The sequence below is a fragment of the Phascolarctos cinereus genome, unplaced genomic scaffold (genome assembly GCF_003287225.1).
Source record: "Phascolarctos cinereus isolate Bilbo 61053 unplaced genomic scaffold, phaCin_HiC Scaffold_93;HRSCAF=632, whole genome shotgun sequence".
Lineage (NCBI taxonomy): Eukaryota > Metazoa > Chordata > Mammalia > Diprotodontia > Phascolarctidae > Phascolarctos > Phascolarctos cinereus.
The window spans coordinates 1-55544 of NW_027556335.1; the positions used below are offsets into that span (position 1 = coordinate 1).

Genomic DNA, 55544 nt, shown 5'->3' on the forward strand with positions numbered 1-55544 from the left:
ATATCATCTTTCCATGAAGGAATGTAAACAGTTCAATCTTAATAAGACTCTTATGATTTCTCTTTCCTGTTTACCTCTTCATGTTCCACTTGAGTCTTGTATTTGAAAGTCAAATTTTCTATTCAGCTCTGGTCTTTTCATCAAGAATGCTTGAAAGTCCTTTATTTCACTGAATGACCATTTTTTCCCCTGAAGGATTATACTCAGTTTTGCTGGGTAGGTGATTCTTGGTGGTAATCCTATCTCCTTTGCCCTCCGGAATATTATATTCCATGCCCTGCGGCTCCTTAATGTAGAAGCTGCTAAATCTTGTGTTATCCTGACTGTGTTTCCACCATACTTGAATTGTTTCTTTCTGGCTGCTTGCAATATTTTCTCCTTGACTTGGGAATTCTAGAATTTGGCTACAATATTCCTAGGAGCTTTCCTTTGGGGATCTCTTTCAGGAGATGATCAGTGGATTCTTTCAATTTCTATTTTGCCCTCTTGTTCTAAAATATCAGGACAGTTTTCCTTGATAATTTCTTGAAAGATGATGTCAAGGCTCTTTTTTTGATCATGGCTTTCAGATAGTCCAATAATTTTTAAATTCTCTCTCCTGGATCTATTTTCCAGGTCAGTTGTTTTTCCCATGAGATATTTCACATTGTTTTCTAATTTTTCATTCTTTTGGATTTGTTTTACAGTGTCTTGATTTCTCATAAAGTCAGTAGCTTCCAATTGCTCTCTTCTGATTTTTAAGGAAGTATTTTCTTCAGTAAGTTTTTGGACTTCCTTTTCCATTTGGCCAATTTTTCTCTTTAGGGCATTTTTCTCCTCATTGGCTTTTTGGACCTCTTTTGCCATTTGGGTTAGGCCATTTTTTAAGGTGTTATTTTCTTCAGTATTTTTTTGGGTCTCCTCTAGCAAGTTATTGACTTGTTTTTCATGATTTTCTTGCATCACTTTCATTTCTCTTCCCAGTTTTTCCTCTACTTCTCTTACTTGCTTCTCAAAATCCCTTTTGAGTTCTTCCAACGCCTGGAACAGATTCATATTTTTCTTGGAGGCTTTGGACGTGGGAGCTTTGACTTTGTTGTCTTCTTCTGGTTGTGTGTTTTGATCTTCTTTGTCACCAAAGTAAGATAATATAGTCTGACTCTTTTTTTGAGGTTTGCTCATGATCCCAGCCAACTACTTGAGTTTCAAACTCTTTGTTAATGTAAAAGTCTGCTTCCAATGTGGAGAATGTACTGTCCCAAGCTTTGGGGGTTTGTATAGATGTTTTCAGAGATACTTCTAGGGACCTGTAAATTTTCAGTTCTTCCAAGGTGGTATGATAAGGGTTGAGGTGTTTACTCTTTTCCTGGCCTGTGCTCTTGTCTTTGAGTGACCAGTCACAAGCAGTCTTTTCTGTCTTGGAACTGTGAGGAGGATTTCCTCTACATCACCACTACAAGCTCCACTGCGCCAGTGCTCCTCCTCCCCCCAGGACTGCCACCCAGAACTGTGACCCAGATCCAAGCATGGACAAAGCAAGAGATTCCTGCCTCAGCACTGTCAAAGAGATCCCTGCAGTCCCCCTCTGATTGGCCTCTTGATTCCCCCTCAGTCAGTGGGCCAGAAGCTCAGGACGCAGCTACCTCCTCGGCAAAGTGCTATAGGCTCTGTGCTCTTGAACTGGCTCTGACCTAGCTCCTCTGTCACCGCAAAAACAGACTTTTCCCACTGACCTTCTAAGTTGTCTTTGGTGTTCGTGGATTGAGGAGTCTGGAAACCACCACAGCTGCCTGTGATTCATTCCTCTGAGGCCTGTTCCAGGTTTGCTGTGGCCTGCGTGCCCATGCCAAACTGAGCTCCTCTCCCCGCCCAGCTGGATATGCCTTTCCGATCAACCATCCAGGCTGTCTTGGGCTGGAAATTTGTTTTACTCTGTCTTTTTGTGGGTTCTGCTGCTTTAGAATTTGTTTAGAGTTATTTTTTTTACGTGTATGTGGAGGGGTTTGGGGGAGAGCTCAAGCAAGTCACTACTTTCACTCCGCCATCTTGGCTCCACCCCTTGGATTTAATGGTTGAGGTGAAATGGAGGCACTGGAGTTGAATGAGGAGGGAGATGACAAGGTTACACCTGTGCTTTAGCAAAATCACTTTGGTGGCTGAATGGAGGATGGAATGGATTGAGTAGAGACTTAGGGACAGGCAGACCCAAGAACAAGCTATTGCAAGGCAAGACCAGTACATTCATGAGGTGAAGAAAGTTTGTAGTAGTGTGGTGGCACTGTTAGGAGAGAGAAGGAGGCATATTTTTTTTAATTGTATTAAGCATATTCCATATGCTTTTGAGTTGAAAATTTTTCTCCCCCTTCCTCCCCACCACCCTCCCCAAGATGGCACACAATCTGATATAGGCTTTACATTTACATACCCATTAAACATATTTTCACATTAGTGAAGTTGTAAGTAAAAATTAAAACCAATAGGAGGAACCATCAGAAAGATGAATCAAAACTCAACAGAAGGTAAAAATAAGTGATAGCGATTCGACTTCCATAGTTCTTTCTTTGGATGTGGACAGCATTTTCCATCCTGAGGCCTCTGGAGATGTCTTAGATCCTCCTAATGATGAGAAGGGTTCAGTTTAACAATATTAGTCATCACATAATGTGGCTGTTATTGTGTACAAAGTCCTCTTGGTTCTGCTCACTTCACTCAGCATCAGACCATATAAGTCTTTCTAGGTTTTTCTGAAGTCAGTCTGTTCATCATTTCTTATAGCACAATAATAGTCCATTACATTCATATACCACAACTTGCTCAGCCATTCCCCAATGGATGGGCATCCTCTCCATTTCCAATTCTTTGCCACCACAAAAAGAGCTGCTATGAATATTTTTGTACGTGTGGGTCCTTTTCCCATTTGTTTGATCTCTTTGGGATACAGCCCTAGAAGTGCTATTGCTGGATCAAAGGGTATGCACATTTTTGTAGCCCTTTGGGCATCATTCTAAATTGCTCTCCAAAATGGTTGGATCAAATAATTTCACAACTCCACCAACAATGCATTCGTGTTCCAACTTTCCCACATCTTCTCCAACATTTATCATTTTCCTGTTTTGTCATGTTGACCAATCTGATAGGTGTGATGAGTACCTCAGAGTTGTTTTGATTTGCATTTCTCTAATCAATAACGATTTAGAGCATTTTTTCATATGACTATAGATGGCTTTAATTTCTTCATCTGAGAACTGTCTGTTCGTATCCTTTGACGATTTATCATTTGGGGAATGGCTTGTGTTCTTATAAATTTGTTTTAATTCTCTATATATTTTAGAAATGAGGCCTTTATCAGAGAGACTGGTCGTAAAAGTTCTTTCCCAATTTTCTACCTTCCTTCTAATCTTAGTTGCACTGGTTTTGTTTATGCAAAAACTTTTCAATTTAATGTAATCAAAATTATCCATTTTGCTTTTTATAATGTTCTCTCTTTCCTGTTTTATCATGAATTCTTATGTTCTCCATAGATCTGATAGGTAAATTATTCCTTGTTCTCCCAGTTTATTTATGGTATCAGCCTTTCTATCTAAGTCATGAACCCATTTTGACTTTAATTTGGTATATGGTGTGAGATTTAGGTCTATGCCTATTATCTGCCATACTCTTTTCCAGTTTTCCTGGCAGTTTTTTTTTCAAAGAGTGGTTTCTTATCCCAGAAGCTGGGGCCTTTGGGTTTATCAAATAATAGATTACTATAGTCATTGACTACTGTGTCTTGCACATTTAACCTATTCCACGGATCCACCTCCCTATTTCTTAGTCAGTACCAAGCAGTTTTGATGATTGCTGCTTTATAATACAATTTAAGATCTGGAATTCCTAGGCCACCTTCTCTTGCATTTCTTTTCATTAGTTCCTTTGATATTCTGGACTTTTTGTCTTTCCAAATGAATCTTGTTATTATGTTTTCTAACTCTATAAAATAATTTCATGTTAGTTTGATTGGCATGGCACTGAACAAGTAAATTAGCTTAGGTAGGATTATTATTATTTTTATTATATTAGCTTGGCCTACCCAAGAGCAACTGATGTTTTTCCAATTATTTAGATCTGATTTTATTTGTGTGAAAAGTGTTTTGTAATTGTGTGAAAAGGAGGCATATTGTAGAGATTTTGCAAAGTGCAAATGGCTTTGCACACAGACTTGATATGGGGTATGAGAAATAGTAAGTAGTGAAGGCTAACACCTCAAGTGTTAGCCTAAAGCACTGGGAGGATGATGGTATATAGTAATAGAGATGAGAGGAGGGGATCTAGGAGGACAGAGGAGTTTGGTTTTAGACAGTTTGAGTAAAAGATGTCTACTGGACGTTCAGTTCCAAATATCTGAAAGATAGTTGAAGGTGCAACATTGAAGATAAGCAGACCAGTTGGGGTAGGATAGGAAGAACTGAGAATCATCCACAAAGAAGTGGTTATTAAGTTCATGGAATTTAATGAGATCCACAAGAGTAGCTATATAAAGAGAGAGGAGAAGAGAACCAAAGAGGGAACTGTGTGTGACACCTACAGTTAGGTGGGCATGATGTGGATGAAGATCTAGTAAAAGAGAACGAGAAGGAACAGTTAGGTTAATAGAAGTGGAGATTGCTGTTATCCATGGAACCTCCAGCGAAAAGAATATCAAGGAAGAAAAAGTGATCAGCAGTGGCAAAGGCTATAGAGAGTTTGTGGAGAATGAGGGCTGAGAAGTGAACACTGGTTTTGGTAACTAGGAGATCATTGGCAATGTGGAAGACAGCAGTATTGGTGAAATGATGAGGTTGGAAGACAGATTATAAGGGATTTGAAGCGAGTGAGAGGAGAGGAACTGGAAGCACCTATTGTAGATAGCCTTTTCAAAGAGTTTAGCCACAAAAAGCAGAAAAGATACAGGTTGGTAGTGGGGAGAGAAGAAACAAGTAATGGTGTTTTGAGGATGGGTAAGACATGAGCATGTTTGTAGATAGTAAGGTATGAGCCAGTAGAGAGGGAGAGATTCAAAGTAAGGGATAGAATGGGAATGACAGAGAGAATAATCTTTTGGGGAACATAGCATGGAATAGGATTGCTACAGCATATAGAGGGCTTGACCTTGTTAATGGGTAAGGACACCCCATCATGTGAAACAGTGGTGAAAAAGTAGATAATGGCAGAAAGTATATGCCTTAAGTAAGATGAGGGAGAGGAGAGAAGAAAGAGCTCAGGGTGAATGGCCTCAATTGTTTTCTGTAAAAGATGAGGCAAAATCCTCAGCTGAGAGCTAGGAGGGCATGAGGGGTTTGAGAAGGGATTGAAAGGTTTGGAGGAGCTGCTGTGGAGAGTGTTGATAGTGAGTTGATAAGAGTAGTGTAGTAATATTTTGAAGAAGTAATGAGGGTAGAGTTGTAGTGGATCTAGTAATAATGGCTTTGTGATTGTGTCCACCTTTATTCAGCAGAACATGTGTAAGATAAAAGGTGGTAAATGGAATGAGAGATCTCAATCTAAAGTTTGGCAAAACATAATTAGTGAAATGATAAGGTAGCTAGGGATACAAGGGAAGAGAATGGTGTAGAATTTAAAAGGCCTGGCCCAGGACCAACGTCACTCAGGCCTGACCCAGAATCACCCCTGCCAGTAAGACCTATCCCAGGGACACTGTCAGTAAGGCCTGCCCCAGGCCCACCATCAGTCCAGCCTGGCCCAGGACTGCCATAGGTAAGGCCTGGCCTAGGACAACCACTGCCAGTAAGGCCTGGCCCAGGACCACCGTCAGTCAGGCCTGGGCCAGGACCCCTGCAATCCAGCAAGGCCTGTTCCAGGACCACCACTGCCAGTAAGGCCTGGCCCAGGACCACTGCTGCCAATAAGGTCTGGCCCAGGATCACCACTGCCACTAAGGCCTGGACTAGGACCACCATCAGTAAGGCCTGGCCTAGGACCTGCGCTGCCAGTAAGGCAATGCCCAGGTTCACCATCAGTATGGCCTGGCCCAGTACCACCACTGCCACTAAGGCCTGGCCTAGGACCACCATCAGTAAGGTCTGGCCTATGTCCATCGCTGCAACTAAGGCCTGACCCAAGACCCCCATCAGTAAGACCTGGCCCAGGACCACCCTTGCCAGTACCGCCTGGCCCAGGACAACCGCTGCTAGTAAGGCCTGGCCCAGGAACATAGTCATTAAGGTCTGGGCCAGGACCATCACAGCCAGTAAGGCCTGGCACAGGACCAACACTGCCCGTAAGGCTTCCCCAAGAGCACTGTTGCCAGTAAGGGCTAGTACAGGACCACTACCAGTCAGACCTGGACCAGGAACCCTGCCCCCAGAAAGGCCTGGCCCAGGACAACTGCTGAAACTAAGGTTTGGCCCAGGACCACCATTAGTTGGGCCTTTCCTATAACCACCCCTACCTGTAACACCTGGTCTATGACCACTGTCAGTAAGGCCTGGCCCAGAACCACCCCTGCCAACATGGCCTGGCCCAGGACCACCACTATCAGTAAGGCTTGGCCCAATCCCACCATCAGTAAGGCCTGGCCCAGGACCCCCGCGGCCAGAAAGGCCTGGCCCAGGACTACCACTGCTAGTAAGGCCTGGCACAGGACCACCGCTGCCAGTAAGTCCTGGCTTATTACCACCTTCAGTAAGGCCTGGCCCAGAGCCACCACTACCAGTAAGGCCTGGCGCAGTCCCACCACCTGTAAAGCCTGGCCCAGGACCACTGCTGCTAGTAAGGCCTGGCGTAGGACCACTGTCCTTAAGGTCTGGTCCAGTTCCATCGCTGCCACTGAGGCCTAGGCCCAGGACCCCCATCAGTAAGGCGTGTCCCAGGACCACACCTGCTACTACGGCGTGGCCCAGGACCACCGCTGCCAGTAAGGCCTGGCATAAGACCACCTTCAGTAAGGCCTTGCCGGGACCACTGCTGCCACTAAGGCCTGTCCTGGGACAACCTTCAGTAAGGCCTAGCCCAGGACCACTGCTGCCAGTAAGACCTAGCCCAGGACCACCATAAGTCAGGACTGGCCCAGGACCACCGCTGCTAATAAGGCCTGGCCCAGGACCACTGTCATTAAGACCTGGGCCAGGACCACTGCAGCCATTAAGGCCTGACCCAGGACCCCCGTGGCCAGAAATGCCTGGCCCACGACCACCACTGCCATCAAGGCCTACCCCAGGACCACCCATGCCAGTGAGATCTGGCTTAGGACCACCTTCAGTAAGGCCTGGCCCACGACCACCGCTGCTAGTAAGGCCTCGCCCAGGACCACTGTCATTAAGGCCTGGGCCAGGTCCACTGCTGCTAGTAAGGTCTGGCCTAGGACCATAGTCAGTAGAGCCTGTCCCAGGACCACTGCTGCCAGTAAGGCAAGTCATAGGTCGATCATCAGTATGGCTTGGCCCAGAACCACCACTAGCAGTAAGGCCTCGCGCAGTCCCACCAACCGTAAAGCCAGGCCCATTACCACTGCTGCTAGTAAGGCCTGACCTATGACCACCATCTGTAAGGCCTGGCCTAGGACCACCATCAGTAAGGCCTGGTCCAGTTCCATCACTGCCACTAAGGCCTGGCCCAGGACCCCCCCTTCCACTACGGCATGGCCGAGGAACACCGCTGCCAGTAAGGCCTGACTTAGGACCACCTTCAGTATTGCCTGGTGCAGAACCACAACTGCTAGTAAGGCCTGGCCCAGGACCATCTTCATTAAGGACTGGGCCAGGACCATCACAGCCAGTAAGTGCTGGCACAAGAATACCGTGGCCAGAAAGGCCTGCCTTAGGACCACCTTCAGTAAGGCCTGGCCCAGGACCACCACTGCTAGTAAGGCCTGGCCCAGGACCACCTTCATTAAGGATTGGGGTAGGACCATCACAGCCAGTAAGCTTTGGCCCAGGACCACCACTGCCAGTAAAGCCTACCCCAGGACCACCATCAGTCAGGCCTGCCCCAGGACCGCTGACCCCAGAAAGGGCTGGCCCTGGAACACCACTGACAGTAAGGCCTGGCCCAGGACCAGTGTCAGTAAGGCCTGGCCCACGACCACTACTGCCAGTAAGGCAAGGCCCAGGTCCACCGTCAGTATGGCCTGGCCTAGAACCACCACAGCCAGTAAGGCCTGGTCCAAGACCACCACTGCCAGTAAGGACTTGCACAGGACCACCTCTGCCAGTAAGGCCTGGCACAGGACCACCCCTGCCAGTAAGGCCTGGCCTAGGACCACTGTTAGTAAGGCCTGGCCCAGGAACCCTGTCAGTAAGACCTGGACCAGGACCACCCCTGCCAGTACGGCCTGGCCCAGGACCACTGCTGTCAGTAAGGCTTGTCCTGGGACCACCGTCACTAAGGCCTGTCCCAAGACCACCACTGCCAGTAAGGCCTGGCTTAGCACCAACTTCCATAAGGCCTGACCCAGGACCACCGCTGCTATTAAGACCTGGCCCAGGACCACTGTCATTAAGGCCTGGGCCAGGACCACCACAGCCATTAAGGCCTAGCCCAGGACCACCCATGCCAGTGAGATGTGTCTTAGGACCACCTTCAGTAAGGCCTGGCAGACGACCACCGCTGCTAGTAAGGACCACCATCATTAAGGCCTGGGCCAGGACCACTGCTGCTAATAAAGCCTGGCCTAGGACCATCGTCAGTAGGACCTGTCCCTGGACCACCGCTGCCAGTAAGGCAAGTCATAGGTCCAACGTCAGTATAGCCTGGCCCAGAACCACCACTACCAGTAAGGCCTAGCCCAGAACCACCACTACCAGTAAGGCCTGGCCCAGGACAACTCTCATTAAGGCCTGGCCAAGGACCACCGCTGCTAGTAAGGTCTGGCCTAGGATCACCATGAGCAAGGTCTGCTCCAGGTCCACTGCTGCCACTAAGGCCTCGCTCAGGACCCCCATCAGTAAGGTCTAGCCCAGGACCACCCCTGCCAGTATGGCCTGGCCCAGGACCACTGCTGCCAGTAAGACCTGGCTTAGGACCACCTTTAGTAAGGCCTGGCCAAGGACCACCACTGCTAGTAAGGCCTGGCTCAGGACCACTGTCATTAAGGCCTGGGCCAGGACCACTGCTGTTAGTAAGGCTTGGAATATGACCACTGTCAGTAGGGCCTGGGCCAGGACGACTGCTGCCACTAAAGCCTTGCTCAGGACCCCCATCAATAAGGTCTGCCCCAGGACCACGCCTGCCACTATGGCCTGGCCCAGGACCACTGCTGCTAGTAAGGCCTGGCTTAGGACCACCTTTAGTAAGGCCTGGCCAAGGACCACCACTGCCAGTAAGGCCTGGCCCAGGACCATTGTCATTAAGGCCTGGGCCAGGACCACCGCTGCTAATAAGGCCTGCCCCATGACCACTGTCATTAAGGACTGGGCCATGACCATCACAAGCAGTAAGGCCTGGCACAGGAATACTGTGGCCAGAAAGGCCTGACAAAGGACCACCACTCACAGTAAGGCCTGGCCCAAGACTACTACTGCCAGTAAGGCCTGGCCCAGGACCACCACTGCCCGTAAGGCTTGGCCTAGGACCACAGCTGCCAGTAAGGCCTATCCCAGGAACACCATCAGTCAGGTCTGCCCCAGGACCCCTGCCACCACAAAGGACTGGCCCAGGACCACCACTGAAACTAAGGCCTGGCCCAGGACCACCGTCAGTTGGGCCTGTCCTAGAACCACCCCTACCTGTAATGCCTGGTCTAGGACCACCGTCAGTAAGGCCTGACCCAGGACCACAGCTGACAATAACGCCTGGCCCAGGACCATCATCATTAAGGACTGGGCCAGGACCCTCACAGCCAGTAAGGCCTGGCACAGGACCACCACTGCCTGTAAGGCTTGCCCAAGACCACTGTTACCAGTTAGGCGAAGTCCAGGACCACCATCAGTCAGAACTGGCCCAGGACCCCCATCAGTAAGTTCTGGCCGAGGACCACCCCTTCCACTACGGCATGGCCCAGGACCACCGCTGACCGTAAGGCTTAGTCCATTACCACCGCTGCCAATAAGACCTACCCCAGGACCACAGTCAGTAAGGCCTGGCCCAGGACCCCCGCGGCCAGAAGGGGCTGGCCCTGGAACACCACTGACAGTAAGGCATGTCCCAGGACCAGTGTCAGTAAGACTTGGCCCAGGACCACCGCTGCCAATAAGGCCTACCCCAGGACCACCATCAGTCAGGTCTGCCCCAGAACCCCTGCCCCCAGAAAGGCCTGGTCCAGGACCACTGCTGAAACTAAAGCCTTTCCCAGGACCACCGTCAGTTGGGCCTGTCCTAGAACCACCCCTACCTGTATGCCTGGTCTAGGACCACCGTCAGTAAGGCCTGGCCCAGAACCACCCCTGCTAGTAAGGCCTGGCTTAGGACCACCCCTGCTAGTAAGGCCTGGCTTAGGACCAGCTTCAGTAAGGCCTTGCCAGGACCACCACTGCCACTAAGGCCTGTCTTGGGACAACCTTCAGTAAGGCCTAGCGGGGGTCCTGGCTGAGGCCTTAATGTTTGTGGTGGTCCTGGCCCAGGCCTTATTGAAGGTGGTCCTAAGCCAGGCCTTACTGGCAGTGGTGGTCCCGGGCCAGGTCTTATTGGCAGTGGTGGTCCTTTGTCAGGCCTTTTTGGCCGTGGTATTCCTGTGCCAGGACTTACTGGCTGCGATGCTCCTGCACCAGTCCTTAATGAACGTGGTCCTGGGCCAGGTCTTACTGAAGGTGGTCCTAAGCCAGGCCTTACTGGCAGCGGTGGTCGTGTGCCATGCCGTAGTGGCAGGCATGGTCCTGGGACACGCTTTACTGATGGCGGTCCTGGGCCAGGCCTTAGTGGCAGCGATGGAACTGGACCAGACCTTGATGATGGTGGTCTTAGGCCAGGCCTTACTAGTAGCACTGGTCCTGGGCCAGGCTTTACAGATGGTGGGACTGTGCCAGGCCTTACTGGTAGTAGTGGTTCTGGGTCAGGCCATACTGACGATGGACCTATGACTTGCCTTGCTGGCAGCGGTGGTCCTGGGAAAGGCCCTACTGATGATGGTCCTAGGCCAGGCCTTACTAGCAGCAGTGGTCCTGGCCCAGGCCTTAATGACAGTGGTCCCGGGTCAGGCCTTACTAGCAGTGGTGATCCTGGGCCAGGCCTTACTGAACATGGTCCTAAGCCAGACCTCACTGCCATGGGTGGTCCTGGGCTAAGCCTTAATGGCAGTGGTGGTTGTGGGCCAAGTCTTTTTCTATGTTTTCATTATGTTCATAATATTGAAGAACTCCCATATTCTCTTTCTATATTCATACTGAGAAATACTTAGGTATTCTCTCTACACTCATATGAAGGACTTCTGGTAGAGCCTCTGACATGGCTACACATTTACTGTCTAGGTGGTTCAGTGGATAGTATCTGGTGTGGGCTCAGCAAGACCTGAATTAAATGCAGTTTCAGATGTCACCCTGGGCTATGTGACCCTGGCCAAGTACTTCACCCTGTTTGCCTCAGTTTTCTTTTCTGTAAAATGAGCTGCAGGGGGAAATGAGAAACCACTCCAGAATCTGCGCCAGGAAAGCCTCAAAATGCACCACAAAGTGTCACAAATGACTGAAAAAACAACTGAATGGTACTTCTCTATTTTTTTCTTCATTCAAGTGTGAGCATTTTTTGTCTTTATATATCAACAAGTATCCCACCGTTTCCCTGTGGGAGAAGATGTGGACTCATATGATGAGAAAGAATATGTTTCCTATAACAGCATATACATATGGAGAGAGAAAATGAGGACTCATATATATATAAAGAGAAAGAACAGTTGAATGTTCGGGCCCACCGTTCTGGGCTGGTCACGAATATGTCCATGATGTGATACTTGTCCTCCTAACGGAATGAGAGTTACGCATACGTATGGGTTGAGCTGACGTGATTGAGGCGGCAGAGTACTGGACTGTTGCCACGTCTCCATCGACACGCTCATTCAGTGTCCCTTGAGGTGGTTAGACCTATGGGTTCTAGCCAAGTTTCCGTCATTGGCCACCTGTACATTGTGATTGGTCTTCATGAGTATGGAGGCGGGATTGGATTGCGGAGTATAAGTGGCTTGGTCTGGTGTCAGGAGGGGCTCTTTCTACTCTTTCCTTGGCTCACAGGCTTTACTCTACCCCTTCCTCCCACTTGCTCCCTCTCTCTGGCTCTGGCTTTTTGCTTCTCTGTCTGATGATTTCTCTCTCTCTCTCTCCCTCATGGCTTTTTTGTAATAAAAAGTTAAACACCTCCCGATCCACTCGTCCTTTCGTGTATCCGGGTAGGCTCTGAAGACTCGTGGTGAGTATGACCCTGGCTGCCTGATCTCAGTAGGAGATAAAGCATGGCGATCCTTGCTGGTGCAAGTGGCGCCCAGCGTGGGGTGGGTGAGTAGTGCCAGGGCCTCTTAACTCGGCTGGTCCGGTTAAGAGAAGAAGGACAAGGCCCCTTCTGTGTGAAGGGAAGATGGGCCAGGCTTTAGTTAATGTCTCGGATCGGGAGGTGGTAGGAAAGGAGATACAAAAATTAGTTAAGCGAGTGGGCTTTGGCTTAGATCCTAAAGACGCTCGTGCTTTTGTAGACACAGTTTTTCGCTGTTGCCCATGGGTACATGTTAACGGACTTGACTTGCAAAGGTGGGCTGTAGTTGGCTCACAAATGGCCTCGTTTGATAGAGACAATCCGGGGGTTATTCCTCCCCTACAACATTTGATTTATAAAGTACTGAAAACTCAGCTATATGGACCCCAAGTGCCCCCCCACCAAACGGATGCTGAGGCACAAATAAAAGAAAGGAGGCTCCAAGGTTACAAGAAACTGCCTTTGACTGGTTTTTATCTCAAATTGAAATACAGGGAGGAGAAGGGGCGGGGGTACAGTCTGGGAGAGAAGGAGAAGAGGGGGAGGGATGCTCCAGCGCACTTCCCCCACCTCCTTCAGAATGGCGGAGCCCTGCCCCCTCTGCGACTCCTGTTGAACCCAGGGGAACTTCCTTTTGACCCTTGCTTGTAAACAGGCTTTAGAAAAAGGGGATTTCTGACAAGTTTCTCGCTTTTGGATTCTCCCTGTCTTTTTTTTCTATGGTTGTCTGTGTCTGTGTGAATTATGGTCTGCGATTAATGTCTGTCATTTGTTTTGATCTTTTCTGCCAGGCAGCTAAGGGCTGCAACTGGATTCTGAAATGCTGCTAGTGCCTTTCTCTCTTTCCCCCGCCCTACTACCAGCTGCCTCCTGGGAGCGGGTGGATGGGGGTGAGATGGAGAGAAAAAATATTTTGTTATTTACATTATATGATTGATAAAAGACAAGAAAGTTTAAACATGCAATAATGAGATAAATAGGGGTAGAAAGAATAGCATAATCTGTCTGCATTAATAGCATGAACAGAGTATTTGAGAATAAATGATTTGAAAACTTTTGAAGAGTTATTAGGAAGAAATTCTCTTTCTTTTTTCCATTCTAAAGCTCTGGCCAAAGCTTTGATGTAAAATTGAAAGATTATCAAAGATAAGCTGTTGGAAAATATTCTCTTCTTTTCTCTCCATTCCAACCCTGGCCAAGTTGGGGTGTGAGAGACAGAATGAGAATAGTGAAAAGGAGGGTGCACCCCCTCAGTTCATAATGCAAAGTTTTTTATGTATTTAGAACACAATCAAAAGATAATTTAGCTCATTCAAATTAGTAATATGCTTGTTTCAAATTCTAAAAAAAATCTAGTATCGTTACAAATTGGTAAACTTTTGTATTGTTTTGTGCTATGTCAAACAATTTTTAATAATTTAGATGTTATTAATATGTGAATTAAAGAAGACTGAAAGATAGTGGGAAAGCTGTGTAAAAAGCAGCTAAATTATTTTATCAAGTCCAGTTAATTTTGTCTCAATGTTTTATAATTGTCATTTACAAAATCAGATATCTCCATATTTATCTATGATTGAAGAACAACTTAGAGTTAAAACAATTTAACTATCACTCATGAAAATTACCAAATTGTTAACTAAGTTATTTGCAGTTACTGTTTTAAGTTAAAACCTAGAATTCTTCATTACTTCTGAGTGAAAAGGAGGGGCACAAGGCAATTCCCTTAACTTTGTAAGCTTGCCAAAAGCTCCTGCCACCTGTGTTCCAAGGTCACCTGCTCTGAGAAGAGAATTTGTTTATGTTATTCAGTTCCTAAACAATTAATGCCAAAAGCTCTTGTCAGCTTTGTTCCAAGGTCATCTGCTCTGAGAAGAAAATTTGCTTATGTTATGCAGTTCCTAAACAATTAATTTAACTTACTGAGAAGCTGCAACTATATGAAATGATTCCTAATAATTGGCTTTTTACCAGAACAAGTTTAAATTTGAGAAAGAAAGATGCTAAGTGAAATCTATTATGTATGTGACTCATGGTAAATCTTTATTACTTATTACAACTCCATGCGAATAAAATTGACTATATCTGGCTTTAAGCCGTGATTAGTGAAACTTACTGCTTAAGGTAAAAAACTTTTAGGACTATAACTAATTTTGTTTTGAGTTTGAATTTCAGTATAGTTGTCTCCATTAAATCAGTATTTGAAGTTTTCCTGTTATGTTCCTTTAAGAAGGAATGTTTTCTGCCATGTGCAAAAATTTTGTTCATACCACTTTTAAACTTGTTAGGCAGAAATATTCTCAGACAAAAATGATTTATTATATGGATGATAAATTTTGCAGTTGTTCTATCACTGGCAAACTTTCCTTATTAATGTGTGAGCTTTAACAAGCTCTTCAGTCTCAAAGATTTATAATTACTCCTGATAAGGCACAAAAGAAATCACCCTTTGTGTACTTTGGATATATTGTTTCACAGCCCATAATTAGATCCCCAACATATTACAAAATAGGAAAGATTCTTTAAAAACTCTTAAAGATATTAATTAGCTTTAGCCTGCCTAGTAGATCACCAGTAATCAATTATTTTAAGATGAATTTACTCAATTAATTCCCTTTAATTTGTGGGGGCACGATATTTTACATCTAGGGGAGCTGTTATTTTGTTTGGGTGGAACAGTGGCTTTTGACAAAATAGGAAGCTTTTTACAGTAAAACAATTAGTTGAACAAGACTTTTAAAAGGACATATAGAAATTTTTACAAATCCTTGGAATTCACCTGTTTTTGTTATTAATATGAAGTCAGTGAAATAGAGGATGCTTCACGACCTCTGAGGTATTAATGAAGTCTCCCTTCACCCATTATGAATTCTGTTTCCTAGCCTTTGATAGTTATTGATTTAAAAGATTTTTTTTAACTATTCCACTCCAAGAAGCTGACATATGTTACTTTGCTTTTACAATACCCAGTGTTAATGCAGAACACCCTGCAACCAGCTTTCAATAGAAAGTCCTTACTCAAGGCATGAAAAACAGCCTTACAATGTGTCAAAATTTTGTTAATAAAGCTATGCAACCAATTACAAAAAAAATTTCTCAATGCAAAAATAATACACTATGTAGTGACATACTTTGTTAGCTGTTCCACTGAAAACTCACACATTTATTTCCTCAGCCTCACGTAGCTTTACAAGAATAAAAGCTTATTATAGACCAAGAAAAAGTTTAAGAAAAATCTTCATTCTCCTACCTAGGTCATATTGTCACTGAATCAACAGTAAAGCCATAAAAGGTACACTTATGCTTTAATTCTTTAAAAGCACTTAATGATCTTCAAAAACTTTTAGGAGATATTAATTGGTTTCTACCACCACTCCAAATTACTGCAGAACAACTGGCTAATTTCTTTTTACATTTAGAGAAGATCCTAATCTAAATTCCCCTAGGATATTAACTCCTGAAGCAAGACGGGAGCTTTATTTAGTCAAACGGTAAAATTCCTGAAGCTCAACTCACCCATATTTTTTATATGAAGAGGTACCAGGTGCTATTCTTAGTACTCCAGTGTCCCCTACGATTTTTAACTTATAAGAAATTTACTTTCTGTTATTAATCAACCTTACTATAAAAGACAAATAGGTACTCTTGTTTCCTCTTTAGAGGACTGGAAAATTGTTATTACTATTTTTCTGGTGGTATTGATATTGATAATTACTTACCATTTCTTAAGATATTAACATTTTTAACTAATTATTCATAAGTATTTCAAAAAGATTGTTAGATTTAACCCCATACTGTCAGCACCCATGACATTCATCGGTGGGTTAAGTACAGGTATAGCAAGATATTATGAGGCTATTAATGTTGTTTCTGATAACAAGTAATCTGCTTATGTCTCTCAAAATATAGAGACTGCAAAGCTAAAATATATTACTAGTACACAATTATATACTGAAAGCAATGGCATTATTGATTCTTAACTACAATGCTTCCACTTAACTTTTATTAAGCTTTTATTGAGCCTTTTATTAACTATATTCTCCCAATACAACAACCTTAACTGTAGAGAAGAAAACATTTTGTGACTATTTTTGAATAAACTCCTACAGTATTGGAAACTTGGTATAAAGAATAATGATTATTTTTTAATAGCCTGTTTCAAATCTATCAAGAGGCTTTTCTCCCAAACATATTTGACAATTGGATGTAACCTATATGCCTTCTTTTGAGAAGCTTTTTAATATTCATGTTATAATGGATACTTTTTCTTTCATTTTTGCCACTTTACCAACGAGTGGTACAATTAAATATGTGATCAATCATATTTTCCAAGCCTTCACAGTTATGAGTATACTTAAATGAATCAAAACAGATAACGTGCCTGAGCTTCCATTAGCAAAACATTTTCTATCTTTTATGCTTTTTATAACATTTCTCTGATCACAAACATTTTATATTATTAATAATGATGATATTAAAATTATTCTTTTTAAACAAAAAAGGGGGAATCTGGGCTATTACCCCTCATTGATAATTGGTTATTAATTTTTGACAATTGGCTATTAATTTTTTAATTGGCTATTAATTTTCTAAATATGAACAAAGATGAGTACACTCCAGCCTAAAAACATCCAGAGGCAGTACTCAACTACCGAGGGGTTCCTCATGTTGGACTTTGGAAGATTGCCATGGCTTATGATTCAGGATGTTTCAATGAACTCTATGATGTGTCAATGTATAGGAACACCATGCACAGACCTCACCCTTCAGCAGTTTCGTGCGTATTACGGAGCAGAGGTTGCCAATTTCAGTATCCGTTCAAGTCGTGGAACCGGATGTGATGTGATGAGATATCGGTTCCAGAGACAGGCGATTACACCTCAAGGTTACGGATTTCTTGGTGTTTTGAAGATAAAGTATGAGCTGCAGTGAAGGGAGTGGAACTCGGTCTGCCAGTGTTTTGCTTGCAGACTAAAGACTGTAATTTAACCAATGCCATTGGGGCTGAGGCCCTTCCTGTGAATGTGACTGTGTTCCTGGTGGGCATAAGACATGTTACTTACCTGAGTGCCTTAAGCCCGAATGACTGGTATAGCTCCAAGGCAGATTAGTATATAGCACGCATGGCCAACGCCTTAGACAGGAAAAAACGAGACTTTCTAGGTGCCCTTGCTTTGGGGGCAAGCATTTTTGAAGAGTTTCAAATACAGGACTTGTATGCTGAAAATGAGATTTTAGCTTCACAAATAGAGCAACAAGCACGACTTCTACAAGAAGCTCTTGAAAGACAGGTGCAGATAGATCAACAACTGGAATTTCAGATCCAGGCACTGGCCAGAGTGACTCGCCAGCTTAGTAATGAGTTGCTTTGGCAGGAATTATTGAATCAACTCCCTTGTGATGGAAGATACCTGACCGCCTGCGTGACCCCTTTACAGTCAAGCTGTAATGATACTATCATCAATGAGACACGCGTGTCTCATTGGTGTGAGCAACAGGCAACTTTGAGTGCCATTCAATCCACTAATATGACTTTGGAGATACAGGCGTTGAGACGATTGGTAGAATTGTCTAAGAACACCACAACATAAATGCATGACAATTCTAATGATGCCATTAAGAAGATTACAGACCGGATGGGACATGTGTACTCTCCAGTGGCTGGGTGGTTGGGACATCTTATTTCCCTTGGGTTCGCTATCATTTTCCTTTTTCTCCTGTTACCTTCCCTTCTTGTGTGTTTTGTGCATTTGCTTAAATCTGCTATTGTGCAACTTTAGGCAGAATTTGTGGTGATGAGACCACGACCTCACCGTCCTTAAACAAAAAAGGGGGAGTTGTTAGGGCCCACCGTTCTGGGCTGGTCACGAATATGTCCACGATGTGATACTCATCCTCCTAACAGAATGAGAGTTACGCATACGTATGGGTTGACCTGACATGGTTGAGGCGGCAGAGTACTGGACTGTTGCCACGACTCCATCGACAAGCCCACTCAGTGTCCTTTGAGGTGGTTAGACCTATGGGTTCTAGCCAAGTCTTCGTCATTGGCCACCTGTGCATTGTGACTGCTCTTCACGAGTGTGGAGGCAGGATTGGATTGCAGAGTATAAGTGGCTTGGTCTGGTGACGGGAGGGGCCCTTTCTACTCTTTCCTTGGATCGCACGCTTTACCCTACCCGTTCCTCCCACTTGCTCCCTCTCTCTGGCTCTGGCTTTTTGCTTCTCTGTCTGATGATTTCTCTCTCTCTCTCCCTCATGGCTTTTTAGTAATAAAAAGTTAAACACCTCCTGATTGATTGACTCGTCCTTTCGTGTATCCGGGTAGGCTCTGAAGACTCATGGTGAGTATGACCCTGGCTGCCTGATCTCAGTAGAAGATAAAGCATGGGGACCCCGGCCAGTGCAGTTGAGTACTTATTTATGTGAAAATAGAGAATATATGCATATTATACGTCAATAAATGGAGAAAGATGTGTGAATAAAAATAGATGATACTGAGCGATAGAGAAGTACATGAATGGGAATGCATCTTCTCAATTCATGATTGTTGACATATATGAATAGAGAACAGAGAAGTACATATGTGTGTGTATGGATCTAAAGAAAGGATACATAAGTATTGCTGTATGAAGACACTTAGATAATAGTGGAGTATTCATATACAAGAATCTAGAGAGAAAATATCAGTATAAATATATATGACTATAGAGAATAGGTAAGTACTCATATTTGTCAACATTGAGAGAATATGAATACCCATCCATAACAAAAGTCCCTATTTTTCAACCACTTTTTCCATGAGATGTGACAAATGAGTGTATGTTCCAAAGCTGTTTTGCCTATGGCTCTCCCATCTTTTTCCTTAGAAAGTAAGTCAAGTGTTAGGCACAACACTATAGAACACCCGTTCTTCACCTCCCAATTACAAATGATTTCTCTCAGTTTAAATTCCATATGAAATGATTGCATAGGGGGGGCAGTGTGCTCTGTCTCTGTGTGTGTGTGTGTGTGTGTGTGTGTCTGTGTGTGTGTGACAGAGAGAGACACAGACAGAGACAGAGAGGAAGAGAGATCCTTAGCCCTTTCTTCAACACACATCCCATTTTCAATCATGAGTAAGAGAAGAACACTTAAGCCTGGAGGAGTTTTTATTGTAAGCCACATTTCTTTTACCTCTGCTTTCTTTTCTATAATTGTCACTGGTGTGGGACCAGACACTGAGACTTTTGATAAAGCATTCCAGGACTCCTGAACTCCTGTATTAGTGGCATCATTTCCACATACAATTTGATTTAGTTGCTTGCCCCATCTTCTTCTCCTTCAGACATTTGGCATCAGGGACATGATTTTAGAGCTGTCCTTGAGAATGATCTCAACAAGCTGGGGAAGAATCCCTCTTCCTGAGAAGAACCTCATAGACCTGCTAAGGTTGGCAAAGAAAAGGGCACATGAGCTTTGGTCAAGGTGTTATTCAGATTCCTGTCCTCACCCTTACTCCTCCAGGAAACTCATTTAGCCCACAGGAGTCCCTTTGTTCAGCCTACAATTGATACCTTGGCTGTGTGATCACTTTCCACCCTCTTTCCCATCTTGGAAAGGCCAACTGCAGCAAGCTGTTTTGGATCCCCCTTTCATCTAGCCCTTCCTCCTTTGCCCAACCTACATCAAGTTGAGTATGTCCCAGAGACTCCTCTCCCCCCACACTAGACGGGGTGTTTTCTGAGGGCAGAAAAGAGGGACCTTGCCTAGGCTTTCACATCCAACTTCCAGAAATACATTCAAGTAGGGCTAGGAGTGAAGCCACTGAAGATCATCCACTCCCTCCCCTGCCATTTCAGAAAGGAAAGAAACCCATTCAGGAAAGCGGTGGTATTTGCTCTGGCTCACCCTGGTAACTCTCTGGGTAGCCTACATAAATCCCAATTTAGGCAGGAAGCTCTTTTTTGGCAATGCTTTCTGAGGGATCTTCTGCCTATGAAACTTGGACGTCAAAGGAGACAGATGTCAACATATAAGCCAACTAGGGTGTCAAGTAAGAGAAACCTGGGCTCAGGACCTGCTTCAGGTACTTACTGGCTCTGTACCCTTCGCCATATCCCTCACCTCCTCTTGTCCTCATTTATACTTTGTCAAAAATGAAGCGGTTGGGCCAGACAATCCCTAAGGTCTCCTTTAGCCCTCCAACTCACAAAACCTTCCAAGTCCATTCTCAGCTACTCCTCCATGCTGACCTCCCCCCTCAATCACCCATTCCAGGAGAAAAACATAACCAATAAACAAAAAGCAACTTGCGACTCCAATGTTTTCCCTGAAGGCAACTCCCAAGCAAGAAGTTCGTCCTGCTAGCCAGTGATCTGACTTGAAAGCCTGCAGTGAAGCCCCTGGGGCTCTCTGCAGCTTCTTCCCGATCAGAGGTGTTCCCCCCTCCAGACGACCCACTGCCCTTAACAACCTAAAGGGGTGAAAACCATGGTCAGATAAATACCACTTGGGGACCATTAAACTACATCAGAAATAACTGAGAGGTCTTCAGGCAGGTACAGTGTGTCCCCAAACGTCCCCCGATCCTTGCGTGGTCATTCATCTGCTCTCCTGCAATCTCACACCCCACCACATTGGAACTCTGGGCCACCAGATATACTCAGGCAACCATGGGCGGAGCAGAGTTGATGGTCGGTGACGTCAGCGATGGCCTTTGTGAGGTCTGAGCCCACCTGGCCGCCTGGCCGTGGAGGCCCCAACCCCCTCCACACAGGCCCCCCGCTGAGACTCCAGGAGCCGCCCTCAAGGTCTGCCCATCCGTTGGTTCGGCTAACACCCCTCCTCCCCCCTCCGCCGCCAAGGCCCCTACTGGGTTCCTTTTACCTGCCCCACACCCCAGCAGAATCCCAGCCAAGAGGACCTGACTATTCTCTTGGGCTCCGGGTGGCTTATCTGACTGAAACCGTTGTAGGTCCCAAACAGGCATAGAGCAACAAGCGGAACTGGACAAGTGTCCAAGGAACAGTCTATCCATCTCTTTGTCCATGCCTTGTACCACTACCAAAAACCTATTTGTTTGTATCTGCTTACCCCTAAGTCTTTCTATAAGTTTTCATTATGTTCATAATATTGAAGAACTCCCATGTTTTCTTTCTATATTCATACTGAGAAATACTTAGGTATTCTCTCTATATTCATATAAAGGACTTCTAGTAGAGCCTCTGACATGGCTACACATATATTGTCTAGGTGGTTCAGTGCATACTGTGTGGTGTGGGATCAGCAAGATCTGAATTAAAATGCAGTTTCAGATGTCACCCTGGGCTATGTGACCCTGGCCAAGAACTTCACCCTGTTTGCCTCAGTTTTCTTTTCTGTAAAATGAGCTACAGGGGGAAATGGCAAACGACTCCAGAATCTCTGCCAGGAAAGCCTCAACATGCACCACACAGTGTCACAAATGACTGAAAAAACAACTGAATGGTACTTCTCTATTTTTTCTTCGTTCAAGTGTGAGCACTTTTTCTCTTTATGTACTAACAAGTATCCTACCGTTTCCCTGTGGGAGAAGATGTGAACTCCTATATGTTGAGAAAGAATATGATGATTCCTACAACAGCATATAAATATGGAGTGAGAAAATGAGGACTCATATATATGTAAAGAGAAAGGATAGGTGAGTACTTATTAATGTGAATATAGAGAATATACACACACTTATAAGTTAATAAATGAAGAAAGATGTGTGAATAAACATACACAATACTGAGAGATAGAGAAGTACATAAATGGGAATGTATTTTCTCAATTTATAATTGTGGACATATATGAATAGAGAACAGGTGAGTACATATGTGTGTGTATGGATCTAAAGAAAGGATCTATGAGTACTGCTGTATGAAGACACTTAGATAATACTGGAGTATTCATATACAAGAATCTAGATAGAAAATATCAGTATAAATATATAAGACTAAAGAGAATAGGTGAGTACTCATATGTGTCAACATTGCGAGAATATGAATACCCATCCATAAGAAAAGTCACTATTTGTCACCCACTTTTTCCATAAGATTTCACAAATGAGTTTATGTTCCAAAGCAGTTTTGCCTATGGCTAACCCATCTCTCTCCTTAGAAAGTAAGTGAACTGTTGGGCCCAACACTATAGAGCATCCTTTCTTCACCTCCCAATTACAAATTATTTCTCTCATGTAAAGTTTCATATAAAATGATTGCATTCGGGGAGTGTGCCCTGTCTCTGTGTGTGTGTATGCGTGTGAGTCTGTGTGTGTGTGTGTGTGTGTGTGTGAGAGAGAGAGAGAGAGAGAGAGAGAGAGAGAGAAGAGAGAGAGAGAGAGAGACAGAGAGAGAGACAGAGAGAGACAGAGAGAGACAGAGAGGGAGAAAGATCCTTAGCCCTTTCTTCAATACACATCCCATTTTCAATCATGAGTAAGGGAGAAGAACAGTTCAGCTTGGAGGAGTATTTATTGTAAGCCACATTCATTTTAGCTCTGCTTTCTTTTCTCTAGTTGTCACTGGTGTGGGACCAGCCACTGAGCCTTTTGGGAAAACACTCCAGGACTCCTCACCTCCTGTATTTGTGGCATCATTTCCACATACAATTTGATTTAGTTGCTTGCCCCATCTTCTTCTCCTTCAGACATTTGGCATCAGGGACATGATTTTAGAGCTGTCCTTGAGAATGATCTCAACAAGCTGGGGAAGAATCCCTCTTCCTGAGAAGAACCTCATAGACCTGCTAAGGTTGGTAAAAGAAAGGGCACATGAGCTTTGCTCAAGGTGTTATTCAGGTTCCTGTCCTCGCCCTGACTCCTCCAAGACCTTCATTTAACCCAGATTGCTCCCTTTGTTGAGTCCGAAATTGAGACCTTTTCTATGTGATCACCTCCCAACCTCTTTCCCATCTTTGAAAGGCCAAGTACAGCAAGCTGTTCCAGATTCCCCTGTCACCTAGCTCTTCCTCCTTTGCCCAACCTCTAACAAATTCACCATATCGCAGACACTCCTCTCCCCACACTACACTGGGTGTTTTCTGAGGGCAGGAAAGAGGGACCTTGCCTAGGCTTTCACATCCAACTTCCAGAAATACATTCAAGTAGGTATTGGAGTGAAGCCACTGAAGATCATCCACTCCCTCCCCTGCCATTTCAGAAAGGAAAGAAACCCATTCAGGAAAGGGGTGATATTTGCTGTGGCTCACCCTGGTAACTCTCTGGGTAACCTACCTAAATCCCACTTTAGGCAGGAAGCTCTTTCCTCTCAGTGCTTCCTGAGCGATCTTCCGCCTAGGAAACTTGGATGTCAACATATAAGCCAACTAGGGTGTCAGGCAAGAGAAACCTGGGCTCAGGGCCTGCTTCAGGTACTTACTGGCTCTCTACCCTGAATCTTGGTACTTCTGACTGAAGGCCCAGTACACTGGGCCCTACAGCTAGCTGCCCCACAAGGAAGAGGCCTGTCTCAGCCCTCGTCTGGTGAGGCCTAAGGAACTGATGATGGGCAGCTCTGCTCCTCCCTCCCTGGGCCTCCATCTCTCCCCCCTGGGATGCCCCCATCCTGCTCCACTTACCTGCTGAATTCTCTTCTGCCTCCTGGCTTCAGCCTTCTGCTTCTGCCTCCCTTCCACCTCCTACAGCTTCTTAGCTTTCTCCCTGGCCTCCTCCCCAGCCAGTCACTCCTCCTCTGCCTGCCAGCCACCAAGCCAGCAGGTCAGGTCACATCAGGTTGAGACCCCTGCTCAGCCCAGTGCAGTCTGCACCTCCCCCTAGGACTCAGGGCCACCACTGACCTACTTGTTCTTCTCCAGCTGAGCCAGCTTCTGTTCAATGCACGTCTTCTTCTCTACCTCCAGCTGTTCTGCCTGCTGACGGCCCAACAGGACCTTCAGAAGGCGTGCCTCCCACTTCCTGGAGGCACGAGGAAAAATGGATATGTCTTTGGATTTGGAGACACCCCCCCATCCTCCCTCTTTCCCCTCCCTCCCAAGGCCTCCACAGGGTATGGGCAAAGCCAGACACTCACATCTTCACCTGCTTCAGGTGCCGGCGCTTATCCTCCTCCACCATCTGCTTCCTCATCAGCTCAGCCTCCTCCTTCTTTTTCAGGTTCTCCAGTTGCTGTCGCTCCTTCTCCTGTGGAAAGAAGGGACAGGTCTGCCTGAGAGGTGGCAGTGGACAAGCAGGCACCAGTAGAAGCCTGGGTGTCCCTGGCCTCCCTTATCCCCTACCCCTTCCCATGGGAGGTGTGCCTTCCCCCCACCCCCACTGCCTAGAGCATGAGAAGGGCTGTGTCCCAGGTAGGACTTGAACTCAGATCTGAGGCCAAATGCTGTAACATATTATTGACATGAATGAGATATGAAAGGAAAGGAGGAGTTTACTGCCCAGGCCCAGTGGTACAGGCACCGTGGGTGCCCCATCTCCCACCAGTGTGGCCTTCCAGGGCTGGCTCAGCCACCAACTGGCCAGGTGGCCTGGGCCCACTACTCCCCTTCTCTGAGATCCAAGACTTGTCATCTGTAAAATGGGCTCATTGTCTTTCACCTACATCCCTGCAATGGCAGCTCCACAGAAACCATCCAGGATTGCTGTCTGCCTTGGCTTCTGTTTTTTTTTTTTAATTTTTTTTGGTTAGGCAATGGGATTAAGTGACTTGCCCAGGGTCACACAGCTAGTAATGTTACATGTCTGAGGCCGGAATTGAACTTGGCTCCTCCTGAATCCACGGCCTGTGCTCTATCCACTGCGCCACCTAGCTGCCCCAAAGCTGTATCTCACATTTTATTTTATTGCATTTTACTGTATTGTATTGTATTTATTTATTTAGGCAATTGGGCTTAAGTGACTTGCCCAGGGATACACAGTTAGTAAGTGTCAACTGGTTGGTCTGAGGCTAGATTTGAACTCAGCTCTTCCTGGCTCCAGGGCTGGTGCTCTATCCACTGCGCCGCCTAGCTGCCCCTTGTCTTGGCTTCTCTTGATGGACACAGTGGAGGCATCCCCAGTCACCATCAGGGGATCACTGATCCAAAGTGGGGAGGTGCTTAGCCAAGGGCAAATATGCAGGATGCAGCAAGCTCAAACACCCAAAAAACCATGGGCAGGGTCTCATCTGGTGGTGTAGCCAAATGATCAACCCCAGGGGACCCGAAAATAACTGAGCCTGCCAGCCCAAGGGGGAGGCAGTCCCCTGCAAGTAGCTGGGAGGGACAGGGAGAAGGGAGGGACAGCAGCTCTCACACCCCTTGACCACATGCCCAGAAAGAAGCCATTGGCCCAGTATGCTGGGAGAGCCCCCAAGAGCCTCGGTAAGTTGGGGCCACACTGGCCAGGTAGTTCTGGGCACCCTTGTGAGAAAGGGCCTAGAAAAGCTGGCAGAGCCAGGTCTGAAAAATCTATCCTATGAGGGCCAGTGTATGCAGCTAAAGAAAGAGGAGAAGGGAGAAGAGGGGGTGTCATGTGAAAAAGGGAATAGTTCTGCTCTGCTTGGCCTCAGACGGCAGGACCAGAAGGGGTTGAAATTAGGAGAAGCCCAACAGGAACACAAAACAGAGCTTTCTAATTTAACTCACTGCACATTTCCTTGGTGTCTACTGTGGGCCAGCATCATACTGTCAATCAGAGACATCATCCCTTTTACAAACAGTTAAAGCTATTCAAAAATGTAATGAGCTGCCTTGTGTAGTAGTGAGCTCCCCGCTGCTCTAAGGCGTTCAAGCAAAGGCCAGACAGATTGCCACCTGTCTGGATGCTGTGGAGGGAATGCCTACCTCTGACAGAGCTTAGGGCTAGATAACATCTCTACTTCTGAGGATTCTCCCACATAGACTCCAGCCAAGGGATCACTCCCTCTACAATGGCATGGGAGAATCCAAGGTTTTCCACAAGGACATTGTTGCCAACTCCCCAAATTCCCCAGGGTTCCAAGAATGGGGCAAGGAAAGAGCCTACAAGTGGGCTACTGCTGCCAGGGGGCATTTCCCTCCCCATTTCTCCAGTGAGAGAGCCCTCTCTAGAAGTGACGTGCTCTGGGAAGTTCGGCTCCCATCCCCCTTCCCTCCCAGTGGGGCCCATGAGAGTTCTCAAGATGGCAGCCAGCCTGGCTCTGCTCCCAGAACATCAGAACTGCCTGAGCTCAAGGGAGAAAAGCCATGTTAACTTGATGTATTTGAGGTACGATGGAGGAAAGATGGCTTGCCTCGTCCAGGCTGAGCTCCATGGCAGAGCTGAGGAAAGCTGGGAGGGTCTGAATGCTTTAAGGCACATGTACCCTCAGGCTCCAGGGCCCCCAAGCCCCCCAAGGCCCAGCTCCCTGCTCACACTGCTCTCCCCACCATCTACCTGACCCCAAATCTCCCAATTCAGACAGCTCACTCACCTTGCACTGAGAAGTGGGACGTCGAGAAGTGAGAAGTGGGAGAGCATGGAGTTAGACAATGGGAAGTGTTTTACTGGAGATGATAATGGGAGAACAGCATTTCAGGGGTGACTGACAAAGCTGGGTTTTCTTTTTTTAAAAAAATATTCAGGTGCAGACACTTCTTATCAAATTGAATTAAAAAAAAAAAAACAAACTCTGCCCAAGATACCATGTCCAGTTCGATTTTTAACACCAGCTTCCCTTTGCCTTCATCACCCCCAGGTCATCTCATGGCTCTACCCTCACGTCATTTCCAAAAGGCAAGTCAACTCCATAACTTTAAAATCAACTGCCCAGAAGGTGCCATGGAATGAATGCCAGCTCCTTGAGCTAAGGACCAGACCTCACAGTGGGCTTGCTTGTTAGACTGAATTGAAAATGAAGATCTAACCTCCTTAACAAGGATCTCAGAGACTTTGGGAATTAGGAACATGACTTTGAAAACAGTCTTCCCCATCAACATTAGCTGACAAGGTCAATTCTACCATTCTAAAATGGGGAGCATGGTCAGCTACCATTGAACCAGGGTCCAGAGGAAAATTGGGGGCAGGGCAGGCAAGGGAGTCAATTTGTTTCTTTCTTGGCCTGAGCCCAAGGATTGAGGCCTCGAGATCAAGGAAGGTCAGGGAGCGTGTCATGGCTGCTGACAGTGCAAAGGGTGCGCCCCAGTGTGTGCGTGCCTCATCTGTCTTACCTTGCTGGGAGGGCAGACAGGGGAGGGAGCCTTGGTTCTAGGAGGAGTGAGTGCCTCATCATCTATGTGGTCCCCGTTCTCATCCAGCTCACTGACAGCTTGCTTGTAGATCCTCTTTCCCCTGTGAGGGGCAGAAGAAGCAATGCCTACAGGGGCCTGGGTAGGGACAAAAATGGTCCCCTCCCATTGCTCTCCTCCTCAGCTCAGACTGGGGCCCAAACAGGAAGGCCCAGCCAGGTGGGGTCTCAGATGTTCCCCTCCCACTGCTTTCTAGGCTTGGGACACCTCTTCAGTCACTCCTAGAGGGCTCTGTGCTAGGTCTGGGGGAGGGACAAAGTCAAACAGTCTCTGCATGCCCTCACGTAGCTTACAATCTACTAGGGAGAAAAGATGCCAACAGAGAAGACAATAAATAACACACCCACTACTACATAACCATAAATGTTCAATTAAATTGAATGTAATTTTTAGAAGCACCTCCTCTATAAAAAAGCCTTGCACTAGGTTCTGAGGCTCCAGAGGCAAAACAGGCCCTGCCCTCAAGAGGCTCATATTCTATTGGGGAATAGAACATGTATGTAGGTCAGTAAATACAAACTCATCTGAGGAGGGAAGGAGGATACCTCCCTCTCTGCTGGAGACCATGCCTGTCAAGGCCTCAAGTGTGGGCTTATTCCATGTCTCTCATCATGCCATCACCAGCTGAGCATCATGAAGGTAGAGCCACAGTGGTCCTGAGAGGCCATCCAATCCAACCATTTTACAGATGAAGAAACTGAGGCCCAGAGAAGTAATTTGCCCAAAGTCACACTGGTAGGTTTATGATCTTATCCAGAGATCTTAGGGGACTGCTGCCTCCTGTCCTTTCACCTGTCCCACTAAACAGACTCTTAAGCGGAGATTCTGAGAATGAAGTTGTTTTGGACACTAAAGGACACTCTTGCCATATGGCAAGAGAAACCTATGTATGTCAGGATGGGTCGGGCGAGGCCGAAAGATCACGGCTTTCTGGAATGCCTTGTGGCCCCCAAGCTCTAAGGTCGCCTTTCCCAGCAGGGCCTAGCTCATCTTCGTGTACGTAGTCTGGGTGATTTAAGAGGTGCCTGAGTCGAAGTGCCCCAAGGGCAGGCCCCCAGTCTAGTGCCTGGCACAGAGGAGGCACCGAGGCAACACCTGCTGATTGACTGAAGCGCCCAGCGGTGCTCAGGGATTCATCGTGCTCTTGGGTCCCTTGGCTAACTGGCTGCCCAGCTTGCTGGCCTCTCCCCAGTTCCTGCCCCAGTATCCTTCCCACTCCTCTCCAGCTTGTGCTCATGGGCCCCCACAGATCCTCCTACCCGACATTCTCAGGCAGCACCCTGGGCTCCTCACTTTGGTCCATCTCGCTCTCTGTGGAGGGAACAAAACAAGGGAAGCCTCCCTTATACAAAGCCTTTTACATCTGCCATCTTGTCAGATGCTCCCACAGATTTAGGGCACAAAGGGAGCGAACTCGGAGTAGTAGAATTGGCCCAAAGAGATGACCTGCCTAAGATCACACTGACTCCCAGGGCACCAAGCTGCCAAGTGACACTCTTCCTCTGCCCCCGCCTCTGACCTGTTGCCCAGCTGGTAGGTGAGCAGGAGTGGGGAGCTCAGCCTTGGCCCCACAAGTCACCATCTGGAGCCAAGGTTAGAGCCAAACCTCACATTCAATGAAATTGCAACCTGGGCTAACCATTGGGCCGCTCTGCCTGTGCCTGTAGGGTCCACAGGGGCCATTCCCCATTTCCTCCCAAACCGAACTCCCTGAAACAGCACCACCCTGTCCCCATTCCCCTGCCCACAGCAGCAGCCCCCCAAGTGGCCTCCTCCTCCTCAGTCCCACCCCACTCCTTCCTTGGCCCAGGAACCTTTTCCTTATCTGCCCTCCAATACTACAGCTAGAACCTGTAGCCAACATTTTGCAGGTCATGCCAGAGCTGGCTGCCCCCACGATCCCCAGAGTCTGGCAGCCAGTCCGGACCAGCCTGCCTGCCCCTTTCTACAATGGCCCCTGTGTAGGGTGACTGTCCTGCTTGGCTTCAGGCTGGCATCACCATCCTCCTCTTCTTCCTTCCTTCTCCTCTACAACTTCCTCCCTGAGGTTCAATTCCTCACCCTCCTAACATCACAATAGTCTTAATTAGAGAAAAAAACCCCAAGCTTTCCCTGAGACACTACTAGTGATTCTCTGCTGATGTAATAGGTCAGCTACCCCCTGGCCTGCTCCCTGGAGCAATTAATTCCACATGGCCAAGCCTGCCTGGGCTAGCCCCTACAGGGACAGACCAGGGTCACAGAATTCAGGACAGCCTTCAGGACAGCATTCCTTTTAACAAGGCTTTAGAAGTGAGGAAACTGAGGACCAGAGGCAAATGCTTCTTCTGCTACATCTTAACTCCCTTCCAGCCAACAAAAAGTGGGAGCGAGTTCTAGTAGGGAGCTGTCTCAAGTCTGGAATTCACCAGCATGGACAGTTACCAACTCCCAGAGTTCCTGCTTCCTTCTTATGGCCCAACACCCAGAGAAGGCCTCACCACTGTCATCATCTGCTTGGCTTCCAGACCCTGGCTGGGCCCTTGGGCTGCTGATGGAAATCTTGTTTGTGTTCTGAGAGTGCAGCCTTCTCCTGGTGCCCTCAGGTGCCTGCAGGCAAAGGCAGAGCATTGGGGTTCATTCTGGCCCAGGCCCTGATCCTCCTACCTCCTGGGTGTGGAGCTCCCTTGCCCATGAGACAGCATGGTTCCCACCTTATTTTGCCTACTGCCCCCTTTGCAGTACTCCCCTGGAAATCTAACTTCTTTAACTCTTTGACGTTTTTTTTTAAATTTGCATCATTTCAAACTACTACCATTCCCCTGGATCATCCCAGCACCTTCCCGGGGGTGGTATTGCCCACTTTGGGAACCTATGGCTTTGATGAACAGAGGCCCTGATCCAGGACACTGCAAGGTAGGAAAAGATTGGTTCATTTCAAGGAATGACTTTGGAGGTAGAGGCCGCCTCTAGTGGCTACGACAGAGTCCAAGAGCACGCACGTGGCCAGAGGCCCTTCTGTCGCCTGCTCTCCCAACTGGGGCCTAGGCCCCTCTCCCCAGAGCCCTGCCTACCTCCTGCTCAGTTTCTCTTGCACACTTCACCTCCTCTTCAGAGCTGAAAGGAAACAGAGAAAGCTTGAAGAACAGTCCAGTTCCTAAACACCAAGAGGAGTGGACTCTGGGGGGCCACATCTCCTCATCACCAGGAAGCTCCATTCTCTCGACCCAGGCAGAGCAACCCACCCCATCACCAATAACCTGGGTTCAGGAAAAACCAGCAGATGCAAGGGGCAGGGGAGGATTCATACACAAAGGCATGGGGTTCATACACAAAGGCATGGGGAAGGGAGCGGCAAAGTGGCTAGCTGGCCTAAACCAGGGAGGAAGGTGTAGAAAGCCTGGCAAGAGGGCACAAAGCAAGACGGTACTGGGCTTTAAAGGACAAATTGGAGTTCGTATCTGATCCTGGAGGCAGGGAACCTTGGAAACAGAGGGCCGATGGTCAGATCTGGTGGTTCTAAAAAGGCAGAGAGATCAAGGAGGAGGCCACTGTAACGGCAAGGGGAGGAGGCTGCGCATGGAGGGTGGCACCACCAGCCTCCCTGGGAGGGCAGATCTGACCACCAGCACACAGGGGCGGTGGGGGGGCAGCCTTCTGACAGTCACCACCCTCCCAGGGCAGGCTCTTGGCCTTTCATGCTGAGCACTGCCACAAACTGGCCACATGCCTTTCTCTCTTTGAGCCTCAGTTTCCTTTTTCTAAAATGAAGGGGTTCGGAGGATCACAGCCTTTGAGCCAAGGCCATGAGTCCAACCCTCGCCTTTTAGAGATGAGGAAATTGAGGTCTAGAGAAGCCATGTGACTCAGGTGAGGTCAGAAGCAGAGCTACCAATGCCACCCCCAAGGCCAGCTCTGACCCCAGAGCCCGGGCCCCTTCCACTGAACCAGTCAGATTCTTCCCCACTCCAACCTCCTACAAATCTATGATTAGAGACCTGGGGCTCGAGGAAGGCTTTGCTACCACAGGTGTCTCTGGGCCACCTCCTCCACCCCTGAAGGACACAGTGACAGGGGCCAGGTTGCTCTTGGCAATGCTCAAGCCAAGCTCCCAGCAATAGTTGTCTTGCCCACCGCAGGCGAGTGGGGGTGCATTTCAGTGATGGAGGGAAGCCGTCCCCTCCGGGTGGCTTCAGAGGCCTCTGAGGCCAAGGGGCAATAAGCATCAGACTGTCACAGAAAAGCCGCCCACCTTCCTTCCCCTGGCTCCAGGGGACAGGTCTTCATTGGGCCTTCCATGTCACCATCCCCTTGCTCTCCTCTCCTCAACGTGGAATTCTGGGATTGCCAATTAAGCACCCATAAAGTGGTCAGGACCATGGAAGGGGCATGATTCAGAGGAGGCCTAGCTGTGGGTGACAGTGGCCAGGTTGGGGGAGTGACCACAGGAGGCCCACCTGACCCCTAAGTGGCCCAAAGTGCATGCTCTTGGCCTCTGGTGGTGGGAAGCCAGGGTTATGGTGTAGTCTGCATGTGCCTGTGCCTGAAGAGGCCCAGCTGAGCTCTGGCTTCCCCTTGAAGGTCTGGAATCATTTGTGATGACACCTGTTTGTCCTCAGCCCCGGGGCAACAGGAGGAGGAGTGATCCCTTGTCTGCACTGATCGCTGAGCACTCAGAGCATGGCTTGTGGACAAAGACATCTGTGTCTCACCTGGCTTTCCTGAATACTTCTACACCCAGGAGCCTCTCCAGGTAGCTGTGGCCTGAAAGGAAGAATCCAGGACAAAGAAGGCAGTCAGAGAACAGCAGCATGCCCTGGAAGGGCACTAGACTTGGGATCACTAAAGACCCGGGTTCAAATCCCCCACCTGACAAGAGTCATTTGACCCTGATCAAGTCACTCTATCCCCTCTGAACCTCAGTTTCCCTATCCGTAAGATGGGGATAATAATATCTGTAGTACCTACCCACAGGTGGTACTGGGAAGGTCAAATGAGATAATGTATAGAAAGCATCTCAAAGGTGTGACAAAAATGGTTTATTAATGATAATCACAAGTCAGATGGGAACCACTCAATTCTTTTCCCAGCATCTTCTACAGCTGGGACGGCAGGGATTCAGGAGACCTGTTCTTCTCAGGTTTCACTTCCCATTCTCCCTGCTAATCTTTTAAGTCCCCCTTGAGACCACATGGTCTTGTGGAGACAGTCCTGGTTTGGGAGTCGAGCTCCAGGACTGTTATGTACTGGCTGGGGAAATCTGGTCAAGCCCCCTCCTCTCTCTAGGCCTCAGCAACCCCGCCTGCAAAATGAAGGTGCTGGCCTAAGTCACTGGCTCAAGTCCTCATTGTGGGGGTCACAAACTAGATGGGGCCTACTCTCATAGACCTGCCAGCCTCACCAGTCAGGTCGTGGCAACTCCTCAACTCTATGAGCCAAGAAAAGGAAGAGAGCCGCCGACCAAGATGAGGCTAACGGTTCATTCTGGGCCTCTGCAACCATCACGTCACAGAGGCCAAAAGGCCCCAGGCACAGCTCCCTGTCCAAATGGGAGGAGTAGTCGACCTGATCTCAACATGAACAAGTGGGCCCAGAGCCTCCTACCAGCCTTTGGGAAGGAAGAGCCAGAGAGTCAGAGAGGAGGATGCAGGGAACTTTTCAAGCCTGGCTTTTCCTGAATTGTTGTAGTATCTGACCAAGCTCCCCCTGCAGCCTTGGCAACGAGAAGGAAGACACCTTGAAAGCCAAAAAGTAAAAAATGCAAGCCAAGAGGCAATCCCAGATTTGGAGCTGCCCCAAACTACTCTCCCTGCCTCCCCTTGGGATCACTGGGTCTGGACACAGCTGGGGCCTCCAAGGTATCTAGTCTTGCCTTCTCATTTTAGAGATGGGAAAACTAAAGGCCCACAATGGAAAAGTGACATGGCCAAGGACACACAGGTAGGGATTTGCCAGCCCAGGCCTTCTTCTATTTTAGCTTGCTGCTTTTCCCAGATCACTGACCTATTAGCTAAGCTCCTGACTTCCAGAATCCCAAAGGGCCCTTAACTGGTGGGGACAAACTTGACACTCCCCGCCTCATCCCCAAGCCCTGCAGAGAGAGCTCCTTGTGCAGAAAGATGCTGTTCCTGGGACACTGAGCACTTGCCATCCGTTCCAAAGCCTGCACATGCAAAGGATTGGCTTGAGCTTCAGTCAGACTGCTTTTATCACCCCAGGGAGCTTTGGCTCTTTGGCCACATTTCCCTCACTTCTCCCCACTCGTCACTCTGGATCAGGGTCCTAGAACACCCGTCTCCCTAGTACTAATCAGGGTAGCTAGGTGTCACATAAAATGCTAGGCTTGGAGGCAGGAAGACTCCTCTTCCTGAGTTCAAATCTGGGCTCAGAAACTTACTAGCTGTGTGACCCTGGGCAAGTCACTTAACACCATTTCCCTCACTTTCCTCATTTGTAAAATAAGCTGGAAAAGGCAATGGCAAACCACTCCAGAAACTCTGCCAAGAAGACCCCAAATGGGGTCAGGGAGAGTGGGACACAACTGAATCGACTCAATAACGGCACCAATCTCTGTCTGATACACTCCCCTTCCCTCTTTTCTCCTGCTAGCGCCAATGCCACAACTGCTCAAATAGGGAGTGCTTATCTACCTAGAGGGGCCCGTCCCCTATCTCCAAGAGATTTCCAGGGGTCCCAAAACATGGGCCTCATGGCTGCCTTGCACTGTAGTCTGGGATAAAAAGGCCCTTAGGTAACAGTCAGATTGACCAACACAGACCCTCTATGTCACTAAGGCCTCAGAACTACGTCAAAGTTACTCCTCTGTGGGCCTTTCTAAATCAACTTGGTTCTTAACACAGGACCTCAAAATCTCTTTACTGAAATGATAACCCAACTATCTCAGGCAGGTCATTAGTATCCAATGTCTAACAGCAGGCAGGGTAGTTCAGTGAAAGGCTACGAGCTGGAAGGAGTCAGGAGATGTCTGCTAGCTATCTGACATGCCTTGCAGGCCTCAGCCCCAATCTGTGTCACCTAAACTGCCTCCCACCCCATAGGGTTATCTACTCGTTCTCTCCGAAATCAAGGAGAGGGACCCCCTAGGCAGGCAGCCTGAGCACAATAGGTTCTCAGAGGATGCTGAAGGGAGTGGAGAGGACACTCTCCAGCAGGCGGGGAGGGTGCTCTATGGAGGATCCACAAGTCCTCTGCTCTCAGCCCTCCCTTTCACTACCAGGGGAGCTAAGAAGCCTGTCAATGCCCTGATCCTCACAACTCTATCAGGCAGGCACTGCTATTATTCTCATTTCACAGATGGGCAAACTGAGTCAAGAAAGGTGACTCTGCCCAGAGATGACCCAGGTGCTAAGGCCTCCCAGTTTAGGGCTCCATCCAGGACCCTGCAGGGCCAATGACAAATCCCTTGTTATTTAATCAGGCAGATTCTTGGGCACAAGGAATCATCCACAGCCTTTCCACCTTGGGAGACTGTACCAACCCCATCCTCTGCTAGGCCAGCCTTCCCAGGCCACATGGAGGACAGAGACCAGGAGCCAGAGGAGGCTCCAATCCCTGCTCTGGCCCTCCCAGAGTGACTTCTATCATCTGTCACAGTACGGAGGGGGCTCAGACACTCCTCCAAGTCTAGGGATGGGTGAGGGGCTCCCTTCCTTCCCACTTTCCTCTTCTAGGAACTCTTCTTCAATCCTGGAATCCCCTTCCCGTGCAGACATTCTAGGAACCTGAGTGCTTGGGGCACCCTCATCTCTGCTAAAACGAGGCAGAAGGCAGACAGACTGCGAGGGACAAGGGCTTGAGCTTCAGTGCCCAGGAAATGCCAAACAACTTACAGGTGATGTAGCCTGTGACTGCTGGTTCCAGGGCCAGCTTCCTGGAGGACCGTCGAGCAGAGCTGATCTTCTTCGGGACCACGGAGTCCTTACGAATCAAGAAGGCCCTGTGGGCTTGTGAGAATTTGCGCACCAGGCTCCTACGCACCGAGCACCAGTCACAGCAGGGGCCTATCACGGTCTGAGGGCTTTCCAGCAAGTCCAAGAGGAGCTCAATCTCTGGCTGGGTCTGTGTTCCTGGTGAGGAGGGTGCCCTGCCCGGCTTGGTCATCACAGCCACTGGCTGGGCTATTTGGAGTTTGGCCACAGACCCCGCAGCTTGCACCTCAGGCACCTCAGTGGGCACCACCAAGAAGGTCCCAGGCGCTGGCTCAGGGAGGCTTTCTGCCTGCTGTTTGGACATCAATTCATCTTTGCAGCCCAAGCTGACGACAGCTGTCTTGGTCTTATTTGTCACCAGGTAATTCTCAGCACTCTGCTGCTCGCTGACGCTGATCTCTATAACAGGCACAAACCCATTCACTGCTGCCAGGTTCATAGGCTTTTGGGGAGCACCATGGGCGATTCAGGGGGCGAGGAGGCTGCTGCTGCTTGGGTTAGAGTCCGACGAGGGACGGAGCTATTGTCAGCTGCCACCAGAACCAGCTTCTCTGGCTTATCTTTGCTCTGAAGTAGCTGGTGGTTGTGTCAACGACTCCTTAGTCTCTCACAGTGGGACAACCTGCATGAGACGGAAAGCAGGGCCCTAGGCACCGCCAATCTAACACCATTTGGGAAGTCCCTATCATGTGCCATGCACTGTGCTAAGGTGCTACGGATACAAAGAAAGGCAAAAACACAATGCCTGCCCTCAAGGAACTTACAGTGGACAGAGCACTGAGCCTGGAGTCAGGAGGGCCTGAGTTCAAATCCAGCCACAGACACTTCCCAGCTGGGTGACCCTAGGCAAGTCACGTTACCTATTTAATTCAGTTTCCTCATCTATAAAAATGAAGATCTTGGACTCAAGGACCCCCAAGGTCCATTTCAGCTCCAAATCCATGGTCCTAGGCCCTCTTGAGGGACCACACACCAGCACCAAGATCATCCCCTGCCCTGCCCTTGCTTCTTCTCTGGGTCTCCTCTCCCCTCGACGTCTTGTACTTCATTCCATATTTCCCAAAGCACTGAGCACCGTGGTAAGCGCTCTACCCTTGTCACAGGACCACCATTTTAATGGACAAGACCTTGGAGGCCTTCTATTTACAAAGGCCTATGTAGATGTCACAGTTGAGGAGGGGCACAGGCAGATAGTGACACCAAACCCAGGCCTGTCTCTGCTGTCCTGCCCTGCCCGCTTGGCCCTGGGGCCCAGCAGCCACCTACCTTTTCCTGGTTGGGGGCTTGTTCTTATCCTGCATGGAGGAAAACTATTTCTTTCTCCGGCGGTCCCTCTGAGATGGCGTTTTGGGCATCAGCTCAGGCTCCACACTGAAGTCACTGAGGGGCAAAGAGGAGAAAAGAAGAGTCACAGAACATCTAAACTGCTCACCTCCCCATCAATGGCCCCTTTGGCCTGGAAGAGCCCCTGGGCCTTCCTGCTCGTCAGAAAGGAGGACAAATCTCCTTCTCCTCCTGTGCTATCCCTATGGGCCAGCCTCACCTACTCACCAGGGGTTCTGAAAAGGCTAACCTTGTCTTTACAGCATTTGAGAAGGTTAGACCTGGACCCAATCCAGGGGATCCGTCTAGGCCAAATCCTTCACCTTAAAGATAAGAAAGTGAGGTCCAGGGAGGCCATTTGATTTGCTCAAGCTCTTTTGTCTGGGAGCCCAGGGCTCTATTCAGGCCCCCAACAGGTTGGAGCCTCAAAGTCTGTCTGGGACTTGGGACACATTTCCTCACAGATGCAGTCACACAGAGGACAACTAAGTGGCACAGGGTGCTGGACTCGGAGTCAAGAAGCCCTGAGTTAGAATCTCACCTTGGCCACTTAGCAGCTGTGTGACCCTGTAAAATGGGGATGATAACAGCTCCTACTCCCAGGGCTGTTCTAAGGATCAAAGGAGCTAACGTTTGTAAAGCATTCTGCTAACCTCGAAGCTCCAGATAATTGAGCTTTGGACACAGCTGGTTCCATGCTGTGCCCAGACCAGGCCACAAAGGTCCCTTTAACCTGAACGGTACTTAGTTCACCCTAAGATGCCTCATATAAGATGCCATATCTGGTAGAACCCTCATCCCCGTGGGAGAGCAAGGCCCCAATCTGGCAGCCTCCTCCCCTTCCATGCCAGCCTTGGCAGTAGGTCAGGGATCCCCACGGCCTACATTGAGGGAGGCTGCATGGTCTAGGGAAGACAGAGGCCCTGGGTTCAAATTTCACCTCTGATGTTTATGACTTGAGTGACCTTGGGCAAGTCTTTGGACCTCAGGATTCCCAACTGCACAACGAGGGGATTAGACTAGAGGGGCCCTGCTCAGCTTCCATCCTTACAGCTCTAGAGATCACTCCTCCTCACCTGGCACTCAAGGACAAAGAGGGCAGAACCCAAGGATGGGAGGTAGGGAGAAGCTAGAGAATGAGAAGAGGAAAGGGAATGGGGGCTTGGAGAGAGGGAGGGCAGCAAGGAATTATGGAATCTGAGTGTCAGGAGAAGCATTAAAAGATCACCAGGGCACATGGAGGGGAAATGGAGGAGGAATGCCCTGGGGAAGCCAGTTTCTGACACTGATGGAGTACATGAAGGGCATGTCCAGAATGAGGGGAGGGAGGTGCTCAGGCCTGGTCAGATCCCTTTAGAAACAAGATCCACTTCACAGAGAAGAGAATGTCTTGTTCTCTGGGCTTTGTACAGTGCCTGGCACAGAGGGAGGGAGAGAGCGGGGAAGGAAGGAGGGAAGGAAGGGAAGAAAAGAAGAGAGGAGGAGAAAGGAAGGAAAACACCCCCAAACTGGCAGAACATTGGCAGGTGTGGAATGGGCCACAGACAAACATGTTCCTCTTTCTCAGTTCCTCTGGCTCTGCCTTGCTACAGGAGTAAGGTTTCCCATAAGGCTCTCCCCTTTTTAAATGTGTATTTCTGCCAATGACCCTTTAGTTCAAAGTCAGGGTTTGCCTGGTGTCCTGTGCCCTGGGCTAATAGCCCCTTCCTGCTGCACCCACATGGGCCCTTCAGCCCTGGATTTACCTGGACAACACCTTTAGGGCCTCCTCCTTAGAAATGGAAAGAAGCCACCAAACTCCTCCTGAAAGAGATCCACAAAGGAAAACTCCTAAGAATATTGGAGCCAAATTCCAGAGTTCCCAGGTGAAGGAGAAAATATTACAAGCAGCCAGAAAGAAACAATTCAAGCACTGTGGAAACACAATCAGGATAACACAACATTTAGCAGCTTCTACATTAAGGGACTGCAGGGCTTGGAATATGATATACTGGAGGTCAAAGAAGCTGGGATTAAAACCAAGAATCATCTACCCAGAAAAACTGAGTATAAACCTTCAAGTTAAAAAATGGACATTCAATATGATAGAGAAATTTCAAACATTCTTGATGAAAAGACCAAAGCTGAATAGAAAATTTGACTTTTGAATATAAGACTCAAGAGAAGCATAAAAAGGTAAACAGGAAAGGGAAATCATAAGGGACTTAATAAGGTTAAATTGTTTCTATTCCTACATGGGAAGATGATATTTTTAACTCATAAAATCTTTCTCATATTAGGGTAGTTAGAAGGAGTACATATAGAGAGAGGGAACAGGTGTGAGTAGAAAATGAAGGGATATCTAAAAAAATAAAGGGGCGAGAGGAATGTACTGAGAGAAAGAGAAAGGGAGAGAGAAAATGGGGGGAAATTATCTCACAGAAAAGAGGCAAGAAAAAGCTTTTACAGTGGAGAGGGAAGGCAGCTAGGTGGCACAGTAGATAGAGTACCGGCCCTGAAGTCAGGAGGACCTCAGTTCAAATTCAGCCTTAGACCAAAACTTACTAGTTGTGTGACCCTGGGCAAGTCACTTAACCCCAACTGCCTAAAAAATAAACTAAAAATAACGTAAAAATACAGTGGAGAGGAAGGGAAGGGGAGTGAGTGAACTTTACTCTCATCGGAATTGGCTCAAAGAGGGAATAACATACACATTGGGCACAGAAATCTATCTTACCCTACAAGAAAGCAGAGGAAGGGAATAAGAGAAAGGGGTGGTGGTAGAAGGGAGGGTAGATTGGGGGAGAGGTTGCTCAGAAGCGAAATACTTTTGAAGAGGGACAGGGTGAAGGGAGAGAGAGAATAGAATAAATGGAGGGAAGGAAATACAGTTAGCAACAGTAACTATGAAAAGAAAATTTGAAGTTTCTCTGATAAAGGCCTCATTTCTCAAGCATATGGAGAACTGAGTCAAATTTATAAAAATAAGAGCCATTCTCCAACTGATAAATGATCAAAAGATATGATCAGTTTTCAGATGAAGCAATTAAAGCTATCTATAGCCATATGAAAAAATACTCTAACTCACTACTGATTGGAGAAATGCAAATGAACACAATTCTGAGGTACTACCTCATACTTATTAGATTGGCTAAAAGGACAGGTAAGGTAAATGACAGATTTGGAGGGGATGTGGGAAAAATGAGACATTAATGTACTGTTGGTAGAGTTGTGAACTGATTTAACCCTTCTGTAGAGCAATTTGGAACTATGCCCAAAGGGCTATAAAGTCATGTGTACCCTTTGACCTAGCAATATAACCACTAGGTCTGTATCCTAAGAGAGAGAAAAAACAAAAAAGAAAAGCACCTATAAGTACAAAAACATTTATAACAGCTCTTTTCTGGGGGTAAAGAATTAGAAGTTGAGGGGATGCCCATCAAGTGGGGAATGTGTCAGTTTGGTTTGCTTCTTCTTCTTCTTCTTCTTCTTCTTCTTTTTTTTTTTTTTTTGCATAATACAGCTCACAGTTGGGGGTTTGGGATATGTGGGGTGGTGTTGTGTGACTGGTGCAAAAAAAAAATAAAACAAAGATTTCCTCTTTAATTAGTGGTTAGAAAAAAAATTAGCGGTTACAAGAACACCCTCCCTCCACAAGGAAAGACTTTGCTTATCTAAGAAGTTTCATCCACTTTCTGAGGCTTCTCTCCCACTCCCTACACCCCTGCCCCGCCCCAATCAAAATGACCCCATGCTAAGGAAACCTTGGCTTAAGATCATAAAATAAGTTGTGGTCTTGCTTCTGAACCACTGTCAGCCAGCTTGCACTCCCCTCAGGGGCAGAGGTGATGCCAGGTCCCCAACCACTGCTCTCCCTCCCAGTACAGAGCCTGATGAGGGATGGGTTTGGAACACTTTACCCAGGTACAACAGCAGCTGGCAAATATTCTAAAACTCTCTCTCTGACCCTAAACTTGCCACCTTCCCATGCAGAGCCCCCCTAACTGGAAGAGATGGGATGCAGGAATTGAGGCCACAGTGGTTTTCTCCGTTCAGTCAAGGTTCCCCACCACTCCAACGCCCCTCTCCTCCACACAGTATATTCTGTAACACATTTGGCCTCAGGCCAAAACCCCTAACAGTTATGAGCTCCTTGCCCCCCAAATAACGTCACCCACTAACCAGGCGTCTGATGGCACTCAAAGACAGACTGAGGGTTACGACCAAGCCTTGCCAGCAGGGTTAAGTAAAGGAGAGGGAGGAAGCAGCAATCAAGCAGACCCTTAACAAGAAACAAGAAGCATCTGAACTCATCTAGAGTAAGGTGGCTGCAGATGAGCACTGCTTTGCAGATGTGGCACAGAGAATCAAAGGATCTGGGTTAGAATTCCAGCTCCAACACATGCTGTGTGAACATGGGCCAATCACTGAACCTGAGATTAGAGGAAGGGCAGGTTGGTCTAGAAAACCTTTGAGGTCCTTGAAAGTGCTTAACCCAGGGTGTCTCTGTTTAGAAGCAAATACAGAGTGAACAAAGAAATAGAGAGCAATTTCCAGGAGACAGGTAGGTGATGTCCTTGTTTGGAACTCGTGCTTTCCGTCCATCCTGTGTGGCACGGTGGGAGGAGGGGGTCTTTGGACTCGGGGTCAGGAAGCCCTGGATTCAAATGTCACCTCCCTCACTAGCTGTGCGACCCTGGGCCAACTTCTCCGTGCCTCAGGTGTCCTCATGGGCAAAAGAAGGGCACTGAACTTGGCCTTTGGGGTCCCTTCCAGTCTTAAATCTGTGAAACCAGGACTACTACGCAGTTCTAAGTCAATGCAAGCACACGTCCTACAGCCTAAAGTGGCAGTAATAACAACAATACGTAACATTTTGTGCAGGAAAGGGATTCTTGCAGGGCCAGATTTCTGGGAGGTCTGTGACTTTGTGATTTTCTACTCTTTGATTTTTACATGTCTATGGAATCGGTCCTCTCCTATGCCTGTGCAGTTGGCTTTCTGCGTGTCAATCACCACGCTGAGAAAAGAGGTTCGCAGGCTTCCCCAGACTGCCCGAGAGATCAGTGCACATGGAAACGGATGAGAGGCCCTGCTCCTGAGACCCGGGGCTGGGAAGGTATCCCAGCAGCCCTGTGGGCACCCGGCCCCTGCTCCACTCAAGCCTGCCTGTCACTAGTGACTTGCCCAGCGATCAAGGCTTGTCTCAGGCAGGAAGGGAAGACTGAGAGGAAGAGTTCAAGTCTTTCAACCGACACGCATTGCCTAAGGAGCTAGAAAGCTGCCACGCAGCTGAAGAAAGGGGCTCCTTCTTGGGGCTCGTGACCAGAAACGGCGAGCCAGAGCCTGCGGCCCCAACACCACCCCCTCTGCTCCCCCATCCATAAAACGGGAGCAGCCTGGCTCGCTCCCTCGCTCCCAGCGTGGGCTGAGGGAAGAGTCGGGCCTCGATCCTACACTGGGCAACCAATCCGACCCCCTTGTTTTACAGGTGAGGAAACAGAGGGCGCAAAGGCCTGCCTCAGTGTCCCGGTCTGCAAATAGTCTCTTACGGCCCTCACGCGGTCATCGGGTGAGGCCGAGGGCCGCCGGGGTAGACGCGCTTCCGCGAGGCCGGCCCCCCTGCGGGGAGACGGGGAGCCGCCCCCAGAGAGGAGGAGGAGGCGGCCTCACCTAGCCTGCTCCACTTGGCCCGGCCCGCCTCGCCCCGTGTAGCGAGGCCCTCGACTCTGTTGAAGACCACGCCGCCGCCTCAGTAGACGGGGCCTGAGGCACGAAGCAAGGATTTTCAAAGCAGAAGGCGTGGCCGATAGCGGGAAAGGCAGACCGGGCCTCCTATTGGCTCTCCTGGGTGACAATCAACGCCGATCCGAGGCGATGTCAACGCCTTTGCTTCCGCTTTTGGACCTAGAGACACCCCTGAGGGGAGGGGCGGCAGCCAAATGCTCTGAGGGGCGGGGAAAGACCAAAAGTCCCGGCGTGCCTTGCGGTGGCACCGCCCCCCCTCCCCCGTTCATTAACACTTAGGTACCTGGCTTTGATTGACTTCTCTAGGTCTGTGTTGCAGCTCTCTCCCTTAGACGTAAACTTCCTGAGGGCAGGCACTGTTTCTCTCTTTTGATCACGGAAACCTCAAAAGATATCTGGCGGTTTACAGGGATTTCTTTTGTAAGGACCATGTCTTAAACCCAAGTCACGCTGCCTCTCATTGATTGGCCACGGAGAGGTCCCAGGCTAAGCCCTGTCTAGTCATTGTGTGGGCCCGGATTGGCTCATAGTGAATGTAGACAGCAGCTGTTTGTATTGTGGCCAGAAACCCTGAGAGTCTTCCCCTCCCAGAGGATTGGTTGGTTTGTTTGTTTTCCTGACTGGTAAAACAGGCCATTCCTTTCCTTATTTCTACTTACCTAGCCTTAAGCACTGAATGGGCATTGCCTCAGTCAAACTGAGACCTGGGAAAGACCTTAGCTGAAAAAGGCCAAGGTCTCCCACTGCAGCTGGGGTCATCTCCAGACATCCTGATCTATATCTGGCCACTGGACCCAGATACTCCAGAGGAGAAAGTGAGGGCGGTCACTTTGCACAGCCCTCCCTCACTTAAATCCCATTCACTTGCAAGTCCTGGCATCACTTCCCTGATGTCATGGTCCTCTTCAAGAAAAAAGGACAAACGACAATTTGCAGGATGTTTGTCTCTACCTAGTTTCTGCCAAACTATTTTTGAGTTTTCCCAGCAATTTTGTCAGAGAGGAGTTGTGGTCCCAGTAGTCTGAGTCTTTGGTTTATGCAACACCAGATTACTGTGGTCCTTTACTACTGTGTATTGTGTACCTAATCCAATATTCTCTTTCTTAGCCACTACCCAACTGTTTTGATAATTATGGCTTTATGATAGTTTGAGATCTGGTAAGGTTAGGCTACCTTCCTTCATGGTTTTTTTTTTCCTTCATTGATTCCCTTGGTATTTTTGACCTTCTGTTTCTCCACATGAATTTGTTTTTTATATATCTTTTTAGCTCTATAAAATAATTGTTTGGTAGTTGATTGGTCTGGCACTGAATAGATTAATTTAGGCAGCATTGCCATTTTTATTATATTGGTTCCATCTACCCATGAGCAATATTTTTCCAATTGTTTAGATCTGACTTTATTGTGTGAAATGTGTTTTGTGATTGTATTCATATACAATCAGTTTGTACTCATATTCAAATGGGTTTGTCTTGGCAAGTAGATTTTATATTTTATATCATTTACAGTTATTTTCAATGGAATTACTTTTTATTTCTTGCTGCTGGATTTTGTTTGGTAATATATAGAAATGCTAATGATTTATGCATTTCACTACATCTGGATGAACTAGATGGACAACCATGAAGAAATCCCACAGCACCGACCCCCCATCCACTTGGTAACCTAATAATGTTAGAAAGTCCCCAACCCTTATATAAGGACATAGTAAAACAGATGGTCTCATCTATTATTGTAACACCAACTTGTTGTCTTTGGATCACAGACCCTACAGTTCTCTAAAAGGACTACTTTTACAATTGTGTCCTGCTTTTACAATTCTCCTTGTGTCCTGGTCTTAAGCAGGGAATGTTTTCTTACTGATAATAAATCCTGCCAGTTTCATTCCAAGTACTCCCCTTTCTCCCTTGGCTGACCCCCCCCCCTTGATCCATCCCTCCCTCTCCTGGGAAATGCGTTATTTATGCACCCTAAATTACCACAGAAGGCTGCTGATTGCCTATATACTCTAAGACGGCCTGAAAGGTTACCCCCAGGAAGCTGAATGTGCTGTTAGCCAGAGCCAATTCCTTAGCTGGCCTCCTATCCTTGACCCTCAGTCATGGGACGCTAAAAGCTCCCAAGCAGTGGAGAGAATTCCTCAACATAATGATTCCCTGAGCAGTTAGTAATGGTACACTGTGGGCAGGACCTGGCTTTCCATTCCTGCACTCTATGCATGGTCCTGATGGGGACTCAGATCCCCAAATTTAACTTCATTGGGACTTGCCCCTTTGATTCTGCAATCTCAGGGACACTTTGAGCAAGACTCAAAAGGTCCAGTTACACTCTCAGGTCTTGGATCCTTGCAAATTCCCCAACCCCCTTCCTTGGAATACTAATAGCTAATTAGTGTTGGGGGTTTTCTAACAAGCCTCTAATTCCCTCTCTCTGTGTCATTAAGTGAACACTATGTTTGTATTGTATTTGTCCTGTCAGTTTGTCTGTCAGTGTGTCTCTGTGTCTGTACCTTGTAAGATATAAAATGCAGGTAGCCAGAGACTTCGAAAGACTGCAGCCAGGAAAACAACAAACCTGTAAAACTCCTTTCCATGTGGGTCCAGGCCTGACCAGCCTAGACCTAGAGTTAAAAATTAGATACAAGTAAAGACATCTTAACAGATTCTGGAGGTTCTGAGATTAATCATTAAGAAGTTTACGTCTACGGGACAGCTACAACATAGGCCTGGAGAAGTTAATAAAAGCCCGGTAACTAAGTGTTAAGGAACAGGGGAGGGGGGGGGGGGCGGTGCCACCGCGAGGCACGCCGGGACTTTTGGTCTTCCCCCGCCTCTCAGAGCATTTGGCCGCCGCCCCTCCCCTCCGGGGTGCCTCCAGGACCAAAAGTGGAAAGCAAGGCGTTGACCTCGCCTCGGATCGGCGTTGATTGTCACCCAGGAGGGCCAATAAGCGGCCCGGTCTGCCTTTCCCGCTATCGGCCACGCCTTCTGTTTTCAAAATCCTGGCTTCCCGCCTCAGACCTCGTCTACTGAAGCGGCGGCGTCGTCTTCCCCGGAGTCGAGGACCTCGAGACGCGGGGCGAGGCAGGCTGGGCGTGTTGGAGCAAGCTAGGTGAGGCCCCCGCCGCGTCCTCGTCCTCTCCGGGGGGGTTCCTCTTCTCCCCGTAGGGGGGGCCAGCCTCGTGGAGGCGCGTCTACCCCGGCGGGCCCTTGGCCTCACCGGACGACGACCTGAGGGCTGTAAGAGATCTTTTGCAGACGGGGAAACTGAGGCAGGCCTTTGCGCCCTATGTTTCCTCACCTGTAAAACGAGGGGGTCGGATTGGTCGCTCAGTGTTGGTGGCTGGCAGTCAAAGGAGGAGCGACTGGCTGAGGAGGAGGCCAGGGAGAAAGCTAAGAAGCTGGAGGAGGCGGAAGAGGCTTCAGCAGGGAAGTGGAGCAGGATGGGGGCATCCCAGGGGGGAGAGATGGAGGCCCAAGGAGGCAGGAGCAGAGCTGCCCATCGTCAGTTCCTTAGGCCTCACTGGATGAGGGCTGAGACACACCCCTTCCTTGTGGGGCAGCTAGCTGTAGGGCCCAGTATGCTGGGCCTTGAGTCAGGAGGACCAAAATTCAGATCCAGCCTCAAGACTTAGTAGCTGTGCAACCCTAGGCAAGTCACTTAACTGCTGCCTGCCTCAGTTTCCTCTTTTGTAAAATTCTATTTGCCTCCCAGAATTCTTGGTAAGGAACAGATGAGGTGACCCAAGCCACGCATCATGAAAAAGAAAAGGTCAGGGCGGGGGGCACTAAAAGAGAGAGATTCCTTGAGTGACAGGAAGAGGTGGCTTCTTTCTGGGATGAGTGCTCTCCCTCACTGGCCTGTTTCTTTCTGGTGGGCTAAGCCTAATTGTTCTTTAGCCCAGAACTTAGTTCCGCAGTCAAACACATGGGCAGTTTGGACATTTGGGTTGAACAAGGATGGCTCCTGTACAGTCATTAATTTAGAGCTGGAAGGGGCCAAGGGTTTTGCTCTGCTGTGCCCGCTTCACCCCAACCTCACCTGGCCTGCCTGAATGGTCTCCCTCTCTTTCCCAGCTCCAGGAGGAGGAAAAGCGGAGGTGCCAGGAACAGCTGCGAAGGAAGAAGAGGAGCGTCTGTGGAAGGTGGCTGAGGCCCGGAGAATCATGGAGCAGGAGAAGCAGCAGCTGGCCCTTGAGAGGGAGCCCGAGAAGCTGCAGGAAAAGTGGTGAGGGCCTGCCCACTGGTCATGCCTTCTCTGCCTGTGTGTGTATGTGTGTGTGTGTGTGAGAGAGAGAGAGGCTGTGAGATTGTGAATGTGTGTCACAGGGATTGGGTGTATATGTCACTGTGAGAGACTGAGTGTGAATGAGATCCCAGCAGACCCCCGGCCCGACTCCAGGGGCTTTGCCAAGCTGTGCTTGGGCAGCAGGGCAAGTGGGCGATGTTCCAGAGTGCAGGTGAGATCTAGGCTCACGTCTTGGCTCTATCATTTACTCTCAGTGTGGCCTTAAGCCCATCCCTTCCCCACTCCAAGACTCGGTTTCTTTTCCTGAAAAGTGGGGGTGATAATTGGACACTGTCATGAGACTCGCCCACGGCCTCGGGGGAGCCCGAGGTTGTGGTGGTGTTGCTGGTAGCGTAGGTCTGTGGAGACGATGGGTTTTCAGGTCAGGGAGCAGTTGGGGTCAGGGAGGATCCACACGATTCTCCAGACAGACCCTGTTCTGCTCCATTTTTCCTGCACTGTTCTGGGCCCAGCTCATCTTATCTAGGACTCAAGTGAGCATCTTGATCCCTCACACTCAGCCTAGAGCAGATCAGTTACTAAGTCAAGGCCTTTTCCCTTTATCCATGTATATACCCATTGGGGTGACCAACTGTGTGGGATAATGGGGGCAGGATGTATTCTTCATCTACTCTGTTTTCCAGTGTAGGCAGCTAGGCCCATCTCCTTCACTGTTTTAAAGTCTCACAATGCTTTTAAGAGGCCTGCATTTGCAGGTATTATCCTCATCTTGCAGATAAGAAAACTGAGGCTTAGAGGAGTTAAGAGACTTGCTTATAACACAAATAGTAATTGTTGGCAGAAGGATTCAAGCCCAAGGAAGTGTTTATTTTTATTTATGTATTTTAAAAATAAGTTTTAGTAATGTCTTTGAGAGACATGCTCCCTTTCCTCCTCCCACTGAATTCTTCCTTGTGTAAAGGAAAGATAAGCTGCAACACTGTGCCCTCCACCTCCCTACAGCCAAGGGCACGAGTCCTGGGAACAAGGGATCATGTGACTCTTCAGTCCACATTGTCCTTTCCTTCCACTTTTCAGCTGACGCTTTCTGTCATCAGGCCTGGTCTTCTCCTGGGTCTCCTTCTGTCGGTACCAGGTCAAAGGAGTCTTCCTGAATGTCTCACTGGTTATTTCTGGCTGCATGATAATATTCTATTCCATGCATAGATCACAATTTGATTGGCCCTTCCCCCATCAGCTTGCTCCTTCTTTCGTAGAGATACTTCCACCATGTCAGTGTGGTTCCAGCCTCTCCCCCTTGTAGATGTGGCCTCTCTGTAGTGTGGCTGAGAGCCCTTTCATTCATGCCGTGTGGCCCCATCTACACTGGGTGGGGCAGTTTCCACACCAGGTTCCCTGCTCTGACGAAATTGCTGGTCCAGATAAGAAATTCCATCCATATACTTATGCATCTCTTACATTAATCATTTCGTTTAGTTTCAAAGCACTTACGTCAGGGTCTCATTTGGTCTCTGCACCATCTCTGTAGGGTCTTCCAAGTGCCTGAGCCCAGGGGCCTGTTCAGAGGCCTTAAAGAGGTAGGAGCGCTCTGGTGGGAGGCAGTGCCAGTTCCCAGCTCCTTCACCAGATGTCCCAGCTTGGGATAACTGATGGCACTGTGGTACTGGAGAGAAACACAAGGGCTCAGACACCTACCTTCCACCTTTCCTCTGCCAGAAGAATGTTTGAGAACGTTCTTGGAATAGATACAACAGAAAATACATTTCACTGAGCATTTATTAAGTGCCTACTATGTACATGCCACTGTTTCTAGGTACTGGGGCTACAAAGACAGAAACAAACCACGTCTTGCCCTCTGGAAGCTTACATTCTACTGGCTTCCTTCTGATGTTTCTCCTTTTTGCAAATCCTCTGTCCAGTTGCCACCAGCAGCTATAGAGTGATGTGTTAAGCCCTGGGGATAGTGGCAGGGTGGGATTTGGGTGAGGGTCAGCCCTCTGGCCCCCTTCCTGCTGGTGACTAATGAGGTTGGGTGTTTGGTTTTCAGGGAGCTGCAAGAGAAGAAGAGATTACTGTGGGAACTGGAGAAGAGGAAGAAGGTGAGGCACTGGGTGGGGATGGCCCTTGGTCTCCTCATCTGTGCACAGACGGGTCCTTGGGCGTGGCTACAGCCGTCCCCCTTCTCTCCATGGCCCATTCTGAGGCTGCTGCCCCTGGTCTCTTGGGCTTTTTCTGGGAACCGGGCAGAGGGTGGGGGGCAGGTGGGTTTCCAGGACTCACTCGTGTGCTGCATTGGCCCCAGGAGGAGTGTCACCGTCAACAGCAAGAGCCAAAGAAGCTGCAGGAGGAGCAGGAGAAGGCCAAGGACGCTGCAGCTGCTGCCTGGGTCAGTAACAAATGCTGGAATGTAAAGGTGGATGTGCAGGTGAGGCCCCACCTGTGGCTCCCTGCCCGCCCCCTTCTCACCTGGCAAGGCCATACAGGTGCTAGGAGGTGTGACCTGCCCAGAGCTGTAGAAAGGCAGGCTCCCAGGAGGCTCTTAGGCCACTAGCCAAGCCCACCCTGGCTCCTTTTCCAGTGCTGGGGCAAATGGTCATTCAACCTCCCAGGGTCGGGAAGCCCATTACTTGCTAAGGCAGCCTGTTGTGTTTTTGGACAGCTCTGAGTGTCAGGAGGTGCCCAGAGTGACCTCTTTGTGGCTTCTGCCTGTTGCCATTGCTTCTGCCCACCCTGCATGGACAGGAAGAGACAGACCCAGTGTGTTGCCCCTTAGCCTTCTCTCCTCCTGGCTCAGTGGTCCCAAGTCCTCTGGCATTGGATTGCCCTTTTCTGGGACTGTCCAGCTTCTGGTTGTAGCCTGAGCCTAGGAGGGGGGCAGAGACCAGAGGGCACCAGTGCTTCCTCCTTCTTTTCGGAATCCCTGCCCACCTGCCTGTCTTGGGGCATTAGCAGCTCTCTCTCTCTCCCTGGCTTTCTGGAATGCCATGGTCACTCGGGTGACCCACACTGAGCTTCCAGTCCCCTAAAAGCCCTGGGTCCTTCTCACATGAGCTACCGTCTAGCCACGCCTACCCCCTTACAAAGTTGGATTGTTTGGGGGCTAGCGTGGTGAATGCCATGTGATGGCTATAGCCCATGGCTATGTTTGAGACCACTGGGGGCTAATGACAAAACAGTGAGAGAACACTGGACTGGGCTTCAGCTATCAGCATGGAGCATTAGCTGTGTGATCTCATAGCTTCTTTGGTCCCCAAGGTTCTCTTCTGCAAAATGGGGTAGGGAGATGGACTTAATGACCCCTGAGGTCCCCTCTAGCTCTAAAACTCTGAACCTCCCCACTATTCTGTGACCTCAGAGTCTCCCTTCTGGACCACCCACCACATGGACCAAGCCCTGCTTGGTCACTTCAGCCTAGGCCATGCCTCAGCTCTGTCTGCAAGCAGTGGCCAGGACCAGACTCCAGTTTCTGTACCATTTACTGACGTTTAGCTTTTTTCAGTCAGCAGAAGGTCAAGGCCAAAAGCTCCTGGCCTCTCAGAAGTGTCCTCAAAGGTTTACCTAATGATAGAGGGCTACTGCATCAAGAGGAGGCTGTCTCCATCTTCTTTCCCCTTTATCCTCAGCGATCGGGTACTTGGTCCAGCAAGAGTTGACAGTGCCCCACTAGCCCCGTGAGGGCCAGCTTATCGAGGAGAGGTCCACACATTCCCAGAAAATGTGCCTTCGGGCTCTGCTGGGCACAAGACAGACTCCTCACAAACCGTGACTTCTGTTGACGTCATCATCTCTATAGACATTCTCTCCTCTGAGACTCCCAGCAACCTTGTGTTAGGAGCCAGAGTGTGAATTATCCATACTTAACAGGTTGAGCAACTGAGCCTCAGAGAGGTGGACACATATCCTCAGTCTTAGTCCTGGCCTGTGGCCACTGTGCACTTCAGTCTTCCTCATCAGTCTGGGTGGTGGGGAAGGGTTTAGACTGGATCATTTCAGAAGGTCCTTCCAGCTCTGGCAGCCCAAGGTGCCCTTCAGTATGTCAAGAAGAGATAAAAAAGTCTCCTTCCTTCTTCAGAATCTAGTTTGCAGCTCTTATGAAATGACCCCACAGGACCCTGCAGGAGGCCCCAAGAACAGCTATGATAACTATGGCATGGATCTTCATAGTGATGACTCCACAGATGATGAGAACCAGCCCCGAAAGCCTACTCCTGCTTGGGCCAGCGGTAAGTGTAGACTCCCATCTCTTAAACAGTTAGAAATGTCTTCCCTGTTAAATTGGACTATAGTATACTAAAGGAGAGCAATGTCTAACAAGGGTAGAAAGTAGGCTGGGAGCAAGTTGTGAAGCTTGGCCTTTAAATGCCAACAGAAGTTTCTATTTGACCTAGAGGCTAAGTAGGGGAGGGATGTGCCCTGTTGGGCTTTAGAAAAATCCCTTTGAGGGCAGCTAGGTGGCACAGTGGATACAGCACCGACCCTGGAGTCAGGAGGACCTAGGTTCCAATGCGGCCTCAGACCAGACACTTGACACTTACTAGCTGTGTGACCCTGGGCAAATCACTTAACCCCAACTGCCTCACTAAAAAGAAAAAAAAAAGAAAGAAAGAAAGAAAAATCCCTTTGTAGTCTTGTGGAGGATGGGTGGTGGTGGGGAAAGGCTGGAGGCAGGGAGACCAATTGGGAGGGCACTGTGCTAGTGCAGGTGAGGCCACGAGGGCCTGCATGAACTAGAGTGGCATGGCAGGACCTATGTCAATAAGGTGGAAATAGGAAGTAAAAACTTTGGCTACTGATGGATCATGTGGGATGAGAGGGAGTGAGGAGTTGGTAACACTGAGATTGTGAGCAAAGTAGGCAGTACCCTCAGCAGTAAGGGGGAAGTGTGGACGAGGGGAGAGGGAAAGAATTCTGGACATTGGATATTCCGAGTTTGAGATGTCTGTGGGATATCCTGTTTGAAATATCTGGTGTGCAATTGGTGATTTGGGGCTGGCACTGAGGAGAGAGGTGATGGCTGGGTACATGCTATGTAGACATGGTAGTTGAACTCATGAAAGCTGATGACGTCACCAAATGAGATCATATGGAGAGAACAGGGAAGAGGGCCCAGGATATAGCCCTGGGGGATACTCATGGTTAGGGGGCGATCTGGAAGTAGACTCAACAAAGAAAGCTGAGACAGAGAACCAGGAAAGGAGAAGGCACCTAGTAGTGCTATCAGCAACAGAGAGATGAAGAAAGGTAAAGGTCAGGGAAGCATTGTTTGGTTTGGTAGTTAGGACACTGCTGGCCATATTGCAAGAACTGAGGAGAGGAAGGGGGGCAGTGAGAGTCTGTCTTTTTAAAGGAGTTTGGCAGAGAGAGGGGAAGGGGAAGAGAGGTGTAGCAGGGCAGGCTCTCCTAAGGCGTCTTCAGGGATAAGGGAGACAAGGGAAGCAGCCCCACTGGAGAGGGAAACAGAAAAGATTAGAGAGAAAGAGTTGGGATTAAGGCAGCTGGAGAGGACTTGGCCTTGCTGAGCAGAAGGACCACCTCCTCATGGAAGATGGGAAAAAAGGAGAAGCTGGGGCCTGAGGTCAGAGGCCTCAGAAGGGGAGAAGGGTAACTTTGTGGGGAGGAGGAGGAGGAGGAAGGTTCTTAGCTGTCAGGGCTCATGGTACCAGGGGTGATGTGGGAGGCTTGAGGAGAGAAGGGAAGGTTTGGAATAGCCTTGAGGGGGCAGTCATCAGTACCTGGGTGGCATCTCCCTGTGAGCCTCCTGCTCTGGCATGACCTCTGTCTCTTGCCCCAGGGTCCCAGCTCAGCCAGGCCATCATCCGTCAGTACTACATGTCTCCTGACATCGACCAGCTCTTTGGGACCATCCCCAGTCCAAGCCTGGAGGACATATTCGACAAGAGTGAACTGCATTAGCACAGGCGCACCGGCTCGGTTGACTGGCATTCCCCGCTGCTGCCGGGGCCCAGCTACTTGTAGGCATGTCCTATGGCCTGAAGAAGCCGTGAGGAGGGTTGGCAAGGTCCCTCGTGGCTCTCACATGAATTCAGAATGACTGTGCATGTGTTTAAGAATTGAAGTTGTTTTAGTGTAGGCAAACACAAAGGCGAGTTTGGAGCCAAAGGCCTTTCTAGAGCTGCAGTGGGAGCCAGGCCTGGGGGCAGCATAGACCGAGACCCCAAGAAGCTGCGAGCGAGCTTGAGGGCCAGCAGCGCTTGAAGCACCCACACAATGAGCTGGCAGCCCCCCCTACCTATATATAAGTGCTAGGTAGCTAGTTTGAGGCTGATGTTGGGCTCCAGAGTTTTGAGGGTAGCCTAATGAAATGTTTTTCTTGACATGATGTGGAGTTCTTGCTGTTGGGGAGGTTCTTGGTTCTTGCTCAAGGAGCTGTGAAGCCTGGCCTGGGCCAGCAGCAGTGCCAAGGGTGGGCTGGTAGGGGAGATGGAGTCGTGGGCCTGAGGCATCAGAGTTCGGCGGGTACCTGGACTGGCACTGCGGTGACACGGCTGACCCCCAGGAGCAGGCAAGGAACAACAGAAGGTTCTGAGATGCCCATCCACCCTGATGGCCCATGTTCCAAGGATCTCTCGCTCTACCTTTCCCTCCGAGCCCTGACAGTCCATGTCCTATATTCTGACGCCCCTCCCAGCTCAGACTTTCCAAGTTCTCTCCCTCCCAGTTTGGGCCACTTGTGAGTCTGAGGGGCCCAGAATTGGCCGAGGGGCAGATGGGCAGCCAGGGTTCAGTGGGAATTGTTCAGAAACTCTTCTAATTTAGTCAAGAGTGTGGATCAAATGGGGGCCCATCTCCAGCTGCGTCATCTAAACTTGGAAATGTTTGTGCCCTGCTGGGGGAAGAGTAATAATACCAATATCAATGATATAACAATAATAGCTCTAGTCCTTATGTCTCTCTAAGGTTTGCAAAGCACTTTGTAAAGGTTGTCTTTTATCCTCTCAACATTGGGAGGTAAGTGTTGTTATTATCCCCATTTTTCAGATGGGGAAAACAAGTCAGGCAGCAGCTAAGTGAGTTGCCCAGGGCCACATGCAGCCAGTAGGTGTCTGAGGCAGTACTGGAACTGGAGTCTTCTTGACTTATAGCCCAGCACTCTTCATCTGGCTGCAGATACCTACTCTCTGTGTGACCCTGGCCAAGTCACTGAAGTGTTGTTGGCCTCAGTTTGCTCATCTGTAAAACGAGCTACAGAAAGCAATGTCTAACTGCTTTCAGTATCTCTGCCAAGAAAACCCCCAAATGGGATCATGGAGAGTCAGACATGACTGAAAACAACGTATTATTTTAGGGTGATGATGGAGTGCTTCGTGCATTTGTGAGAACAACTATTCCCATTTTAGGATGAGAAAAATGAGGCCCTGATTCTCATCACCACCTCAAGGTCCAGAAGTGGAGCTGGAGCTTGGACCTGTGTGCCTTCTGACCCCAGAATCAGGGTTCTCAGTATGAGAAGAGCTAGTGTTGCCATCACCTCTCATCTGAGCTAAAAATGCCTATGTTAAAGAAAGTTTACAGGTAAAGAAAGAGGGCAGCTAATCTTAACTCCAACTCCATCTGGCCTTGCAGCCCTTGTCTCGGCATTTATTTCCCTTTGGGAGGTTATTTTCACTTTCCAAAATAAATTCAGACAGGGGCAGCTAGGTGGTTCAGTGAAAAGAGCACCGGTCCTGGAGACAGAAGGACCTGAGTTCAAATCCAGTCTTAGACCAGACACTTGACCAGACCCAGCTCTGCTGGGCTTGCATGGGTTCATTTGTATGATCTGGCAACTGAAAAATTTCTTTCTTTCCCTTTTTTATTTAGTTATTGTGAGAAATCACTCAGGGGGGAGGGATTCACTCCAGAATTAGGTAGACTGCATTTTCACCGTATATGTCCCAGGTTCTGCCAGAAGTCAAACAGAGGAAGGAAGACTATGGTCTTAATTAGCTTTGAAGGATCAAAAATGACAAGCAACTGTACCAATAGATGACCTCATTTTCACTCCATAACTGGGAAGATCTGTAGCGTTAACTGTGTGAAGTTAGGCAAATACCCTTTTGACAAATATATTCAGTGTTTTGAAGACCCTCCCAACTCTGCCTGTCTGCATGCTGAGGACCCTTCTAGTGTGGCCAGTGTATGTAGTCAGAGGTCCCCTTGAAGCAGTGATGTTCTGGGTTCCAATGTCCCTTTCAGCTCTGGAATTCTGTCATGATAATATGATCTGCTCAATCTCTGATGTTTTCTGTTCCAGGGTCACGTCTAGCTCTGACATTCCACAAAATTTGCTACTTATTTAACAAATATCCTTCATAGCTACGACCAGCCATTTTTCTTGGATATATTTCCTCCCAGTTTTGTACTTGTCAGCGGGTACATTTACACTTTGCCTGGTGCGTGGTGGCTGGGCATGGTTGCTTGCTCATTTCTTTGATTATCCTCTGACATGGCTATCCCTCTCTCATCCATGAAGAAGAGCATGGTCATTGATCTCCCCAGCTTCTCAGGGCATGGGTGACCTGGGAGACAGTGTTTTGCTGACCCACAATCCTCCACCAGCTACCTCCTATATTTATTGAGGGGCTGAATCTCAGGGTACAAGGTATGCACAAAGAGATGGATAGACTGCCATGGACACTTGTCCAGTTCCACTTCTTCCTCTATGCCTGTGTCACCTGCAATGGTTTCAGTCAGATAAGCCACCTGGAGCCCAAAAGAATACTGAGGTACTCTTGCCTGGGTGCTTTTGGGGGCTTGGGTAGGTAAAACAAA

At 48.5% G+C, this 55544-nt stretch overlaps 1 protein-coding gene, 2 long non-coding RNA genes and 1 pseudogene across 4 annotated transcripts; 3 read left to right on the forward strand and 1 right to left on the reverse strand.

Annotated features, from left to right (window-relative positions):
* The first annotated feature begins 11901 nt into the window (after positions 1–11901).
* LOC110204081 (uncharacterized) lies at positions 11902–18640 on the forward strand. Its single transcript, XR_002323194.2, has 2 exons — positions 11902–12288; positions 17087–18640. It is a non-coding gene; the product is annotated as an uncharacterized LOC110204081 (long non-coding RNA).
* A 5291-nt stretch (positions 18641–23931) lies between these two features.
* On the reverse strand, positions 23932–43208 carry LOC110204079 (inner centromere protein-like; annotated as a pseudogene). Its single transcript, XR_013483765.1, has 12 exons — positions 43184–43208; positions 42450–42527; positions 38543–38600; positions 36741–36854; positions 35376–36096; positions 32238–32289; positions 30600–30642; positions 30027–30135; positions 28806–28857; positions 27469–27589; positions 24378–24487; positions 23932–24262 (listed from the first exon to the last, which is right to left on the reverse strand). The product of XR_013483765.1 is annotated as an inner centromere protein-like (transcript).
* Positions 43209–45365: 2157 nt separating this feature from the next.
* Positions 45366–48970, forward strand: LOC144455100 (uncharacterized). Its single transcript, XR_013483764.1, has 3 exons — positions 45366–45635; positions 46601–46751; positions 48820–48970. It is a non-coding gene; the product is annotated as an uncharacterized LOC144455100 (long non-coding RNA).
* A 50-nt stretch (positions 48971–49020) lies between these two features.
* Positions 49021–53232, forward strand: LOC110204080 (inner centromere protein-like). The gene is made up of 3 exons (XM_020980425.2): positions 49021–49158; positions 50845–50995; positions 52564–53232. Exons 2-3 carry the CDS (start codon positions 50869–50871, stop codon positions 52683–52685), a joined length of 249 nt encoding a protein of 82 aa, XP_020836084.2. The 5' UTR covers positions 49021–49158; positions 50845–50868; the 3' UTR covers positions 52686–53232.
* The last annotated feature ends 2312 nt before the right edge of the window (positions 53233–55544 follow it).

What these genes read in the sequence shown, in the direction of transcription:
- LOC110204080 (XM_020980425.2), top strand. Translation starts at nt 50,869, where the DNA reads ATGACCCCACAGGACCCTGCAGGAGGCCCCAAGAACAGCTATGATAAC. An exon ending in TACTCCTGCTTGGGCCAGCG is followed by an intron (nt 50,996 to 52,563) that starts GTAAGTGTAGAC and finishes CTCTTGCCCCAG; the next exon opens with GGTCCCAGCTCAGCCAGGCC.